The sequence below is a fragment of the Calidris pugnax genome, unplaced genomic scaffold (genome assembly GCF_001431845.1).
Source record: "Calidris pugnax isolate Ruff unplaced genomic scaffold, ASM143184v1 scaffold15, whole genome shotgun sequence".
NCBI classification, from domain to species: Eukaryota; Metazoa; Chordata; class Aves; order Charadriiformes; family Scolopacidae; genus Calidris; species Calidris pugnax.
In genome coordinates, this window is record NW_015090774.1 from 5,011,337 (window position 1) to 5,083,425 (window position 72,089).

The following is a 72,089-nucleotide window of genomic DNA, read 5'->3' on the forward strand; positions in this document are numbered from 1 at the left end:
CATTCATCTGCTCTTGAACATCAGCACTGGTTTGTCTTCCTGAACTCCATCAGAGTCACACACACGATCTTTGCTCTGACTGTAGGGAGATGAAAGGTAGGACAGCTGAAGTGTATTGCTGAGGAAATAACTCAGTCTTGATAAAAGGAGTGCTTTGCAGAACAGAAAAGCTAAACAGCGCTATTGATTATCATGATGTATGCTACAGAGAAAGAAGGTGGAAACACAGGGGCTGCCTACACACAGCTTTTCCTCTCAGCAGCAGCCGTAGTTTCAGCAGGGATTTTTCTTGCAATTTATGGTGTTACAGAAGGATTCCTCTGAGTTGAAAGGTTTTTGCTGGGGGCAGTGGTACAGCAACTTGACCTGCTACACTCAGGAGGGTTTATTGGGCCCCAAACACTCTTGAGTTTTCTTCCTCAAGTTAAAAATTACTCCCACCGTGGATGTTCATAGAAAGAAACAGACATACAAGGATACATATGGAAAAAACCCAGACTGTCCACTGCCAAAGGCTGAAGAACTCATCAGGAGGAAAACAGTTAGTTACCCAAAACCTTATCCTTTCTACTCCACAGTCCCCACACTTCTCCATTTTAAAGCACGTCACATGGCTTAAGCAATTGCCTGGTGGCACAGAAACTCTTAGTAACCCATGTTGTCTTGCTGGTTGGTTTCTCTCACTGTGAACCATACTTTCAGGCAGTAAGGGGAAAGACCATTAACTTCCCTGTTCTGAAGACCTGTGTTTTATGTATCTGCTGTCTCTGTGTGAAAGTAACAAGAGCCAGGCAGACTTCCGATTTACCTCAGTACTCCAAAGAAGATTTGACTAATGAGCTTGAAGGTCCTTCAGATAACTTCCCTGATTGGAGGGAGTCAGTCAATGCTGTTCTCCAGAACCCTGATAGGCATTGATGTGTTGAGAAAGACCATGCTGAAAAGCAATCAGTGCTTCCCAAAACCAGACTTCACCTCTATGGACAACCTGGAAGCCAAAAAAAGACTTCTATAGCCTTACTCTCAACAGTCTCACCTGTCTTTTTAGTCTTATTTTTCTTTTAAAGAGTTACAATCCAATATTAGCTATTAGAGCTAGGGACTTTAAAACAGAATGGCTCTTTTAACATGTAAAAGGGACAGACTTATAAGCTAGACTCAGTAGGCAACCTTATTCATGCTCAGGTGGGTGAATTCAGCTCATTCTTTTACATGTGCATTGGTTTGGGAAAATTAGTTTCTTTTTTGGCGCTACCGGTGAGCACTTTTGTCAGTACACAGAATTAAATCTGGCAGAAATTCTGTGTGTCATCAAGAGCCATAGAGAGAACATTTTACAGTGGTATCTTTCACATCACCAGTGGGAAAAAATAATTCGGTTCTAGCACGCAGTGCGTCATAGGGCATACACCTACATCTCACAGACAAGGGCTGATAAACACCCACAGGAGCTAACTTTAAACCAACTGTTTGAGCGCAATAGCCGAGGCTGCATAAAGCTTTGTGGGGGTTAACACCAAAGTATATTTTTTAATTTCCTACGCCAGCAGGTAGGCTTCCCAGCCGAGCTCACTGTTACCATGGTTACGTTGCCAACCATCCCCAAGTCAGCTAGTTTAAAGCTAATTTGGATAAGCCTGCATTAGCTGCAGACATTTTAGTGACTGCAGCGTAGACATAGTCATAGCAGTGAGGGTTTCCAGAAAGATTTCAAAATAGCCATGTAATTTTTTAAAAATGTCTGCTGACACTATTTACCACTGATGGAATGAGGACAGGTGCTGGGAGGTAGAGGGGGGGACGACTTTCCTAAGTCAGTCAAAATGCACGGGAGTGCTGCAGGCAGTCCGGATTGTGATTTGATACAATGGCATAGAAAAAAAGCACAATGCAAATTTTATATCTTTAAAAATGCATTTTGTTTTCTGTATTCTGTTTCATCGTTTATTCAGGTGTAGAGCTTCCTATGGCACGAACTAGTTCCTGTATCTTTCTGGCACCACAGATGAGCTTAATTTTTCTTAATTTTTCTTTTTCTTCATTTTTCTTTCTTTTTCTTCAGTAATTTTTTATAGTTATATAAAAATAGGGTAACTTTTATAGCATATTCTAACTATACAGAGCAATTAAATTGTTAGACACAATTAAACTGAGTTGTAAACACAAGCAAGACTATTATTCGGTATCTCTGTATCTGAATTTCCTTTTCTTTTCACGTTACCTTCCCTAATCCCAGAATCAGTATACTGAAGCATCGAGTACAGTGTCCTGTCATTCCTTCATCTGTTATGCACTGCATTTGTACTCATTTCAGCCCTAAGCTACCTCTGTAGCCTGAGAAATCACTTGAAATTGCATATGTTCAGGTTTCACTGCCTTGGAAATAAATAATTTATTGTTATCTATTCTATAAATACCCTCAGCACAAGTCATCCAATAACCATAACTGTAAGCTTCTTTAATTGAAGAAGAGACCAATGGTCTCAGCTGTATTATAACGTCTCTTGATAGATTACCTTAACAGCCATGACAGCTATGACAGATTACTTAAGTAAGTTATTGCCTCTCTACAGAGTGAAATATATTCAAATAAAGATTACTTGGAAGTGCATTTCCTTCAAAATGATTATGCGGCCAGATCAATCTCCGTGGGATTCAGTGAAACTATCCCGAAAGGCAGCGTTACTGCTTTCTCTTTAATGGTTAATAGGGCACTGAAGATGCTCTCTCTTTACCCACACATTTCCTGTTACCAAGTGCAAATTAATTTGAAGACTTTGAAGAATAAAAGCTGCTTGGCAATGTTTCCAAGTGGTCAATCTTCTGTATGCTGCACTTACAGGAATAAACTTCCTTCCTCACTCAAAAGGCAGACTGATCACATACACCATCTCAGCTAGAATTAACTTGAGACTTAAAAAAAAGAGAAGGTGCCAAAACCCACAACAGAGCTGCCCCTCAAACCAGGTGTCAAACATGAGTACAAACAGCATGAGAAAGTAAGGTGTGGATTACTCCGCAGAGCACATTTCACACATCCTAACAGGGAATTAACACGTAGCTGCACATTTACTTTTCAAGTCACATCCTTACTTATTGTATAGCTTAAATTTGTGGATGCAGTTAAGCAATGAATTAATTCATCTCCATGGAAATTCCTGGGGCCGTGTTTGAATGTGTTCTAAAATCCTGAAATAGAAAGCTATCTAAAGGGCTGTATCACTATGAAAGAAAGGAATGAACTGTTTGGATAATACCTCTTGATGCTTAAGAGCCAAGAAAATACTGAGGTTTATGTTGAGGGTAGAACAAAAATTTGTTACTCTCTTACCAGTAAGCAGGAGAACTTGAAGTAAATGTCAGCTGAAACACAGATGGTCTCTCCCTCAGAAACAGATTTTGCTGTCATGCAGTTTGTTCAGACATCATGACTAGTTAATCTAGTTACTAATGAGTTTTAACTAGTAAATTCATGAGCCTCTCCTTTGCTACTACCTGAATGTCTTAATTTCTATAATTTTAAATTCATACTGAAGGGAATGTTTTCATAGCTGTCCATTTTTTATGTCCATTTATCTTTAATTTATTTTTCTACTTTCATATATCACTATCAAGCAATATCCTATACTCCCTATATAGTTTTATATTTGCACCTCACTCTGGAAATAAGTTAACAGGCAGAATTTTACAACTAGAGGGTGCTGGAGGACTATAATGTGATACGGTATGCAAAACTCTCAATGACCTTTAGTGGAAAGAAGAAAAATAAAATAAATCAATTATTACTGCTCAGTAGGACAAGTTAATACATTCCAAGGTAATACAAATACTGCAATATTATCTAGTGTAATAAAAATGAAAATTAATATTTTATAGCTGATACTTTTTTTTTTTAAATTTTGTTTCAAATTTCCTGTTAAACTTTGCTTCTGTCCTCAGTTTTTGTGCTGTAATAATGGAAAAGCCTTTATCTTAACAATACACATTCCTTTTTGCTTCCTTTTGTGTGAGTTGGAAAGCAATTACAGTGTATTATTGATTAAATGTTTTATGATAAAACACAAAAGCCATCAAGTAAGCAGGAAAGCAAGAAAGAACAAAGATTAATTTAACAATAAAATCTATAATTGAGATTATACAGATAGAATGTGGACATTAATTACAGATAAATCATTTAATAAGAGTTCTAACAAGAAAATTATCTTCCAAAATTCATATAATTTCCAACACAGGGTAATTATTTTCTTGCCTTCCAGTACTGTATGAAAAAATACAAGTATGAGAATAAATAATGTCTATAAATATAGCACTCTGATTGTATGTAGAAAAATTACCCCTCCCTTCCTTCCTCTCTTTGAAATATCCTTATTGCTTCTCAGTCTCTGACAATTCTGTAAATACCTTCAACAGACAGAAATACTGAAACTTTGAACTGGATCTTAAAGATTTATTTTTTTTTTCCTCTGGTTCAACATGGTTCAGTAACATTTGGGATTTCCTTTCAATCTCCTCTGATCAGAGAGAAACCCAAGAGACAAACTGTGGCCATGGGCTAAAGTGACTCCCTGAAATCTCCATGACAAAGTGGCCAGGAAGCTGGTGGAAAGTGCATGACCATATTCTGAAGTGCAGATCTCCATGACCGTATTCTGAAGTGCAGATCCCTTCAACCCAAATGTGAATCATTAAAACCAGGCTCCTGGTGACAAAGTGGCTGTGGTTAGAAAACACCCTGGGCACATGCAGATCTGCCAGATGCCCAGTGAAGCCAGCACAGCACGCTTTGCTCTTTTTATACTCCCACTTCTGACCTTCTGGTTGTGCAAGCTCGCTGAATGTGGACAATATTAACACGATGGGCAATACCCAAGAGATCCAGCAGCCCACTTGCGGCCTGCATTCGCTCAGCACATCCTGAGTGAGCCAGAAATGTAGTACTGCAAGTGTGATTGTGACTGTTCCCTCCCTACGGAAGGTTTTAGTTCTTTAATTCAGTTCCTTCCTCACCTATGAGGAGCCAATAATCCATCCTGCCTTAACTGACTGTGGTGCCCCAGCTTTCCAGGAGGAGACATGTTTCCCTGTGGCACACTGGCAAGGGCTGAGGCACAGTCCCTGGCTGTTCCTGGGGAACACATGCCTCTCAGATGCCTCTGTACAAGCAGCCTGCTTTTGGCTGTGTTTCACCTCATGGCTTGCCCTCAAGAAGGAGTGTACCCTGGCACCCACGGGAGACCACAGGTCCTGCCCTATGCATCCTGGGGAAATCATGCTTTTGTAGTCTCCATGTCATGGGGTTTCCTCTGGAAAATGGAGACCAATCTCCTGTCATAGCAGATTCACACATAGGGCCTTATTCTCCAAAAAGCAGCAGCCAAATCAATGAGTAGGTGAGGGCAGCCATTAATTAACACATAGGCACAAAGCCTCATGATATATTTAAGAATCTCAGCCCCTCGGACCTTTAGACACTCCTTCACTTCTACTGGTGGCCAGGTGTTAGCGTTGGTCACGTGTACTACAACAGGCAAAGAAAAAAGGTATAACTAGTGGTAAACATGGGAATTCATCTTGACAACAACTGGTTTGTTTAAACTGAAAACTCTCAAGGGGATAAATGAAACAAATCAAGTAAAATGTATCCAATGCAACAACAGAAAAATTGTGACATATACTGCAGGCTTGCCAGATGCTACAGAAGATATTATAACCTGATACTGAACTGCATCTTGTGATGTTTCCCCAAAACTCCTGATACCTTTAGTCTAGGAAGTGGTCTGTTTGTTTATGATATATTGTATCTAGCTTGTGCCTAAGGAAATAACAGTCGAAATTTGGCCCAATGTTTTATGGTCAGCATATTCTCACACACTTATGTGTGCCTGCTTGATCAATACAATTGTTGGGTTTCTTTCTAAATGAGCTGTTTTTACAAAATTAGTAATTCTCTGATCTTTATTTTTCTACATAGACAAGATCAGCTTATTCAATGCTGCCTTCGCTTACAAAGTCTAAATAATATGAATTACAACTTAGCTTTTTCTTCAACAGTGCCATCTAAAATTATACAAGAACAAGATGTTTGGCTTTTTTTTTTTTTTCTCTGGAAGTCAGCAGAAAAGCTGTTAAATACTACATATACTAGAATACTGATTTTAATAATACTCAACGTGCACATCAGTTTCATTGTCAGAAACACTTTAAATCTCTGCATGTTACTAATAACTGAAGTTATTCAGCTTTATAATGTAGTATGCATTGTCCTTCATATATATTCCTAAAGCAGGATGTATGCTGTACATTTATATACAACGTTGGCTGGAGCACAGACATTGCGGTGTCATGCTTTCATTCAAATTTCAGATGCCATATGTTCAGTACAATCGCATGGCATCAAAATACAACATATTGCTTTGCAAATGCAAATAATTTCACACAGTGGCCTTCATGACTGGGAAGGGGTAATGAAATGGCATATATTTTATACATATGAAAAAAAATAAATAAAAGATTTATCATAAATATATGGACCAGTATATGACGTTGAAGAACAAGAAGCAAAAAGGGAACAGTGCTCTTGCATAAAGATCGATTCTCTTTGCGGCTGATGGAATGACAGGCTTGGGAGGAGGAGGCTTCTTGTTGTTCTTGGCTTGAGATTTCCCGAGCCCGTTGTTGACTTCAATGGGTTTCCCATAACAGTCATAATTCGATAATTCAAAATCCCTTGGCAAGCTTCCAACGATGCTGAAATCATTGGATCTCAGATCAGATTTCGAAGTGCAAACTTTTTTGCATCTGGTCTCACCAACCTATGAAATAAAGAGTGAGGGGAACTGTGATCTACTCAACCGTATTTCATTAACAAACTTAATGCAGCTGCTAGAGAACACTGCAAACAAACATATAGGAAATTACTTGTTGATAGGGATACATTACAGCAGTCTAATTTGCTGAATGGTTGCGCTATAAAGTACTTAAGGATGATCAGTCAATCACATAAACCAATCTAAACATTCATAATTGTGTAATTTTTCATGCACAAGGTGCCTCATGCTGTGCAACCTGCTGTAGTTAGAGTCCTTCATTTTAAGATGATAGAAGGGGAAAGAATATTTCTGTAGAGAGCGTTTTTGGAAATCAGTTCTGTGCTGAGGAACCTGCAGGTCAGATACTATTCAATACTTACATTTTTCTGAGGCCTGGAAGCTACGGTCAGAATAGATCCTAAAATTCAGTGTTTGATGCAACAATTAAAGTCTATTCTGGTTCTACATAGTAGCCAGCTCAAGATCCTATATCTCATCCCAGGGTGACCACTTTGAATGGATAAAAGGCACCTTCTTTGTACCTGCAGTCCTTGGTGCCTCACAAGGTAATAAAGATGTGACACCGTTCTCAGCACTTCCCGTCGGTACACTGGAGAACTGTGTAACTGGGACATCTAAATCCAGCAACTGAGTATGTGTCCTTCCTACAGCTCCATCAGTGCTCTTGGGGAACAAGTGCTACTGTGCTATGGGGTAACCCCAGGTGAACGTTTCTGTTACAGATCAGACTGCCGTGCTGGAACATACAATGAACATTTAAAAGAAAAAAAAAGTATTTGGTGCTGAAGTGGGTTTTTTAGGGGGAAAAAAGAAAGCGTTCCTACATTTGCTTCCTTGAATTTTATAAAGTTTATATTTTAGGTAAAACAAATCTCTACGAGGACCCACACACACACTTCTCAGGGAGCTTGAGGAGACTACTTGCAAGGTACTGTGTTTTGTGGCTTGAGTTAATCTCTTCCAAAGTTTCATTTCAATTGCCCTATACAGTAAAGGGAAAAAAAAAGATTAAAAAAGGAATCAGGTTGTGAAACTTAACTGCATTTTTAGTAATGCCATTTGTTCATATATATAAACTGAGAGTTAGTTGGAAAAAATGCTGCTTCACAAATGAGGTTATATACATGGGCAACTGACATGAACATAAGTTTCACTAGGGCTTCCTGGAGTCACAGGTACACTAAGACTTGGTTCTTCCAAAAGCTGCCTATCCCTCCTTCCCAGTAGCCTGTCTCTCCTCCACAAAGTCTTCTGATATTTTACTCTCAGCACTCTCCACCTCTGGATTTGCTGCAGTCTTAGGCTGATGATTCAGGATATTTGCATCACTACATTTTGTAGTTAAAACAAGAATAGTGAAATGCAGTACCAGAGTTACTTATAGATGAATAAAAAACATTCTGGAGAACATTATTAGCTTCTCTGTGACAACTGTCAAGGTATCCTGGATGAAAAGAGCTATGGTAGTTGGGGAGACCTCAACTTTGACTTGGGCTTTTACTCCCCACTACTGACAAGGCCGATTCTGGTGTGAGGTGGAAGAGAAGCACAACATTATTCCCTCAGCAAAGAGAGGATACACTTCCCCAGATTTGCCAGACTTATATTTCTCAGGAAAACAGTATATTTTGAAACCAATGCACTAAAACTGAGGTGCAGGTTACACAACAAAATCAAGATAACAGGTTATAAAAAAGAAAAACAAGATATGTGTTCCATGATGGTAAGGCAAAACTATACATACAAATTTCCTGCAACTGTTTCCCAGTCATCAAAGAGCTGACAGCCTGGGATGGTGTTCAATATTGGAGTAGCAGGGGCAAACTGTCTAGTAAGGTGGTGACTGAGACACGTATGAACATGATTATGTGACCCTGGGTGACATGGGGGCTGTCAATGATCCAAGAGGCTCCTTCCAGTTGGATCATACCCAATCATACGGGTAATAAAGAAAGAAAGCAGACCCTTGTGCAATGAAAGGGTAACTTGCAGGACCAGGGTGCATGTTAACTGAAGAGTCACAGGAATATTATTTTTCCCATGGTCAAAACTGTTAAGATTTAGTAAGACCATTACAAGGAATAGAATACTGTATGAAACTATAAACCTCCATTTGGATTTGCAAACTCGTAGTTCTTTCCTTGTGCTACTAGCGATATATAGCAAAACTCAGTGACACAAATTGTAGCCTAAGCACTCTCTTTTACAATACAGAATATTCCTGTTCCCACTGTGGTATCTAGAGAGTGCTTCTCTAAAGGCTGTTACAAGTCAGTTCTCGTTCACTCGTGGGACACAGAACTGGGGGAACAGCTTCTAGGTCACCTCTGCCTTATGAGCAGAGGGCTGTTCACAGCATGTTCACACACAGCTCTGCTTACTTTAGTGACAGCTGGAGTGCTGCTTTATCAGGGTGACACAATTTCCCTTGTAAGAGCAACCTGCCCCAAATTTTTCTTTAGTAAGTATAAGTTACTTTTAAAAAGAATTTCTTTCATTTCTCTGGTTTTACAAATCTAATGTGCTTCTACATTCAGTTGCTGGCTAGACATATTTTTAAATTTCTTCTCATACATCTCTTCAACTCTTGAATATTTCTGTTGTTTTAATCTAAATTCACTTCAGCTGACCTACAGATTTCCCTAAACATATATTAAAAGTAGTTTATCTGTTGTATCCTGTCTCAGTTTGTGCCAGAAGCGTAATGATATTCCTGACACTTACCAGAGGCTATAGGAACCATTTCTGTGGAAAATGATACCACAGGACTTGATTTTAGACTACTACAATGAAGGTTTGTAAAGAAAGTAAAACATTGTTAAATGTTATACCCTTTAAACTTCACCCTGACACAGAACTTGTCCCTGGAAAATATTTGATGTAATTTGCCTTATTCTGCCTGTGCATCATGACCCATGGACCAGACCCCATCCCACAGGATGCTCCTGCTAGATCTACGGTTTTGCCCTTGCAGGAGATGGGGTCAGCTGGTGAGGAAGGAAAGGCTGCTGGGATAGCACAGGGCCTCCTCACATCCCCAGCAGAGCCAGGCAGATGCTCCTTGTCCATGGAGGCAGGGGTGGTGAGTAGGGCATGAGAAAGTGACATGGCTCTGGGGGCTTGGCCCAAACCACAGACCTAGTTCCTGTTTCTCCCAGGACTGGACCACCTTGTCTAGGTTTGGTACATTGGATAGCACGCCTGCCTTTTGATGAACATCTCAGAAATACCTAAAAATGTCTCCTAGAAGCCAGAAGGCCCCTTGCAATGATCCTTTCTCACCTTTTACAAACTCAGGCTGACCAGCGCTCCCTGCCAAGTTCAGCACCTGCTGCTGCTCCAGAGCTGTGGTGTGTGTGCCACTGCAGTGGGGCCATACCCGGCACAGAAAGTTTTTGCTTGCAGAGTCAGGGCAATAATGTGATAAGAAAACGGGGAAAGAGAAGAAGAAAGAAGTGCTGCCTGTGCATACAGACTGACAGGGAGGGGGAACTAACTCCCCAGCGCTGCATCTGCCGCTTCTGGTGCTCTTCATCACTCCCCAGATTTATTGCCCAAACTAGTTACACCAGATTTTCCTTTAAAAACATCCAGGATGGAGAGTTTTTTCCATGACCTTGTTCCCCACAAACATATGTACCTTATTTCTAACCTGAATTTATTTGGCTTCAATTTTCAGTCACAAGGCATGACTATAGTTAGTCTGATTAACTGCTGGTACTTACAGATGGTAACAAATCTAACCTTGATTTTGCATAACTCAGATGACGTAACCAGGCCTACATCTGAAGCCAAGTCAAATGTTCTTCAGAGTTTCTTACCTCCACATCATTACCTCTGTCAACCTAATTGATAACCTTTTAAAAAATTATATTCAGTTTGATTAAATCAATAAACACACAGATCAGCTTTAATTTCACTGACCTATTTAAATTTATTAGCTAACATGGGGCTGAATTATGAATAATATTAATGATAATTAATACTTATGAATAATAATTATTAGTCAGCCCTATTAGCTATGCAATATTTTCCACTGATTGATATCAGGCTTATAATTATTCATGTTATGCCACTTAGCCTTTAAAAGTACTGGCACAAAGTTAGGTTCTTGCTGTCTTTTGGAACTTCCCCCAGTTTTAAAGGATTTATTAAAAAATCAGCATTAATGTTCCACAGTACTCATGGACCGGCTCTTTAAAAAATCCTAGATGCAACTTAAGCTGAAATCTCAATTGAAAAATGTCTAACTTTAATAGCTACTCTTTAACATCCTTATTAGCTACTGTCAATGAAAGCTATTTCATCATCTGATTGAATACATCTACCTTTTCCTCAAACACAGAGCAGATTATTTGTTTGACACTTTTGCCTTTTCTGCTAATTCTTGATACTTACAGCATCTCTATATGGTCTTGGACCAATACTCTTATCACTGGTTTTTGTATTCTTGCTATACATGCAAAGTACCTTCCTACAGCCCTCAATTATGCTAACCATATATCCCTTTTGTTACCCATTATCTACATTTATTTTCTGGATTTCAATTTACATTAATTGCTATCAACTTCGCTATTTTCCAGTGCGAAGAAAAGAGAAATGCTTGAAGTTGAGTTAGTTTTAAGTCTTTGGGGAGTTTGTTTTCAATTGTGTTGTTTGTTGGGGTTTTTAAAATTAATATAGCTTCCCTTCTGGTCTGTAGCTGTTTTGAACATTGTTAGGTAGATCACCAGCTTCCCTCATAATTTTTGTTTAAATTCTTCCACCCAGATGAGAAAAAAGAGTTTTCACATTTGTCAAATCTGTCCTTTCACAGCACCAAAAATACCAGGACTTGACTAAATTTGTTTTGTGCAAATAGAATAAAGATCCTTTTCAATTGACTGTTCATCCTGTGATCAAGTCCTCTTTATCCATCAGGATGAAGTGTAATAAAAAATACCATCATTTTGGATTCAAGATTTTTTCGAGAGCAGAACTGTATTGTTCATGATTTCTAGCAAAGCTTCAAACGTGCTACAGCACTGGCAGCCTCTCCAGCTCAGCATGCTTCCCCCGGGCTGAAGTGCCTCCTGACTGTAGTGCAGCACTCTCTGCTCTGCACAGCCCCTCTTCTCTGCCATAAAATCACCTCCTCTGCTGCACCCAACCTCTTTTTGGCATGCAGATCTGTCACTGGTGCTGCCAGTTGTCTAAAAGTCTTCCATACAAGATGAAGGAGGGCTTTTCTAACAAACTCTGTCATTAATCTCTCTTGTACTTGTTTTGTGCTCTTCTCTTGCTCTTGCCATAATGATAGATGTAGATCATCAATAAAGTAACAAATGTTTAGCATTAGTGTGTATTCAGACTGAGTATATTTTCTGCTGCAGCTCAGCAGGAATTTGCTATCACATTCCAAATATTCCTTGCAAAGTACAGCACAAAAAATATTTATTCATAAAATATCACAGAGTCACAGCATAGCTAAGATTGGCAGGGACCTCTGGAGATCATCTAGTCCAACCCACTGCTCAAAGCAGATTGCTCGGGGCCTTTTTACAGTCCTGTTCTGAATTATCTCCAAGGATGGATACGTGAGTCACTAGAGCAGAAAGTACCTACCCTGTACCTGAAATGCTGTCAGGAACTATTAAACTACACTGCAGCCTGTGGTTTTGTGAACAAGGTAAAATGTAAATTGGGTTTCTGGTGGTTCTGCAAGAAAAATCTGAGTCTGGAGTGCCACTTGAGGGGAAAAGACAATATGGGAAGATCAGGTCACCACAGGTCACCAGCAGTAGTCAGGTATATTATAAATCAGTAGAGATGAACATTGCTTGTATCAGGTTTCAGAGCCCAAATGTAGCTCTGACAAGATAAGGCAAGCAGTAGCGCTACTGCTTTTTAAAAATAACTGGGTTTAGAGCTATTACCACCACTTGCATAGCACTATTCATCATCCTCCAGAGCCATTCATTTAGCAAATGTTCTCTCTAGTCATCAGCACATTATCTGTGGGGGACAGCTTCTATAAACGGGCTTGATGAAAATGTGACTTTTCAAACTGAGGGGTGTTGTTATAGTTAATACTGCAATCTCTCCCTGTAATCACACCACCAATGAAAGCAAAAAGAAACTGATTCATCTTAAAAACATTTCCCTTTTTGCTTGTTTTTCTCATTGTGTGATGTTGCATTGCTAGGAAACACACGCAAACTCCTACTGAGGATTCCCAATAAAAAGCCAGTGCCAGCAGTTACCACCAGGTTGCATAATTTTCTCCTCTGCTTAGAACAGCATCTACTTGTAGTCACTATGAGCTAAGGGAGCCAAACTGTACTTTCTCATGGCTTCTTGCCTGTAAATGCATAGCCATTGCTGCTCCTACAACGTAAGCATAAGTGCTTATGTTAAATTTTCTCTTTTTTTCTACAGATTCAGGGTGATCTTGCCAGATGAACCACTTGACTTTAATCAGACAGTCATATCCATAAACCTCTGGGCTTAAAATGGCACTGACATTTCAAGGTTTTTTGTTGGAGGGGGCATGAGTCATAAAACATGTACTCAGGGGTTTGGTGCGTGTTGGCAACACACAGCTTTTACGTCAGGCAGTACCCAGGATTTGGTGGAGAGAAGTAGCTATGCATCAATGGAAGCCTTTCTCCATCTTTGGGTGACTGATAAATTGTGGACATTGTTTTCATCCTGCCATCTTTGCTGTTGCTGTTCACAGAATCATAGAATCACAGAACCACAGAATGATATGGGGTTGGAAGGGACCTCTGGAGATCATCTAGTCCAAAAATCCTTTCTGCTGAAAACCTCATGACGTTCAACCAGGTCAAATGCAAGATCCTGCACACGGGTTGGGCAATCCCAAGCACAAATACAGGATCAGGGGCATTTTAAACCGAAATAAAGTAATATATCTTTTTAAACTTAATTCATCTCAAATAACTTCCAGATATTTATCAGCATCATTCATAATAAACATGCTTCATTTAAGCTGGAGAAACACTTATGAATGCAATTATCCATGCTCTCTGTTTTTTTCCCACTTGGATTTTTCTGCTTCCAGGTCTTTCCTGTTGGCTTTACTTTTGAGTCCCATCTGGTCTATCCACTGTTTCAAGACTATGGTGAGATTTCCAGCTACACCCTCAGTCACTTTTGCCTTAGTATCACCTCCTGTGTGGAAAGAGAACACCCTCGCATTCCTATGGGATGCACACTCGCTTCAGGGATGCAGTTCTAAGTTGTCCTTTTCTCCTAAAGCTGTGTCTTTCCAGACATTTAGCACAGTATTTACTCTCTCCTCACGCACAATCTTACACAACCCTCATGAGAAACAGCTCCTAAAGTTCTGGGACAACACTCTGGCCTCTTTTTGTTTCATATTCTTTATGCCTTTAAACATACAGTTTTTTTCCATTACCTGTTTCTTTAATGTTTCCCTCCCTCACGTATTTGCCGTATGAAAAATGCATTATCTACTTGATCATTACTAGGTCTGTATGGGAGCAATCCAAATTTTGTGAGGCAGGTCTAGTTTTGGATTAGGAGTCAGAGCTACTGAAATATTTAGACCTGTTCTGATTCAGGAGTTTAGTACAGGCTTCTCCAGGGCTGAGAACTTTCAAAGTCCTCCTACGCAGTAGCTGGTTCTGAGAGGGAGTTTTCAGCTAGGCAGATTTATAGCATTCAAATACATGAAATCTAGCATCACTGTCCTGCCACATCCTGATGTCAAATGATTCATCAGTCCAGGACCTTTTTCTGTCTCATCCTGGTGATCTTCACAGAATTACCAGCCCAGGACACCCTTCGTCAGGTAGGCTATATTTCAAAGCAGGTGGCTGGATACAAGGAGGATCACTAGCCATGAGGAGAGGAGACCACTCAGCCACATAACTAGTTTTTACAGCAATTAATACTTATTTCCAATGCATCTTGGTAAACAAAAGTTTTGAAACTCCCTGTATAAAGATCATTAGAAGTTACACATGCCCAGGACTCCATATAAATCCAACACAGATGACTGATGCAGAGATTATAGATACTGGAAACTTAAAGGTCTCTGATAACAAATTGGAAAGACCCTGAAAAATGCAGGTAAAACATGAGATGCTGGAGCTGACATGCAAGATCATGGAGGGGAGCACTGTAAGATCTGGAGGGAAGAGTGAGGTCTGAATCCTAAAAACTTTCAGTCTACTGTCAGACACCATTCATGGGGAACGTTGTCTAATTTTTTGGACACTGACTCCCTTTCCTCTAAGTCTTAAAATGCACTGTACACCCAAACTTGTCTTCTTGAAAAAAAAAGTATTAAGAGATGAAAAGTTAGTACAGGTGATGAAAGTTATCATTGTATTGTCCTTATGGCTGTGATGATGGCAAGCACCTTAAAGGGTGTCCACACCAAGGAGAGTCAGTAATTTAGCAATTTGGTCTGGTTCACGCTACTGAAAAACTGCAGGCTTGTCATTGATCAAGCTAAACACTTAAACGTGTTAAGTACTTGAAATAGGGAAAAATAGATTTTATGCTTCTCCTCTGGAGTGCTGCAACATATTTTGTCACAACAAACAGCTGAATTTGGGACCTGAAAATTGCTGAACACAAAAATACCACGTTCAGTTCAGAGGAAACAAAACTCTAGCGGGGCTATCTTTCCTTCTACTCAATTCCCACGTTGCCTGGACTCGGGGAATTACTTGAGACACAAGTCAAAGCAGACATGGGGTTGCTCTAAGCTGAGCCTGGTTGTCTGCCAAAACAGACTCTTCTACCAGGTGAGAAATGCGGTAGTCAAGTGCACCCCTCTGCTATAGCTGCAGCTCCTATGGACTGGGGGTAATTAGTTCAACCTTTCTGGCATAAACTACTCCTTCCTTAAAAAAATGTTACAGTCACATTGTACACTGCCAATATTATCACCTGGATGTGGCCTAATAGCTTTATTTTATACATCAAAATTTCTGTGTCATTGAAAACTGTAAGACAAATTCGTATTCCACATATTGTAGCATAACGTGTTTTCTTCTGTAGAATAAATGTCAATTAAATATCCCTCAGGACTGAGGGCAGTAGGCCTGGGATGTCTGATAACCCTTGGAGCACAAACAGGGAGTTTTACAACACCAGGAGTTTAGCGATATGATGGAAAACTTGGCCTGAGCAAAGATGTACATCTCATCTCTATCCATATAACAAGATCTGACCGATTTACTCACAAACTTCATCCAGCAACACAAGAAATGCAGGAACTATTTGACAGACAAACAGACCTGTCTTTTGTTTACAAATGCCAAGACTTCTGGATGCCTGGCTTCAGAGACGCTTGACATGCAATGCGGTGCAGCTGTGGCCGTCCCGGGGAAAGCAATGAGACGGGTGTTATTTGAGTACTCTCTCAGCAAATACTGACTGAGAGTCCTGTCCTCTGAATAGTTACAGTCTGACAGCTGCTATTTATTATGAGAAAAATAGCAACTGTAAAGCTGCTTGCTACTTTATTTACCTGAAGGTCAGCAGCAACCATGGTGCTAGGATATTAAAAGACAAATTTTTCATTCGGTACATTTGACCCAAAATCACCAGGGACCCATTGGTCAAATGGCTAGCCATTAATTACCAGCATGCTTTTAATGTCTTGGCTACTTTTAAGATTAAGCACTATCCAAAACCATTATGACAGTATATTTCTGGAATTACGTTAACAGAGGATAACGATGATTTTGGGTACACAGCTTCACAGCTCCTACCTGTAAAGTGCTGATGTGGACGGGAGTCCCTGTGCCATTCACAGTGTTCTTCTTGGCAGCGTTTCCACCCTTCCCTTCCGCTTGCTCTGCCTTGGCAATCTTTGCTTTTTCGGCTTCAATTCTCTTTGGATTGTTTAGCATTACCTGAACCACCGCGTACTCCACCAGGGACGCAAACCCAAAGAGAAGGCAAACAATCAGCCAGACATCTAAGGCCTTCACGTAAGACACTTTGGGAAGTTCAGCGGCAAGAGTGGTACATTCAGATGCCAAGCTGAGCACTGAGAAGATACCTACGAGAAGGAAAACAATATATTGATTAAAGGAAACTTACCCTTATTGACACTGGCTGTGGTTTTCCTCTGAAACAGACAATACTGAATGATGTCTTGTAACAGCGAATGGGACTTCACAATGTGGTTGGTGCAGCAGGTGTACAAGGTGCGCATGCCTTCAGTTAATGAACAAGTTAAACTGAATACTTAGGTGGGATATTGCAGTTAATGATGAATCATTGATAATGAGTAGCTTCATTTTATAAACAGAGAAACAAAATAAGTGAGGCTAAACTGCTGTGGTTTTCCTGCCCCATCACACATCACACAGTCTGAAACGGGCTTTCCAAAGACTTCTTAAAATGTGCATTCAAGTCTGGGAAGATGGAAGAGATGGAATACGTGATACTTGCTTTAAATTAGACTACTGTTGTCCTAAAAATCTGAACTGTGCCACAGCAGGAGCAATTCCCTGAATGACCTGTCCACAAGTGTGATACGGTGAAAGGGAATTTTCGCTGAAGAGCAAAGCTCTACCAGCACAATAGAAAGTCTGTGTTCCTGACTCACTGTGAAGATGAAAACACTGAGGTGACTGAAGGTCTATGATCATTCCCTATTTGAGCTTCCAGAATCTAAAGAAAGCTTGCTAGATAAAGGGCATTTCAGGAAGCTCTTGTGAAAAAAAGCCCCCATATCTGCAAAGGCTGTTGAAAGGTCACACTCATCATCAAACTGGGTTTCAACAAGCATTTCTTCTAACAAGGCTTCCAAATGTCATCATCAACACAGGGCTCACATCACAAGACACAAAATACAAGCCTGATTTCAAACAAAGATTTCTCACAAGCTCCTATGAAACAGAATTTGTAGCATGAACAGCTAAATTTGCAAAAAGCTAACTTTAGAAATGGCTGTCATGTGGGGAAAACAGTTCAACCTCCCAGTTCATAATGTCCCATTTAGGTTTTGTGAACGCTAATGATAAAAATCTTTAGTTATGAGTGTACAGCTTCATGAAATGTAATTGACGTTTATAGGAATTGTTTGCCAGAAGGAGATACTCAGTTAGTCTTAACTATGTTTCTTAGCTTGGTCACGTGGTATCCAAAGCATGAAACATTTTGTAATTCATAGAGTGCTCATGTTCTTCAGATCCATTTTAAGTAACTATGAATGTGAAAATGTTAATAAAACTGAAAGTATCTGTATTGGCCTATGAAAATATTCAATTCTAGTTGAACATAAATAACACTCATTTCTGCTACTGTTCCAATTTGGATTTTAATAAGGTTGATATGATGCTTTATTTGGTATTAATCTCAAATGGGCTATTTACTAGCTGCTAAAAAACTGAAGAGCAAGTATAAAGAAATTATTACAGTCATATTATTTTAAAATACAAATTTTTCTGATGTTTTATTTAGAAATGTGTAATACCAACGCATCATTGCAAAGCTGTTGGTTTCTTTTTTATCCATTGGGACAATACAGATTGTGCTATTTCAGATCAGAATGACATGGCAAACACTGAACAGACAATCCTCAGTGTTCACTCTGGCTTATTTTCCACCTATTGTATCTGAAGCACTCAAGTACAAACATTCCCACCAGGACAGAAAGTGAGCATAGAATAGTGCCCTCTTAAAAGAAGTTATTTTCACTGACCAGTACCAGCTGTCTGGGGGTGAACACTAGTTATGGAACATAAGGAACTGCAATAAAAGTACAAATAAGGCTGTACTGCCTTAATGCATATAGAAGACATATGCCTCTTCCCAGGTTGCTCTTTGTTCTGTATCAAGTGTGTACTGTATCAAGTACCATTCATGTCTATACTAGACCTCTGAAAGGCAGCCTCTACTCTTACTCTGAATAACCAAATTAGCCAATGATACAGACTGGCTCAACATCTTGGATATTGTATTTTTTTCCTACCAGCTTTAAAACTGTTTACTATATTAATATGTAAGTATTATTATCATGCCTGGTGCTGGCAACATTTGTGCAACCACTTTGTAGAGCTTAAAATACTAGATCTTAGAATCTTGGGTTTAATTCTACAAAACTAACTTACAAATTCTACTAGCTGAAAAGATTTTAGTGGAGCTTTTATCAATTTGTTCAGTAGAGCAACTGAGGTCATGGTGACCTGCAGCTAATTTCCGTTCTTCTGGATTCCTAGGATTAAAAGTTCATTCTCAGAGTCTGAGAAAATTCTAGCTTTTCAAGGTAAAAATCAAGTGAGATAGAAGCACAGAAATACTCTTTTAAGTAATTTTTCACTTCCAGGTCAGAGCTGGTACGGCCTTGGAGACCCTAATACCAGAATTGTAGGTTGCACCTCTGGCAGCAGTGGTGCTAGATACCTACCTAACACAGTCCAAAGCTCAAGGCTCAAAGGTGAGAGAGGAAAATGAAGAAATAAAGTGCAAGATTACTTATTAAAAAAAAATGGAAACACCCCCCCCCTCTTTTCCTCTCATGGAGCACTAAAAAGAAGGGACAGAGCTCCTTCCTCCATACTTGCAAAGTAAAGGGAAATTTGGCCTTTCTAGGAAATAACTCTGCATTTTTACCCCTAGTGTGGCACCCTTCTTGATGGCAAAGTTTAGCTTATCAGTAAGGTTAGTAAGCTCCCAGCCTAAAGCATGATTGTATAGAGCTACTATTTTAAAAATAATGCCTAAGGTTACATGCGGATAACATCTGAAAGTGCCAGTCCAGCAAAGCACTTCAGCACATGCTGCCAGACAAATAAATCTCCCTTTTTTGAATCCATCAGATTTACTGGCCTCAGCACTATCTCCTGGCAGTGAATTCCACAGGTTAATTATGTGTTGTATAAAATAGTATTTTCTGATTTATATTACTGCTTTAAAAATGTCTGGCTTCATCTCACTAATACTATTGAAAAAGGCAACATTCTGTCTTGCTTTCCTTGTAATTTGATATCTCTAATACATTCTTTTCCCTCATTAAACTTTCTAAACTAAAGGACATAATCATGCCAATCCTTCTTCATACTGAAGTTTTATCATATATCTTTATGTCTTTCCTTTGAGACCCTACACTTGTTATAATTTTATACAATAAAATTACTAGAACCACGGCAGCTCTGAGGACAGGAGTGAGGGGGGCATGCCTGGCTGCAGACCTAGCTGTCCTTTGTGTGGGGGAAATCTTTCAGTGATCACTACTCCAAGATTTTAGTTACCCTGTTGTACCCTCGTCTGCACTCTGGACTAAAGCTCCATGCCGTCAGGCTGCTGTGGGTGGACAGAAGTCCGATGTTCCCCACATCCCTGCAGCTCCAGGGAAGATCTTACTCCCTTTGGGGATCACATGGCAGTGAAGGAAAGAAAGGATTTTTTTAAACAGATGCTGGCACACTTTCCACTTGTAAAGAACTGGAGCGTCCTCTATCGGGCTCATTAAAAGGTGAAATGCCAGCATCTAATTAGCCAGAAGCATTCAGTGATATCACCCATAGCTGTCGAGATGCCAGTACTTTTTGCACTTGCCTACCACCAGGTGATCTAGTTGGGTGAAATGATAAGGATATAAATAGGGCTTGCAATTTATTTAAATCCTACATGGACACGGGATTTTTCTTCAAACAAGCATACAACCTTTTCCCAGAACAACAATCAGTCTATAAAAACATATTCTGCCTACTGGCTTGCAAAGTGTCTTGTATTCCTAAATCACTTGGAAACTTCTGAGATGCCTTGCCAGGGGGAACAGTAGCCCACTATACTTAATGCTAGGGATAACTGCATTAAGATACCCATAAGTAAATCCAAAGTAGCTTCTCATCCAATGAGATCTGTATCTAGCCATTGAGAGTGTAGCAGCCATTGGTAGCACCTCCTTGGGATTAGGTACCATTCACTCCACCCACAACAGTTAATCTTGTTAAATTTCAAAGTCAACTATCTTCAAGGTAGATGGGTTAGTTTGTTGCCCTCCTGCGAACTGGAGAAACAATTTTTACCCCAGTAAAAGTGTTAACAACCTACATTACTAAATACTGACTCATGACTAAAGGACGGTCAGATTTACAGTATTTTACTTCTCTGGGGATTCAGGAAAAGTCACATAACCAGGCCAATGGTTAGTTACCTTTGAAAATGCATTATTTCAGAAATGCTAATATATAAAAGGAGTTAATAAACATTTATAATAAATGAAACAAATAAACAATAAATAAACATGCATGTTTAGTCACAAAGACTAAATGTTTTAGTCACAAAGACTAAATGTTACGTAAATGAGCACTATGCCTCTTTTAAATATAATACATAATTAATAAGCTGCTCTGGTTGGCTATTTGAAGTGCAGGATTATAAAAGTGGAAATACAGCTCAGGTTTTGATTGTATTGGAGCTCAATATGTGAAAAATATTTCCAGTTCTTTTTCTTATCTTTTTAATTTAATGCATGCTACATTTTCCCAAGCTTTTTTTCTTAAAATATCTTCTGTTTCACATTATGGAATGCATCCTTGCTACTTCTCAAGGTAACAGGTTATATTCGTTACTTGCTGTCAAACCAATGCAGATTTTAACTCCTCCAGAAGTAAGTATAATATTTTTAAAGTCAAAAGAAAAAAAATGATTTGTATTCTGAAATAGACCTCTAAAAAAAAAAGGTATAATAAATATAATCATATAGTGTCTGTTAATTAGAACAAGGTAGCCAACTGTGGCTCACAAGCCAAAAGTAGCACTCCAGTCATGGTTCTCTAGATTTTAGAGTAAAACAGGCTATTTTTAGTTGGAAGTGACCTACAGTGACTATTTAGTCCAACTGCCTGACCAATTCAGGGCTGACCATGTCCTACACTGTCCTACCCCTGAATACTAGGGAGAAGAGATAAGCACGTCCCCCCCCCAGCTTCCCTTCCTCGGGAAGCTGTAGAGAGCAATCAGCCCCTCAATGAGAGCCCCTCAGCTTTCTTTTCTCCAAGCTAGACAAGCCCAAGGTCCTTAGCTGCGCCTCACAGAGCATTCCTTACAGCACTTTCACCAGCTTTGTTGCCCTTCTCTTCAAGGATTCAAGGGTTCAAGGACCTGAGCACCCTTCTTAAATTGGAAAGGGGGGGGGGAATTGGCTCAGATTTTTTTTGGCCCATTGCATCACTGGAGACAGAAGAGGCATGGTTGATGACCTGATATGGGAGCCATGGGGCTCAGCCCAGGGGATAAGTGGATGCTTTTCCACTTAACAAAACTTGGCACCATTCCTGCTCCACCTGGCTCAACACAGGGATTTCAGGTACCCACTGCTGCAAGACTCTGCAGATAATTGACACAGATTGATAAGGTGATGTGGCAGCTCCTGACTCCGAGTGTCTCCAGTGCTTCTCAACACACATTCATCCATGTGTGGCTGCACAGGAGTCATGTCCTGTGGGCGTGTGGAGGTTCAAGGGTGGCTGAGAAGTTTCTGAGGAAGGCAGGTGGCTGGAGGGATTCTGCAACTGCACCCTTGGGGTCTTGAAAACAGGTGCACTGAATCTCCTGGGATATGGGAAAAAATTTGGAAAGTTTGGACTTGAGGAGCTGGGAGAGCCAGGAAAAGGGGGAGCACAGGGAGGCCAGAACATTGGGAAGGAGAGGTCATGGCATAGGGAAGGGAATCCAAATAGAAGTGTCAGGACACAAGAGCCTGGCTCTGCATTTTATTGAGCTCCTGGGGTCAGCAGGTTTGGCCACCCCAGAGCTGAAGTCCCATGTACAATCCAATTAGTCAAGATTATATTGTTTTGATTAACTCTGTGTCCTACTATTTCATAATAAATGAAGGGCCTGCCTACTGCGTTGTGCTGAGCAGCATGAACGCATGAGCCTGAAGTACTCTCATGAACTGCGTCTCTAATGAAATAAAACCAATCGGGTAACAAGGATGCTAATTGTCTTTCAGACCTCATTCTGTTTCTATTAATCTTCAGAAAAACTGCTCCAAGAGGTAGCTTTTTAAAGCCTTACTCATCATCCTGCTTTATTACTGAGTATTCAAAATTTCAAATTCCTATAAATTGCCTATTTCCATGAAGTCTGCAGCATCACCCATACATGGACAAGATCAGATTTTTCTGGGTTGAGAAGAGCGGAGACAGTGTGCTTATCACACAAACACTGGAAGCGTTATCAAGCGAAGTCTTAATGTAAAGGTGGATTTTACAGGACTAGGAATGACGAGGTCTCTGAAAATGACAAGTGGATAATGGAAGTGAAGTTGCTTTCAGTGTCCAGTGTCATGTTGTCAAAGCAACTGAGAATGGCTCAATGGCAATTACGTGGATTGTGACAGCATGTGTAAATGCAGGTTACCCAGTGGGACTCTTGCAGCACTTGCATCAGGATTGATCCAAAATGACAGCCAGGATAGAACAACAATTAGCAGTGTAGGAGCATAAACACCCATCATGTAAAATCCAACTTGTCTTCTTAAAGTGAAGATTACTTCTACACAAGTGTAATAACCTTTAAAGAAATAAATGCATTAATGTTTAATGTGCTTTGCAGGTCAACCTCTTCAGATCTGTGTCTTCCAGGCCTTTTTCTGCTTAAGAGCAAAAGTTCAATGACTCGATTTTCTCTATAAAGTCAAAGAGTTCAATTTGAAAAAAAATATGTCCAAAACACAGGTCTATATAACCAGCAAGTGTGGTTGGGCATGTGGAACTCTCTGTGCTCTATAAGGCGCAGCGCATCAGTAACAGGCAGTTAAAGCCACTCTCATCTTGATGCTGGCTGCAAGATGCAGTCCAGACAAAACCAATGGGGTCTACCAGTCATACTAGCTTAAGTTCATCTGAAAATCCTACTCAGCAGTAATTTGTGCAAAGATGGAACTAAAAAATATTAATGTAGAAAGTTTAGAATGGAAAGAGGTGATCTGAATGTGACTCTAAGCAGAGATTCCACCAGTACTGAAAGCTGGCACAGTTGACTTCTAAAATTGGTACAGACTTTTGAAAAAAAGGTTCTAAAAACATTGTTAATTTTGAAAAGAAGGAATACTGCCTCAAATCTTTTAAAATGAGAATCTAAAGTACACAAACATTTCAGAAGATATCCATTAATATTGATTCAATAAAAAACAAAGCTGCAGATACTAGAGGTTTTGCTGGAGATAACACATGGACCAGGAACTCTGATAATCAGAAAAAAAAAATCTGTTAATATATTCACTCTATTAGCAGACCTGGCATTTTTATGTTAATATTAGTACAATAGCATTGCAAAACAACTTCATAAACTATCACAAGATTTATGTTAAATAACAAAAATTTCAAAATTTAGATCAGTCTACATCTATAAATAAAGTTGGCGTAAAGCTAATTTAGAAGAGAGAATTTGTCAAAAATATAACTATTTATCTTTTATATTTTGTCAATTAAGTGTTGTAGAATGGTAAATCATCTTAAAGGTGCTGTTTGGGCATACAATAACCAAAACCAAAAATCAATAAAACATCAGGGAAAAATTTCCTTGTGTAGAAGACACTATATGGTATTTTATAGTTCATTCTAACCTCTTCAATGATCTGTTGTCTGAAATATTTTCCCTCTATAATTTATGAATAGTTTCCAGATACTTTTAGGTTTTATTTTCAAATAAGATGACCTTCAAAATCATTATTTGTTTGCTTTATGCCAGAAATGCATTCTGAATGGCTTTGTATCATCTTTCATCAGGCAGAGAATAGTATCTATTGCTCTCACTATCCAGCTCACAAGAACCTGTTTGTATCTATCCTACATTTTGATAAACAAAGAACAGGCAATTTGCAAAGTTAAATATTCAATTTATTGCCACAAAAAAGTCACCCCAAATTTTTTGACTGTCTTTCTACTTAGGTAGGTATGATAAAACATCAGTCGATGTAAATAGGCAGTAAAGATTAAGTTCTTTGCAATTGGCAAGAATCTCCTACATAAGCCATAATTTTGAAAATTTGCTTGTATATGCAACACTGCCTCTTGATTACCTGACAAAATCCTTGTCTGAATTAATTTTACCCGTGTGCGCAAAATCTGCTTTTATAAATACCTTCAATATAAGAATTTAATATTAATATAAATGAAACAACTACTGATTACTGATTACACCCTTTAAAATATTTCAGAGCACTAAAATATTCCATTCACATTAGTGAGGATTAATTCCAGTCAATTATGAGATTAACATGGATGTTCTTACTTTCTAAACAAAAAAGGATTTGCAAGAAAAGGATTATGAAAACTTTTTAAAATTTCATGTTGTCACACCACCCACTCTGACAGTTCCCTAATTCTTTCTTCAACGTTCAGATCTCACACACACACAAAAGTTCTCCAAGGAGTTAGTCAATAGGACCCTCTGGGAAACTGCCCACAGGGACAAGGGAGCACGACAGAGCTGGCAGATCTTTAAGGACGCTTTCCATAGAGTGCCAGAGCTCTCCATCCCCAGGTGTAAAAAATCAGGAAAGGAAGGCAACAGACCAGCATGGATGAGTCAAGACCTGCTGGTCAAACTGAAGGGCAAGAAGGAAATGCACAGGCAGTGGAAAGCAGGGAGAGGTATCCTGGGAAGAGTATAGGGACGCTGCCTGGTTGTATAGGGATGAGGTCAGGAAGGCAAAGCATGGCTGGAGCTGAACTCAGCAAGGGATGCAAAGAATAATAAGAAGGGCTCCTATGGGTATGTCAGCCAGAAAAGAAAGCGGACCCCACCTCAATGAACAAGACTGGCAAACTGGTAGCAATGGACAAGGAGAAGACTGAGGAATTCAGAGTTCAGAGGACCATGAAGATGGTCAGAGGGCTGGAACATCTCTCCTACGAAGACAGGCAGAGAGAGTTGGGGTTCTTCAGCCTGGAGAAGGGAAGGCTCCAGGAAGACCTTATGGTGGCCTTTCAGTACTTAAAAGGGGCTTATAAGAAAGATAGGGAGACGCTGCCTGGTTGTATAGGGATGAGGTCAGGAAGGCAAAGCATGGCTGGAGCTGAACTCAGCAAGGGATGCAAAGAATAATAAGAAGGGCTCCTATGGGTATGTCAGCCAGAAAAGAAAGCGGACCCCACCTCAATGAACAAGACTGGCAAACTGGTAGCAATGGACAAGGAGAAGACTGAGGAATTCAGAGTTCAGAGGACCATGAAGATGGTCAGAGGGCTGGAACATCTCTCCTACGAAGACAGGCAGAGAGAGTTGGGGTTCTTCAGCCTGGAGAAGGGAAGGCTCCAGGAAGACCTTATGGTGGCCTTTCAGTACTTAAAAGGGGCTTATAAGAAAGATAGGGACAAACATTTTAGCAGAGCCTGTTGCAATAGGACAAGGGGTAATGATTTTAAACTGAACAGAGCAGATTTAAACTACTAGTTTAAAACTAGATTTAAACTACTAAACTACTAGTAGATATAAAGAAGAAATTTTTTACACTGAGGGAGGTGAAACACTGGTCCAGGTTGCCCAGAGAGTTGGTAGATGCCCCATCCCTGGAAACATTCAAGGTCAGGTTGGATGGGGCTCTGAGCAACCCGATCTAGTTGAAGATGTCCATGCTCATTGCACGGCGGCTGGATTAAGTGACCTTTAAAGGTCCTTTCCAAACCAAACGTGAATTTTCCTGAGGAGAGCTAATTTCACTTTATTTACAAATGGTAAATCACATGAGATGCTGAATTACATAGTTAGGCTAAGAACTCACTCATTTTGCAGTTAAAAACTAAACCCTGTTTCAATTTTCGTAGTCTTTTTCAAGTTAAATTCCTTAACTCCAAGTTCTACTAAGGTTACTTGAGATCTCATCAGATTTGGGACTGAGCTCAGGAGCTGCTGCAAGTAACAGACCCTCGACTTCAGCTGAATAGTCAATAAGAAACTTGCAGAGGATCCTTAGAAGCCACATCCATCCTTGTTGAGTTTTAATGAGAGATTTATTCATGTGATGCAAGAGCACTCACTAAAATACACCCTGCTGACTTCTGTTGTTACAGAAAGGCTTGCAGTTGCCACGGTAGTTTAGATATAATTATGGGCAGGAATCAATCAAGGTAGAAAAGATAAATCATTAGAAGCCAGAATACAGAAAGCATTGGATAAATTTGTGCCCACACTCAGAAAATACTCATAGGATTGGTTAAATACAGGACTGAAGATTGTAAGCAGCTTTCTAGAATGACAGACTTTCCAGAACACTTAGAGAAAGGAAGAACCTACAGGGAGAAGCATTTGAAGTTACACTTTAATACTATCCACAAAAGTTAAACCAGAAAAACAAAATTATCCTACTTTGCTGCAACTGGCATAAATCTATGTGAACAATCTATCAGAAAAGTTAGGCATTTACAAGTATAAAACAGTATTAGGACTATAGAAACAAAATCGTGATAGTAAGATTGGAAGACATGAAACTAAAACCAAGAAAAACATTTAATCTCATGTTCAACCTAGATGTTTCTATATCTGAACTGGTTTGCAGTAATTATATGTAGTAGTTACTACTATATGAACTACTGGTTTGTTAAAAATAATATATTTTTTCCCATAGAATGTAAGATATGAAATGGAGTATTGACCATTAACCTTAAACAGTAATTGAAGAAAGCTTACAGTTTTTACCAAGAAATCACTTATATTACCTACCTGTGCCTTTATAATACTTGGTACAGTTACCATATTCAATATCCTCCTTTTTAATATCAAACTGAGGCAGAGCAATTTTCTCTAGCTGTACAGGATCTCCAGACTGCCAGATAAACCGTAAGTCATCAGTTGTGTAACCAACTACAAGAACAAAATAGTAATAATTATAATCACTTAAAGAACCATCTCAATCAGACTAAACTCTGCAAGAAAATCTAGTATATATGTATCTTATTTCTTTGATTCTTTTTCTTTCTATTTCCTGTTTGAATAATTAAATTAAAAAAAAAAAATAATCCACAACTGAATTTTTATGTAGGCCTAAATTAGGACTTGGTGAGTGGAACATTACATTATCAGCAATATTACACTGATTAAGAGGTGTTTACTACAGTGCTTACTGTTTAAACAAAGAAACCAAAGGTCTGTTTTCCACAGCTTTGAAACCTCCATATTCATTCGTACCCTACTTCAGCAAAGCATGAAACATATACTGAACTTGAAAAAGGTTGGAAAAACTTGAAAAAAAAAATAATCTAACAGCACTCACAAGTCCTAGTAACTTCAAAAGAATTTAACAACTCAATTATTGTGATGAATCTTGGCTTTTGTGTAAAACAACCTTTATGCTTAGTTGTTCATAATAAGGGCCCTGATTCACAAAAGTGTTAGTATTCAGGAAATGCTTGTCGAGGAATTTAAGTGGACGCTTAGTCCTCCTGAAATCGATTCACTGCCTCCATGATCTCCTGAGTATGGACAGGCTCCAGCACACACCTGTGTGTCTAAATCATGATATATACACCCGCACCAAGTGAGAGGCAGTGAAAGTTAGGCTCACAATATTAAAGTATAAAGCAGTATTGATTAAATATGCATAATCATAATCATGATTTTACATGCAATTTTTCTGCTGCCTTCTGTTTATTAAGGATTAACTTAATTCAAACAGAGGTAATGTGTTAAATGGGAACAGATTGGGGAAACATAAAAAAGACGGAGTTAGAATGCTGTGGTTTGCAACTCAAAACCTCTGAAAAATGTTTAAAGTAATATTCTCTTTCTGGAGGCATTAGACAGATTTTTTTTTATCTTTGAAAAATAGCTGTGATTAAAAAAGCTTAGTTAGTTCATAAACTAACTTCTCTAAGATTCACAACAACTTAATAAAAATCACAGCGTCTCAGAGCTCCATGGTGGAAGATAATACCAAAAAAAATCAGTCCTTTTAATGCTTCGATCATAAAATCGGTCTCACCTCCTTACAACATACAGCAAAGAACAAAACTGTGAAGATGCCCTATGATGATAATTACCGGATAGTGAAAATTTTGTCTATAGGGAATGTGTAGAAGTGGAGATCATAACTGTAGCTATGAGAACAACTCAGTAAACCTGGTGGCCTTTTTTTTGTTTTGGAAATCTAGAAACAAAATATTGATTTGAAAATAATTTAGGTAGAATAAAACTGCCAATGGCTAACAGGGAATGCAAGCCCAGTGTTGGAACTGGAGGGATGGCCAGGAGGTCATGGGTATCATTCTTACTTTTGTCAACTGAATTTAAAAGTATAAGAAAGTTTAGAGCACACTGTCTTTCCAAAGGAGCAAATTCCTTCTGAATTTGAGTATGTCAATTTAGCATGCAGAGAGACAATAAGTTTGTTTAAATAAAGTTATTGAGAATTTTTTTTATGAGTAGTTCTTCCTTGAATAAGTATACCTTGCAATGCTCGTAAAGCAACCCAGACTGAGATAGCTTGAGCAAACTTCCATTAATATTACTGTCTAATTCCAGTTTAACCCCAATCTGATTTGGATCTATCCTGAGAGTTTACTTCAGCTAATGTATATACATATTAATGATGGGCAAAACTACTATGGACAAAGGTAAATGCTGGCAATCAGAAACTAAATTGTAAAGCTCTGATATTATTATTATTATTATTATTATTATTATTATTATTATTATTATCCTTATCCTCACAGGGATGCCCTGCTCAGCTTTGATTGACCTTTCTCTTTCTTCGCTTTTGTCTTCCCCTCCCTAACCTCACCTTCCCCACCAGACCTGGTGGAGTAACAACCAAAGTTTTTGTGGAATAGCAGGAATGGGCTGGAGCAAGCCACCTTGCTTCTCTCTGCTTCACACTTGTTCTTTTCAGGAAAACAGAGTGACCATGAAAGCGGGATCACCAGGGATCGGAGTCTAGGGAAAAGGCTGTACTTGAGTAGGCACCCTTGTACTTGGGGAACAGGGAAGAAGACGGGTTTCAGAAACATTTTGGCTGTAACTTCCAGCATGGCATGAAACCCTTCGGAGATGAGACCTGGAGGCCCCTTTGTAAGATTAAATCATCTAGAGACCAGGGAAAGATTGGTAAGGGAGAAATACCTGACTACATCCACAACACGTCTTGAAACACTATCAAAAGGTTTCATACTAAATGCTTTCAATGTATTGGCATCAAATACATTTCCTTTAGTACCCTACCAAAAGAGTTTCAAACAATACCATGCATCTTCAATGCAAGGGGATAAACTGGACTCCAACAACCTACAAAGCCACACAAGCTGTCGAAGTTACAACTACCTGGGGAAATCATGAACTCTGTTTCAGTTTCAGTTATCATTATGTTTGATAGCAAAAGCTAAAAACAGCGTGCATGGTGCCGTAACTGTAAGAAACATTTTTGATAGGGAAATGTACATTGGTAGGAACCAGTGAATATGAATTTCAAGAATCATTAAAAATATTGACATGAACAGTACAGAATTGATCATTTTTTGTTTGACTCTCAGGCATGCCTAGAAGGCAACTGTTTTTATGCACAGACTGCTTTACATACAGCTTTCCAATTGCATTTTGCAGCGCTGCGTATCCATAGGGAACAAGGTCAAGTCCAAAGGGCATGACAGAGTAATAGACAACCTGAAAATAGAGAAATGGAATTTAAAAACAATGTAAGCTGCCATAGTAGACAGTGGTAAGAAAAAAAATCCCAGATATTTGATTTTCAGCTTCTCAAAAAACCAGAAAAATATAAGTTATAATAAGTAGCATTTTGAAACTGAGCTATCTCTAGAAGTCTGAGAATAAAATTTTATAGAGAGTTTTAAACATATAGTTCTCTAATAACAAATTAGAGAACTACTAATACATGAAAAAATGCATCCAAGTCATAAGAGCAACCAAACCAAAGGTCCATACAGAACAGTGTTCTGTCTCCAGCAGTGGCCAATGGCAGATTCCTCAAGAAGAATATGAGGCTACTGCAATCAGGAAATGATATTTCACCAGATATCCACCAGCCTCCCAAAAGTTGCACCTCAAGGACTTCCTAAACCAGAAGTGATGCTTCAGTATTTAAGGGATCTTGACAGATATTTTTACCTCCAAGAATCACAGAATTGTAGGGGTTGGAAGGGACCTCTGGAGATCACCTAGTCCAACCCCCCTTGCCAAAGCAGGGTCACCTAGAGCAGGCTGGACAGGAACACATCCAGGTGGGTTTTGAATATCTCCAGAGAAGGAGACTCTACAACATTTCTGGGCAGCGTGTTCCAGTACTCTGTTAGCCTCAAAGTAAAGAACTTTTTCTGCATCCTCAGATGGAATTTCCTGTATTCCAGCTGTGTCTGTTTCCCCTTGTCCTGTCACCAGGCACCACTGAGAATAGCCTGACTCCACTCTCTTGACACCCTCCTTTTAGATATTTGATGAGATCCCCTCTCAGTCTCCTCTTCTCCAGGGTAAACCGACCCAGGTATCTCCTCATAAGAGAGCTGCTCCAGTCCATTGATCATCTTTGTAGCCCTCTGCTGTACTTTCTCCAGTAGTTCTCTATCCTTCTTGAACTGAGGGGCCCAGAACTGGACACAGTACTCCAGATACGGCCTCACCAGGGCACAGTAGAGGGGGAGGATGACATTCCTCAATGTGTTAGCCATACCCTTTTTAGGAAGCTAAAGCAGCTTTAATTCAAGTTGCTTTCTGGAATCTGTGTAAACTCTAATCATGCTTAGTATCCTGAAGCAAGGAATGCCATAGATAAGCTGCACACACTCAAATCATCTCCTTTTATCTATCTTGAGCCTGTCTTATAGTCCTTTTACTGGAAAAGAAGATGAAAATCAATGTCCATCCATTCTCTCTGTGCCATTCATGATTTAGATACCTCTATGCCACTACCTCAATTATCTTGTTTTTTCCAGTGTGAAAAGTTCTGCCTTGCTTAGCTGTTCTTTACAGAGGATGCTGTTCCATACATTTGACCATCTTTCCTTCATTCTTGCAGCAAGACCAAAACTGCACCTTGTATTCAAGATGCAAGTATATGAATTTATACCGTGGCATGATGTTCTTTTTAATCTCTAATACTTCCTAGAACCCAATTCACTTTCTCAAACAGTACTGAGCTGCTAGTTGACATTTTCAGAGAATTAGCCATTACTACCCAAAGGTTGTTTTCCCAGCTGGTAATAACCACCTCAAAACCAATCAGCTTTTATGTAAAGTTAAAATAATTTTTTCCCACGTGCATAATTTTCAGTTATTTACATTTAATTTCATCTCATACTCCGCTGCCTAGTCATTAGATTAATTTGTAATTCTCACTGTTGTCTCTCATATTTACTATTCTGAATATTTTGGCATCATCAAAAGCAGCTGCCAAGTCAGTTTTCCAGATGATTTATGTTGAACAGCACAGGAATCAGAAGAGATTTTTCTGCAGGACTCTACTGCTTACTTCCCCTCATGTGAGCACTAGCTGTTTATTCCTACATTCAGTTTCCTAATTCTTAACTATTTATGCAGGCAAGAGCTTTCTCTCACATGCATTTTGTCATTCACATATTTTGATAACTGGACATTCTTTCATTTATATGTGATAATATCTCTGTAAACTAAAAATACAAGGTATAGCAATTATATGTTTTAAAAAATGAAAATCTTAGTAGCATGAAACCAAACCATAGTGCCTCAAAAAATTAATCTTACTGGCATACACGTTAGTTATGAACATAGTCTATTATTAAAATCAACAGAATACATTCAGAGGAAAACTTTAATTTCAAACTTTATTGAATTTGGTTTTGCTATTTGGAAGATTTTAGAGAATTTTTTTCCATCAGAAACACTTCTACGAGTGTTCACTCAATATTCATTATTCTCTAACCTAACCTATTGACTAATATAAGTTCATTTATGAATAGCTGCAACTAGGACAAGAGGTAACGGGCACAAACTTGAACATAGAAAGTTCCACCTAAACATGAGGAGGAACTTCTTTACTTTGAGGGTGGCAGAGCACTGGAATAGGCTGTCCAGAGAAGGGGTGGAATCTCCTTCTCTGGAGATACTCAAAACCCACCTGGACACATTCCTGTGCAACCTGCTCTAGCTGGACCTGCTCTGGTAGGGGGGTTGGATTAGATGGTACCTTCTAGGGATGGTCCCTCCAGAGGTACCTTCTAACCCCATATGACTCTGTGATTCTGTGATTCAACACTTGCTATTTCAAATAGGAAGTTTCTTTTATAGCTGAAATTGATTTTCTATTTTGAAATAATAATTTCTACAGAGTTCAAAACTTGCTACAGAAACAGTGGAAATCAGAACCAGGACCTTCAGAGTGAGCCAAATGCAATGCTTTGATTGCCCAATGTATTTTCTTTTCTGATCACTCTTGGCAAAAGTCTTGAGATTGAGTTTTCTCATCCTGATTTGGAATGGGCAAAAAGAATCCAGACTCTCCCATTTTCTTTTTTCCAGCCAATTTCTACTCCAGGAAGAAATAGTTCTTGAGACCATAATTTTAGAAATGGTTCTGTCTTAACGTTAAACTTGCAGTATATTAGGGTAATCATTTTTCCCTCTATCAGGGTAATATGTTCCAGTTCACATCAGAAGAAAATTCACCCACTGTTAGGAAATGAGCCTAATCTGTACAAAACATTGTGTCTATAAACTCTCAAGATATATAATTCTGTTTGAGATCCTTTTAATCGTCCCATTTGCTATTTTCAGTGGATGATTATTTTTATGGCACAGGGTATAGCTTTGATAAACTGAGTCAAGCCACAAAAAAGTATGTGTTAATTGCAATGAAATTTAACAATGTTTTTGTGTCTTCTGAAAAAATCCATATCTAGTAAGGCATAGAACTTAAGCAGGATTATGTCCCAGTATTTTTACAACACATTTACATTCACAAACTTTGCAATTTCCATATAAAATTAGTAAGTAATCATCACTTTCTTTAGTTGATGTAGAAATCCAAGTGGTGTGCAAATTATTTTGTTTTGCTAAAGGCTTTACTTCAGATATCTCATCCATTTCATTATGCTTCCAGGAAGCTAAGCACTTATGAAAAGGTTTTAAATTTCATTTCCAATAATACTAGTTTACTTAATGTGTTAGCTTAACATGACATACAAATGTAGATACACTTCAAATTTCTAGTACCTGCTGTTCTATCAACTGACATGCTTTAAAACATCTACATCTGATTTCTTTACAATTCAATTTATTGTAGTGTTGTTTTCAAAATGTCATGTAAAGTTAAATATTAGTCAGAAACTAGAATACGTTACTAAGTCCAACACAGCATATATATTTCATATCAAGTAATTTGAAAAAAAAAGTAGAAATATATCAATAAAATACCTCATGCTGACTAGGACATCTCCATCCCGAAATATAAAAAGAAGGATATTTTCTTGTGTGACATCATGGAAGTTAGCATTTTTTTCATTTGCAAAGAATAAGTCCGGCTTCCAAAGACATTTAAACATAGTTGGGTCCACTGTCAGCGTATCTGAACCTCTCCAATCATTGGGCAGTTTGAGTCTAGGGTCATTCCACTTCTGTCTTAGAAAGATGTTGACTCTATAATCCTGATGGGAAGAATGCATAAATATTAGAATAGCCAAAAGTCTGGCCAAAAACCCACGGAGAAATAAAACCATTCTATCAGACTCTGAAGAGAAAAACAATTTATGCCCTGATTTTCAGTCACAAAGATAGCAATCACTATTCAAATGACATTAATAAATGTTAAGTTTAGTAGACTTTACTGCAAATAGATTATGTCATGTTTTGAATATAGTAACTTCCTTTAAAAAAAGGACCAAATTGTCCCCCCCGAATCATTTTTGCATGCCCTCGATCGTAGCCCCCAGTTACCTAGGCACAGAGAAAAGCATGCAACAGGACAGAGGGAGGCCATAGCTTGACTACACTAAATTGCTGCAGGCAACAGGCACAATATCACTTCTATCAGGATATCCTGTTAGTGTAAATTCTGGTTTATTCTCCATTTGCTTAAGTGGCACACTGATGGCAAAATATCACACTATAAAAGCAGAAAACAGACCAGGTAGACAACAGATTTTACACTACACACCCAGAATACAGCCTCAGACCTTGTAACAGTGATTTGGGACTATTTTGGTAACTGAGGAAAACTGATTCCAGCTTGCAACACAAATACCGAGGTAGCATGTATAAAAGCAGAGACAGAATAGGTCTCAAAGAGACAAAATCAAGGCTTTACACAGATGAAACTTCCTTCTGGATTCAGCAGGACTCTTGCTCAAGGATGGACAGTAGTAGAGCCATGCTCATTGAGAACCTAATTTTGCCTTCGGGAAGTGGAGTAGCATGTGTCTCAGGGCAAAACGATACCCGCGCGCGTTCTGTCCTTAGTGAAAGCTGTGTGCATCCAAAGGAAAAATCTGACCCAGTATGTCAGTTATGATTTTTCAGTCTTACCTCTAAGTCTTTTTGCTTTTTACATTTACATTTAAGCCAGTGCCTCTTTTTTATGTATATGTAAACTAGGCAGATCACATACAGGAAAAGAATATAAAGACATTGTTGAAATAAAGTAAAAAAAAAACCAAACCAAACCAAACTTACGAATTCTATATGTAACATAAATTTTATCTCCAGTCCTCCTAGTTGTCTTCTATTGTATGTTTTGTTTTTTCATAATTGTCTATTAGGTACAAAGCATCCTGAGACAAAGGCTGTGTCTTTTAGAGCAGTGAAAAAAATGCTACTGCTTTACAATTACAGCAAAATGCTAGAAAACTGTGAGTGAAGGTTCTCAACATATTTTTGGTTTCTCAATGTATTCTGAATAACAAACTAATTTTATAAAATTGTGTATTTTACACATTAATGCCCTCTTACACATTTTTCTGGTGATACAATGTGAGTTCTTTTCTGTTGTATTTACTATAACATATACATTTTCAGTTCAAAGCAAGTGCCACATTGAGACAGTCATGCTAACTCCAACTGGAAGCAGTTTGCTTGGCTAAGACCTCATGCAGAATAATTTACCCTGTTGATTTACCCTGTTAATTTGAATATAGTGCCCACTTTCCCATGTCCATTCCACCCGTCAGATCAGCCCAGATGTTTCTTTATTACACTATACTGTGCAATATTTTTCCTTACTGAATTGTAAGGAAAAGCAAAATATCAAAACTAGAAAGAACTGAGGCAATGTTTATTAAAATGCATAGTTCTGAGAGATATGTTAGTTGTTGGCAGTCTGTTTTTGAAAAAATATATGTAGTCTGACTTATACAAAGACCTATGTTATCTTGTCACAGTAAAGAAGAAGTATAAAATAATAGTTAATATGAATTGACTTTGTACTGGAAGGCTCTCTTAGAGAAGCTTCAGAGTAGGAGGGAATTCAGGTTGTTATCTCAGAAAGCATCTTTTCAATTATATGTATATAATTGAAAATTTACTTTACTTGCTTCTTGCTGAAGTTCCCATTCCATATGCACTTTTTGTCTCAGTGAAAACAATTACCTTAACCATATGAGATAAATACTGCATACCATTCATGCTCACAAGCATTACACTATTCATTACACCAAAATTAATTTCCCCATAACCAAGTGCATTACCCTAATTTTAACAAGACAAAATGCCTTCTCAAAGCCATAGGCAAATGATAAGCAGTGTCCAACATTTGCCTTCAGCTTACCCATTCAGAAGAAGGAGATGTTTACATCACTGAAAAGCAGAATGCACTGGCAAAATAAGAATTGGAAGTAAGATAAGGTGGAAGTATTTTATTTCCTTCCTTGTTCTATTACAAATGAACTTAAACATACTAAACAACCAGATGTTGGGACATTTTAAGACTTCATTCTCTTCCCATTTAAGTCAATGTTAAGTTCAGAGCTACCAAAATGACTAGAAACTTGTGACAGGGTGTACTTGGAGAAGGTGGCCACCAACACACTTGAGGCAATACGGAAAATGTAGAAGGAAGCAAACGGATGTCCGAATAGAAAACTGTGGCTAGCCAGACAATGATGTGGAGAAGGGCTTCTTTTCAGAAGATTACAACTATTACAGCATCTGGCAGCAGTATACGCTATGATCTGGTATAAATCTATTTTGAAAGAAGTCTGCAACTCTCAAATCTGGGCAATGAATTTTAAGACTCAGTATGTGCACCATAATTAGGCTCAATAGGGGTTGAAGAAGTGTTCTGCATGAAGCACATGGTCTTCCTCGTTTACATTTTACAAACAATCTTTGAATATCACAGAATGATCAGCATTTTATAATAAAGAAGAGTCAAATAGCAATTAAAAATCCTGAAACTAGAGGGAACGAAGGCGGGTGGAAGAGATATTCATCAGCATTTGAGCTAAGAGGACCTGGTAGGTAAAAAGAATTGCAGAAGAGTTGTACAGGGCTTTGGTTTCCCATGAAACTCCGACAGAAGGCAAGTTGTTTTCAGGGAGGTTGAAAGGGGAGGCATTCTAGGAAATATTTCAAATGCAACCTACTAAACAGTGGGCATGTGGCCAGAAAACCTCCTAAGGCCAGAAACCAGGCATAACCAATACATCTCTTTCTGCAAACTGGAGCACACAAAAGATCATGAAAGGCTTTTTCTGCATTAACTGCACTCATACAAAGAAAGGAAGCTTAATAGCACTGTCTTTTAAAAAAGTAGAAAATGGCATTTTTATGATTCAAATAAGGAAACTGAATTTTCCTTCATATACATAAATATTAAAAAGACCTTTCTGCAAGGTTTTAAAGTAAAGGAGAAGGAGGAAGTAGTGTTTTGCCATTTGAGTCAGTGAAAAAAACATTACACTGCAAGTAAAACCTTGAATATAGATTCTGTAGACAGAGGGTCAGATCATCAGCACAGCAAAAATATTATAGCTTATGGGTATTTATACCAGAGAGTGTCTATTCCTAGGAATCCTTGACTAGTCACCCAGTCTACAACAGTTTCTAAATGTGACATAACCACGTATTATCCCACAAATCTGCAGCCTAAAAACACATCTGCAAAATCAGAAGCAGAGTTAGCATGGGGTAGTCTAATGAGCTAAAAGGAAACAAGTTACAGGATTCAAGATAAAGGGAGCTTACCGGAAGGTAGCCGTTCTGGTATAAACTCTTCTCCATTTTAGCTGTAAAAATTCTTATTCACTCTGTAGTTAACTAATTTTTTTTTTTTTTTGAGCTTTTCCAGGTAACTTTTGTGATACTTGTGTGAAAACATTGCAATTCTCTCAAATATTCAGTGACACAACATGAACATTACCCTCCCTAGAGACAGAGCAAACATTCATCCTTCAGTTTCTTCACAAGTGCTTGACTAAAGCAACACAGGCTTCTGGGCGTAGGAGCCACACTACGGGTCTTACCTTGCTTCAAACCGATCTACTTCAAGCCTGTTGATGATTTTCTATAAAAGAAATTCTCTTCTCTCTTAAAACTAGGTAAACTCTACCTCAGTAAGAGGTAAGCTCTACTCTTTTTTGCTGAGGACAAGCCAACTGTATAGCTAAGAATTCAATAGTCATGGGACCAGAAGGATAGCAAGGAAAAATTGATTAAAAATAATTTTGTGGGATTCCTGAAATATGTAAGGAACTGTTAGAACCAGTCACCATTATGTCAAGGTGAGGACACCGTGGGAGCCTGATGACTAGTTAGAAGTCCCAGACATTATGCCCAGAGCTGGCTACTTCACAGAAGGGCTTAAAGTTGGGATACAGCACATCTTGTTGAAGATATTTCCTTCTGTGTCTCTTTAACATCCTTCTGAGGGAAAGCAGATCAGCGTACCAAATGAGTTTCTCTCACTGGCACTCATTTGTTTGTAAAGCCTTCTACCACCACCCCACTTCCAATCACCTGGCACCCATGGTTATTTTTCTCCAGCTTTCCATCACCAAAAAGAAGGAATCACCCCTTTAGCATGGCTAAAACAGGATGCTTTACCCACACATATTTTGTGAAAACCTACAAATTCAGCTATTACTGCCAGAAGTGGCTACAGAGCCAAGAATCACCATGATACTTCACGGACTGAAATACTTAGAAATATATTATTTCACAGATTTTGGTATCAGTAATGGTATCACTCCAACCAATTTAGTAGCTTCTGGTAACATTAGAGATAGTCAAGAAATCAACACTCCTCATAATTGACACCAACGCCTGAGACAGTAGAGCTGCAGATAGCCACTCTCTTCTCCAACACTGAGGAATCTTTTTCAGCAGTTTTGTTACTGCCTGCAAACATATCTCCTTTCTGAATGCAAGAAGCCCCTCTGGTCCTTCACAGAGTTGGTGCCTCAGCTGCAGGAAACACTTTTCCTGTGATTCTGGAGGGTTTTTTCCTAGTCTAAGGGACTTGCTTCTACTGTCTAGTGCGTTACTCAGATCATCTGAAGACAAGTACCAGGCTATCCCCATGAAAGCAGTGGTTCCTGAATATCCACAGGACCCTATGCCCACTGTGGCAGGAAGAGTTTCCCAAGTGATATATGGAAAAACAGATTGACTGTTTCTTTTGTCAGTGCTTCCTGCGACACATTAAGGCAACAGAGAAGTAACCCAAACTTCACATACACATGCTTAGCTATCATGGTGATTGGCTGGACGTAGAAAACTAAATAAAAGCATAAATTAAAGTAAGGATGGTGTCTGAAGTCCTGAAATAAGGAGAAGAGCATGACTTATCTTACAGAACATCTTAGTAAACTTGTGAGTGTCCATAACAGGAATTCACAGACAGTCACACACGCATTGATGTACAGAGCATACTTAATTTTTTGGGGGCAGGGGGGAAGCACACCTCTTACATTCATGTTTTGTTACCATTTGGATCTGGGTAAATTGTAAAAAAGCCTCTGTAAAAGTCACTTTTTAAAGCATGCAATAAATTTCTGGAACTTGAAAGGGCCATCTGGCCTAATATACCTGCCATCTTAGACACTTATCTTACTCCTACTTTCCTGCTCTTCCTCCCTGCCGCTCTTTAAACTTCAATCCCCTTTATGATTTCAGGAAATAAATCTCGGGGTATCTTCAGCATACTTACATTCTTTGTTTCAATATCTCTTCCCACTAAGGCTATTAGTTGACTTCCTACAATTTGCAATCAAATCTAAATCTTTATTCACTCCCAGTCAAAGAAACATAAATTTCTGGCCAAGCTGTTCAAAAGCTGCTTCAGCCATCACATATGTTTAACTTTGAGTGGCTCTGCAGTCCTACTGAAATGTCATTAGGGTATAGTGTAGGCTGGTTTTGAATTTTAAGTGGGTACTTACTTCCACTGACAACAAAAGGTGTTTTATTACTTATTAGCTGTATTATGGTTTATTGCTTCTGTGCTATTATGAGTAGGAATGCTGCCTTAGTCACAGCATTAAAAAAAGCAGCCTGGTTTGGGGAACTGCCTCAATGTTTTGGATGGAGCAGGTCACCAATGTTATTTCTAAATGGGAGGCTCAGGTAGTGCCTCAGAACTCCCACGCTAGTGCATGTCCTGGCTGTTGCTTCCCACGTCCTGGCAAGACATGGTGTGCTCCCTTCTTTTTTACATAAAAGAAAACCCCGATCGGGTCAGAACATCTTCAACAATTAAATGTCCCTCTTTTGCAATATTTTTGGCAGAATTTATTGGAAATACCATAGCAAAAATATCTTCAAGTCCCCAAATACTTGGAACAGCTTGGCTGAAATTACTTTTTATTTTTTAATTTATATAATTTCCTATAGAAACAAAAAAGTAAAGTTTTTAATGACTATTTGGTGCTGTTATTGGCATTGAAATTTTCTGAATGATGTGGAAACACATTTTTAGAAACTTAACTCCTCAGTTCATCTATCTCACACAGAAAATAAACAGGAGTAACAGTATGGTCAATGATGATCTACTCTTTCACTCCTTCACCTTCTTCACTTCCTCTGCAATTAACTCCTATCTTCAGAACTACATAAAACAGAGAACCTGTATGCTTCAGCCTTATGCATGTATGTTCTTTTTCTCTCATATAGTCCTAGTATTTTCTTCAGTAATACACGAACCAACCTATGTATTAACTCTCAGGAAGATTACTTAATTCCTCTGAGGTTAATAACTTATGGAAATAAGTGTATTATTTTCATCCTAGAAACCATGGATTTCCTTTTATCTACATCAAATTCTAAAATCTATGACAATGTATGGACAAATACAGAGTGAAATTGGTAATAGGTTTATGACATAAAGCACAGTCAGTCTATCACTAACCCCATTAACTCAATTCTCAGTGTCTACAATCATAACAATTATTTCTACTTTATAGTTCATAATCCTCACCCTGAAATTTAATTTAGTAAGAAAATCTCCACGTGTGCTATATTAATTTCGCTCCAGTCTTACCATAGTTGTTTCTTGAATGGACCCAAAGCTGTTAATGAAGATGTTGACTGCAACATCGACTGGAATTCCTTTAAAAACAAGAAAAAAGATTTCTAGTGAACTGCACGATCCAGTAAAGGTATGTTATCTTTCATTGAAGGTTCCTTTATACTGGTATCACAATGTGAAATGTTTTTTTATAGGGTCATACAACTTCATCTTTTCAAGTTAGTATATACACAGTTTTCAAAAGCTGTGGTTTAATCTATTTCCATTGAAAGCCAACAGAAATCACAAACCCTCTTTTCAATTTAGTGATAAGAAAACAGAAAAAAAATAATCCTTAGTCTAGAGTGCTGAGCTTAAAGCATTTCACAGATCATAAATTTGAATAATTTTCAAATTCCATGATTTTCTGTTACCACAAAATGCACAATCCAGTATTAGTTTTGCACTCATTGTAATGGATAGAGGCAATTCACATTTCTAGCAGCAGACACATTTAGTTGTCAAGGTCACAATGCTGACCTACCGCCCCAAATTACATGTTTATGATTTATGATGACACATTTACTTATATTGCAAGAGGATATTTCTTTTTGCAAGTCAAATACATAACTGTACAGTATTAATATGGGCAGATAAAAACTTTTGCATGCAGCCTTCACAGCCACCTAGTCTTGGTGCAAGGGAAGGCTGCTCCATTTTACAGTGGTTACCAATTTGCCAAGAGAAATTTCTAGAAGTCAGCAGCTGTGAAGATATTAAGATGGACTGGATTTTTTCCTCTTTTCCACAGCCAGGATTCCTGTAGTTGAAGAGGGATGGTGTGACAGCTGCTACATCTGCCCTCTGTCACCCTGCGGGAACTGATTGGCAGTCATTTAATCGGGTGTTAACAGAGAGTTATCACAAGGCAGGGAGAGGTGGCCTGATGGTTGGGAGAACTAATTATGGTCCACTGGTTTTATTTAGCACCTCTATGTTGAGAATGTCAGTATGTACACAAGATGCTTGTATCTGGTCTCCTTTACTCTGTTACAAGTACTTAATTGAGTGGAATTCTTATTTTCAGCAATAAGAGATATAACAACATACAAAGAATATTTTGACAAAGTAAACCAATGGAAATTAATATATGTCTTGCCTAATAGTTTGATTGTCTGGACACAATATTTCAGTCTACATTTAATACATAAATTCAAAGTCATTCTCTTGGTTCACCAGAAAATCCTCAAGATAAAATCTCACCTTTTTCAGTTAAACCAGTTTGTTATTTGGTTATTTGGTTATTTGGTTTTTTTGTTTTGGTTTTTTTTTGTTTGTTTGTTTGGTTTTTTTTAAGTCAGGCCAGTTAGATGTGGTGCTTTTGGTTATGCAATAAGCCTAATACTTTTTGTTTAGCACCTGACGCATGTGACAGAGCACCCACCACACCACTAATAGCCAAGAGTGTACTATCTCTTCCAGATTTGAATAGGAAGTGCCGTCCAAGAAAATCACTCATGTGTGAGGAACATTTTAACATGGGCAAACCACTTGTCAGAAAATGTTCTTTTTCTTCCACCTCCCTGCAAGTTAACATTGCATGTCCTCCCTTTTTCTTCCATCTTGATTCTTACCACACTGACAGCAGGGTTATCAAAACATAAAGGAATCTGCAATATGTTTTGTGATTTATCGTGCTGAAGAACAAGTAGAAGAGAGGCTGAAGATTTATTCTTTGTGAAAAGGCTCAGTGATGAAAACATATAAATAAGATTCTACAAAGAATAAGAAAAAAGAAGGGCACTTGCTGAGAACTGAGTTTAATACATTTATAAAACTTAGTTAAACCTGAAAGACGTCTGAAAATGGTCTCTTCAAAAGCATCGTCATACTATTGATATGCATGTTAAAATATCTTTTAACGTACATATAATTACATAGAAGTTTTAAAAAGAAAGAACTGACTTATGTAAACTGTGGTGTCTGTAGTACAATAAAATTGCCCATATCTTTTTCCAGCAGGGAATTAATCTAGTTCCTAGAAAGTGTAACATACAGCTGCATGAGTTATTAGAGGTTTCCCAGAGAAGATGCATTCCAATTTTTTCTGCATATGTAAGGAAATCACATTTGCATATGTGGAAAATTCCTACAACATTTGACTATCAGGGAGAAGTCTTAGAGTCAGAGAATGCATTTAAATTCATTACCTATTTGAAATCCCAAAGAGAGTAAGCTGTATTACTAATATATTTTTAAAGGGTTTTTAATAACTGTATGGTTTCCAAATAGTGATACTGCTGATCTCAGGTTTTATAAAGTCATCTAAATGGATCTCTACAGTGAATTTTGGTGGTTTAGAATACTGTAAAGCAGAGATACTGTTAAAGTCTAACTGAAATGTAGCGATAAAAAGTAATTTTAAAAGCTTTTTCTATAAAATCTAATTGTGCTTTAAAAAAAAACTTTCTTAAATAATAATAATAACAAGTAATAATATTAAAGCATCGTATGCTATTATGATCATGAAATCCTAAGGTATTGGCTTTTAGCTCAAAAGGAAAAATATCTTCTGCAGTTTCACACTATCTAGGGAAATTTCCATTTAAAAAAAACAACCCAAAGAGAAATTCAAGTTGAGAATATTATCTCTATATATTTTCTACATATGAAAAGAGCAAAAGTTAAATTCCAAAGATTAAAAAAAGGCTGAAATATCTAGCAAACCTTTGAAATTAGGTCTTATCCTGGGATCATAACTGAGCAATAGCCTATTCAAGATATTGCTGGTAGAATTAGCAGGTACTCTTGCAAGGTCTTCAGCTGATTGCTGGCTGTAAAAAGAAAGTGCACTTGTTACTATTGAGACAGAAACAACTGTGCGCTTAAGCTTAAGTCATTTTAAATGCATGCCATAAATGCCATTTCATGAGAAAAATATGTTTCATATTTTCAGGTTCCACACTGTGTAGCCTTCCTTTCCTGATGATGTTTCCATATTTTTCAAGAAACTATAACAAACATGAATGCTTTCCTATATGCTCTTAACTGTAAACTTGGCAGTAAATAAACTGCAATTCACTAATTGTTCCCTTCCCGCCTAATACAAATATCCAGAGGGACATGATTTCTTCCTTAGTAGAAAACAGCCACCTGAACTATTTTTAGTGACTGTCAGATTAGGAACAAAAGTAAACTGACAGGCACTTCGTAGGTGCCAAACCATGCGGAGGCTTTTGGCAGTCTCCTGCTCTCGCATGCCAGTGCCAGCTATTCCAGGGAGAGCTGGAGCCATTGCATAATCTCATTGTCAAGTGCTAATAAAAGCTTTGTTATGGAAAACGAGCCCTGGGACTCTCCTCTGGTTTTGCAGAGGAAATTTAAACATCTTCATTTACCTTGCTGTTATTGTGCTGGGTATAAAATTAAAACCATCACTGAAATTAAAAAGTACCTGTGGCAGGTAAATGCAGCTACGAGAGTAACATGAAATTGAGCATAATAAAAAGCAATAAGGCTGCATCGCTCCCCACCCCATGTACTTTAAGCACTTAGCAGGCTGATAATGTCATGTAAATGAATATATATGTTGTCTGTAGAAGCTGTCCAGTGATGTTTTCCAGTTTTGAACCCTGTCTTGTAATCACTTTTCCATCCATTTTATGATGACTACTCTGCTGGCTTACTGTCATTATAATTTATTAACCAAGATGCCATGTAAAAGACAAACACCCTACAGAGGTATGTCATATACATCAATACTGCTAACTCCAGCAAACAAATGTATGAACACATTTTAAGAAATGATGCTATTTATTTCCTGCATGGTTTCAATACTCAGTATCAGCTGCCGTTGCCTCCTTTACCCTGCTTAATTTCTTCTTTTCATTATCCCATATAAAAGTCAGTTTGACAAACCTATGAGTTATTCTTTATAACATCTCTGTTCACTGCTACTTTTCTTCTCATCCTTCAGTTTCCTTCATGTCCTCTGGGACTTCTGCACTATTCAAACATTTATTGAAGAAAACACTAACTCTCCAAAAGGCTTTTGGCCAGTTTAGAAAAAAAAAGTTGTACGAATGTATCAGACCTCCTGAATTTAAGATGTTCAATTATAGTAGCTCCTGTTCAGTATCTTCCTTATTGATTACTGGGAAATTAATTAATTAATAAATAACTGTCTCCATTGCATGATAAAACTGGAGATGAGACCAGATCCTAGCCCTTGCAAAGCTTTTATGAAGAGCCCCATCTTTAAAATCAACTGTTTTAATTCAAGCCTTAAGGGAAACAAGGAGCAACTGAACAAGATCTGCTGACATGGTAGCACTTACTAGGCCTTCACAATGAGATTTAATCTCTTCAGTTAACATTTAACAGCTAAAATGTTTATAAATTAAGCTACAAAGGAGTTCCCTATTATTAAAAACATGTCAACCATTTATAATAACATAACTGCATTTTATTCTATCATAGTCTCGTTGATACCTTTTGAGCATTTTATCCTTCAGAACCAAAATAATCAGATTTCTGTTTTCCCTATTGTATTCATGATATTTCTGAAACCTGAAGCTGCATATCTGCTTACCTGTTTGCTTGCATTTGCAAGCTATACATGAGGAAGAAAAGTATGTCTAAAATCAGCTATGACAGCAAATAACCACTCAACCCTCCTTGAAATCTTGTACTATTCACCAGCCATTATCAGGATTAGTATGAATTCTGAAGGCTACCCAAAGATGTAGCTACCAAAAAAGTGTCTATTGATGAGTATAGCTTAAACTATAGCATACAGGATGAGAAAAAAATGTGAAGGGGCTACAGTATATAATTCCCTGCCCATCTCTTGAAAGAGCACTAAAACTTCTGTGACATTTAACAAGTGCATAGGTGAACTACTTGTTCTATCAGAACTTATCCAGAGACAAATGGTCCACTAATAAAACAAGGAATTTTTTACTTTTAGTAACATATGTTAACTTCCACTAGTATGTTCTTATTCTGTGTACAATAAACCTCTGCTAATTTAATATTAGAGTGATTAAATAGCAATAGGTCTTCTAGCCCCTACAAGCAACTGGTAAATTCACCTTCAAACAATTCTCCCAGGGTTGTGTTCACAGCTTTTATATTTGACTTAGATTTGGATCATTGTGCAAAAGCACAAATTCATTTCTGTGATTTTGGGATTTGTGTGCAGTTTTCAGTGATGACTTTTACCAACAACAGGTTGCTACAGAAAAATAAACCAGCTTTGTTTGCTTTTTCTGCAGTTGCCACTAACTAGACAAGAGGAAAACATAAAGTTAAATGTTAAGATTATTTTCGATTTTGTAGCAGGAACAAGACAGGAAAGAATGTCACAAGACAGGAAAACACTCTGTACACTGATACATGTAGAGAGTTATATTTGATACAAAAAGGTTCACAGCATTGTTTCCTTGCAAGTCGCACATCTTAACATCTAAAACATCCAGATCAGATGCCCACTGTGTCAAGGCAACTATAGGGTTTCTTTCTAAGTCATATATGCCCAGTATTAATGAAACACCAAAACAAAACCAACCTACTAATGAACAATCTTAAATCCTATTTAAAAAAACCCCCAAATCAGCTGTGGATTATACAAAGAAGTTCATTAAATAGTGATGATGGTAATCTGAACATCACAGGATAGCATGAACACATACATTAAATACATATGCTTGTGAAACACAATGAGGAAAAAAGGAAAAAAGTCTAAGAAATTAAATGAGTGAGCATCAAACAGCAACAGAAAGCCAAATACAGCTGCCAGGTTCATTTCTCTCTTCAAGTAAGAGGAATAAGGCTGTTTTTTGGTGAGAGCTGAGCTCCATTGCAGAAGTATGTTAATACAAGTATCTGCTCAGGCTGTTTGTTCAGAAGTCATCCATGAATGAGGCAAAAGAGATTCATTGCACTGGGAAAATGGTGATGGGATAAAGGGGCGACAGCATTGCTTTCTGGTAAAGAACATCATGTGTAAATTGTTGGGTAGTGCTTTGGACTTACACAAGTGTCATGTGTACACACCCTCATTTATATAAAATGCAAGCGAAATACAACAGTATTGTTGGGAGAAAAAGGACAGAGAGTCAGTAATTGCTATTTTTTAAAGGTTACTGAATGAAGTGGTTTGAATGGCTACTGGAAAAACAGCTCTGCTGAGTACCAGTTATATTTTCACTGTGGTCTTTTACAGCATGCTCTCATCAAACTGCCACCATTGAATAGCACTCATGGGACAAAACGTTTTCACAAGGACTGGATTTCCTTCAGAGAGCCTTGCTGATCAAAATGCCTACATTTCCCCTACTCGGTAAATCTTACGTGTAACTTTTGGTGAGTTAAGAGGCCATGTCACTTTCAGAGTGACAGATAAGCAGAATGACTTAATGAAACAGGGAATGTGATGGGTTAGGTGCTTGGAGAAGCAGGCTGGGACTATTCATGTCTCTAAGATATTTGCCTAAAGCCACTACCACACCTCCGTAATTGTCCATTCTGGAATTAATTAATGATAGGGGAATGTGTAGACTGCATAGGAGAAAAGGAATTTGAGACAATATCTCTCTTCCTAAAAGAAGCACTACTTCCATTTGCTAATGGTTGTCTGATTCCTGTATGACAACACTCACACCAATTGAGGAGTTACCACTTTTTCTTATTCAACCTAGAATTTTCACATTTGTGAAAAGATGACAACTAGCCTAAGATTTCCCTTAGATTTTCACCAGTCGCAGCATGCATTGCAAGTTTGATACATTTATTTCAACTTACATTGAATGTATCAAAGCTGCTGGTAAGCATTAAGAAATGGAAACACAGTAGCATTCTTCACAGTAATTGCTGAATTCTAAGCAAGGTTTGGTAAATACCAAAAGTAAAGCAACACAAGTCTCACAGAAAGAAAACAAAGTACAGTTGGTCCTTCAGCATGATATTTCTGTAGGGTATGACTGGCCTCTCTGGTCCTTGGGAGGTTACTTCTCACATCATTGATGAACAAAAGCATGACTTTATATACCTTAGTTCACATGATATGTGGTAAGGTGTTCATCTCCTCTTCCACGGCAGCTGTACACATTTTATCACTGCCTTTGAATAATGTGGTAAGCATTTTAAATTGATGGCAAAATATAATTATTTTCATAATGCATTAATCAAAATCCAGAAGTGTAGACAAGCTGATATGCATGGCAAAAGAAAGCATATATTACAGTTGGTTTAAAATGTATATAGCTTCCTTATATTTGTGTTCAGCAAATGTGTCAGAAGAAATTATAATACTTTCTGGGTTATCATGACATTTAGTCTCTCAGTGTTCATTGAAGTTACAAGGAGTCCTTATCACAGGCAGTGCTACATGAGGATGACTGGGAAAATGAATATAAACAATATTCTCTGCAAGTGCAAAGGGGAAATTTTCTGTTGTTTTAATTCACTTACTGCCCTGATGCCTATTCTTCAGATCCCATTATGCTGAAGTATCTCTCATTTTAAAAGAGAATATGAATATACTTTTTACTCATGGCATGACAATTGGGACGAAAAAAAGGCATGTCACAGGGAAGTTGTGTCACCTTCTTATAGTACACTGAAGTCCAGACAATCATGCAGCATGCTTATTCTCTCATTGGTGTTTGCTTAGAGCTCATAGCTTGGATAAGCTAACATCAAGCTTTACCTTTGTATAGTTCTAGATTATTGTCTGACAGAAAAAAATATACTTTCTAATTCACGCTGTTCAGTTATCTCCAACAAAAATTCCTATATAATGCTGAAACAACAGATTATAGTACAGTTTATCTAATCTATGTGATGGAAACTGACGTTTTTTTTCGTATACCATGGCAGTATATATCTGAGAATGATAAAACCAAGCTTTGGGAAACACAATTATCTGCTATCTCACTACATATTGTAAGTACTATTTCCCTGATATAAACAATCAGTGTTCTGATTTGCAGGCATTTGGTTTTCTGAGTGCAGTAATTCAAAGCACACAAACAGGTTAATACAAATCAAAGAGATACTATACAATTCTTCTGAGTTATCTCTATGATCTCTAGTATTCTCAATAGGAACATTTTCAAACTGTACCGGGTGATATCTTTATTACCAGGGAGAATAATAATGATGCCTCCGATGCAAAGTGATACCACTCAAATTACATTAAAACTACGGAACTCTGAAGAACTGTTTATGTGCCCTCACAAATGCAGTTGACAGCTAAAAATCTAAAATTAGATGTGTAACTTTGGTTCCTAAATTTGGAGGTAATCCAGCACGGTGAACAGAGGAAAAGGTTCCTTCATAGTGCAATTTGGAACAGAAACCCAGACTGGGCACCTCGAATTGCTAACCCTGAATTGTGGGGGTGAAATAACCCATCTTTCACCTCCTATTGTAGGTAGATCAAAGAACACGGTCTCCTAATGTGACATACCTACAACCTTCCTGAAGTTAAGTGATGTGAATAGCTCAGTGTCACTACTTCAGTTCTTGTCTATCAGAATTCTAAGTCAAGCTTTGGTTTCACATTCAACATTGCCAAGTTTGGACACCTTAAGGAGTGTTTATATGGTATGATGAAGTGCCTTGTTATTCCCTAAGCTTGAGAAAAGCAAGCTGATTGGTCTGCTCTCTGAGATGATAGCCCCCAAACCAGTAGAACCAGGTTAGTATGGTGCTTCTTCCAGCCTGACTAGTACCACTCACAGCAAGCTCACAGAAATACTTCCATTTCTTAAAATTAACTTGTTTCCTCCTAGCTTTGGCATCTCTGCATCCTACCGAAGTCACCACCTAAGCAACCTTTGTGCATAACGGCATCCTGTTGTGTCCTGATATTGCATGCAAATACAAAACATTATCAGCATCCAGATGTTTAGGCAGAACTACAGACGTTTTTAAAATAATGTGTCCACATCAGTTCCTTGTCCCAGTCTTTTTTCCAAATGCTGCAAGTCCTGAGACAATAAAAGTATCTTCGAAAATCTAACCACTTTTTATGCTGGTATAAGTGGAAATATAAGTGGAAAGTATAAGTGCAGTTACATTCTATAACATTTGTCTTTCAAAGATCCATTTGGTGGATCTGAGAACAGAATTTAGTCCTATGGTTTTCCTTGCACTTAGGTATATGGGTTGTAATTTAACCAGCAGATCCAAGTATTTTCTCGGACTGGAAGTTGTACATTAAATACAAAGTCTGTCACTTTACCTGCATCATTGTAGTGTCTCATCACTACGATGTTCAGAATGGAGTAAACGCTGCTCACTAAGAGGGAGAATTAGTGAACAACAACCAGCCTACCACACTTAATTACCATTTTACAAGAGAACTTAGGTTTTGCTTTTATAGCTTTATCTTTTACTCCCCAGCGCATTTATCCACTCTGAAAACAAATTCACAAACCTCCTGTGTCCCTATCTGTCCAGGATCACAGCTTTCCATGAGAGTTGCATGCTACAGAATCATTAAACTGACCAACTGTTATTACTATGGGGCAACAGAATTTTTATAGGAACCAGACCTGGGCTCTGCAATGTACTTATCTTCAGAATGACTGAGAGATGTAACTACCTCCTCAACCAAACTCAGGCTTTTCTTTCAACTTTATTCCATCTTCTCCCATAAATTGTATCAACCTTTCCATCGTACCTACAAATGAAAATGTTCTCCAACTACCAACAGGGTCTTCTACAAGATGGGAATGAAGACAGAGATGCTTCCACTTTCCCACCATTTACACTTCGGGGATGATCACACACTACAGATAGAGAGGCCATGAATACCCAAACACTTGATATAATTTTAAAAAGTCTTTGTCCATGGGAAAGTGGAGAGGATATGAGATAAAAGATCCACTTTGAACTTCTACTTTAGTCTTTATGGGAAGAGTGTGTCAGAAGCTGACAGTTAACCAAGAGAAATTTTAGAACAGGATTTCATACCATTCTGTTTTAAACGCATCAAAGGCTTTTTTCCCTAGTTCCACTGTCTTTTGTTGTTATTTTTTAAAAGAAGCTGTTTATTGAACCTTGGCATCTGTGACCTTTCTAAGCTTCTGCCCTGGCAGATGGCACAAACCATGTTTTCTGGAGGGCTTAGAGGGCCATTTCACAGTTTCTGAAGTAGCTGATATGCTTTATTGAATACAGGCCAAAATATGATTTGTACTCCTGCTTTGTGGGTAAAAAAGTCTCTGTAGATATCATACAGTATTTATTTAATCATCTACATGGATATAAATCTCCATGTGGAAAAATGCATCTAAGTGAGGAGGGACACTATTTTAAAAGCATAGTCTTGGTATCCAGACAAAAGAATGAGATTTAGTGATTTGAGGTTAAACTCCTGGCACTGCTGTAGCATTAGAGATGCTGTGAGATCTTCAGAAATGTACATTGTGCAAGTGAACAGCTGAGTCATATTAAAATGATAATTAACAGGGGTAGTTGTGATTACAAGCACAGTTGTTACTGATTTTGTTAGCTGCCATTTGACATTCTTACATCTTTATGCCTTCTATAATACTGTCATAACCAAACTTCCCTTTCCTTATAACTTCATTTATCTAGAGATCTTGCAAGTAGTTGTGAGTAGAGACCTTCTGGGCTACTAAGGATTGTGGGGATAACAGCAGCGGTTCACACATCATAAAATAACTGAAGTATTTATTATGCTGTAACAAAAGGAAAAACATTTTTTCAGCAGTGCTCTTAAAAAAAGTCACAGCTAAGCATCCAACATGTTTATCAGAAACAGATATTATGAGGAATTATGAAGAATTCATATGATGAACAACAAGAAGTAAGTAACAGGGGTAATATAGCTGATAGGTAATCTATGATCAAGAAGGAGATCAAGTGACTAAATCCATCTGTAGCTCTACTGAAATCATCTATATTCAGTATTGTGAATTTCAAAATAAGCTTTGTACACAGAAGACTGTAATCCACAAAATTCTTATTTTTTTTCTTGAAGAAGTGGACCTCTTTTGTTTTGTTTTGTTTTGTTTTAATATTTTCCATGGAGACAAACAGCAAGTGTTTTGTTCTACTAAAGCTTTGTATTTTATTGCATTCGTAGAAGCCAGCTTCTTAGATTTATGCTGCAGTACTCCCTCTTATAGGATTTTAGGCCTAATATATCAATTTCTTTGTTAATCAACGAACATTCAGGAATCAGACAAAAGTATAATTAGTCTATGTTTCATTTGGAAAGCCTGAGGTAAGAAGGAAAATGATCTAAATGTAAGATGTGAAATCTTACATCTGTTCTGAGCAAGCATTAAATAAGAACAAAGTGATCAAGCATCAGATTCATGAAAACCTCCGATAAAAAAGCTGGGAAAAACAGTTTCAGAAACAAATTAAAATAAGATGGCCAATCAAGCCACTATCACACAATGTACTGAGAAGTACAGCTTTATGAATAATCACACGTAAGAGATTTTGCTCTAAGATACAAAATAGAATTTTCCTAATTCAAGGAGGCAAATATCTGTTTATGAGAGAATAATGAACTTTTTATGGGGTTTCTAATCAGCTTGTTTTCAGTTTATTCTAATAGTAGTTCATTTAATGCCAGAGGGGCACATTTGGTGAAAGGCTTGTATTCTGGAGAGCCATAAAAAGAATAGTTCAAGTATGCTCAGCTTTCATACAAACAAATTCATGCTAAAGTCCCAAACTAGTCTTATAACCATACATTTCTTAACATCAAACTAAGGAACTCAAGCAGTAACACCAGATTCAGCATAAATCTCTCCTGGAAAATTATTTGCATACATTTGTATTTAATTATAAAGTTTGTAGAGAAGGCTGTTCCTTATATAATTACAGTGTGATATTTTTCTCTTGAGGAGGTAAAACTTAACTTTTCACATGTTGTAAAGAAACAAAAGGCAAACAAAATTTGTTACAATTAAGCTTTACACTTTATTGCACCTGTAACCAATGCCAATTAAAGGTAGATTAAGATTTTAACTCATAAATGTATGTTTTCATTGGGAATTTGTACCACTCAGTTTTATAAGTGATGCAAAATCCTAAGTATTTTCTTTAAAAAAGATATAACATATTCTTGTAAAAGATTTCTCTTGTGCTTACTAGTAAATTTTTCATTCAACCACTTCCTTTGAGACTATTTTTGGTCAACCCTTATGGTGTCACTTAATTCCCACTCCATTATTTGTGGCTTGTTTTTTTTTCTGAGGAAAGATTCCTGACTTTTTTTTTCACATAAAAAAATAATATTAAGAGTAGGCAGCCTGTTTTATAACACAGAGTGTCACCAAGTAAATAAGTTTTGTGAAAGATTGTAAAAAACATGGTGGTGATTGAAAGTTTGCCATCAGTAGCCTGAGTTAAGAGAGCATTAGATAATTCCTCTGTAAGACAGAACTGACTTTTCATTGCTGATTCACATGAGAGGTCTTCCAGGTGGCAGCCACAAAACCCGGAGTCCTGCAACCCCACTATTACGAGCCATTGTCTCTGAAGCTTCAGCCAAGTAAGAACCAGACAACTTGTTCATTATTCAGAAAATCCAATAGGGTTTAATGCTACGGTAATTAATTCTAGCTAGCAACCCTGCACACGTGATACATTAGGCAAATACTGGATTCCACTAGTATTTTTACAGAAAAGTTCAACTGGCTGGAATGTAAAAGTATCACTTCAAAAATTATAGTATTTTTTCAATGCTTTTCAAGTATATTGGTGACAATTGGCATCGCATTTAACAGTTGTAAAATCAGCCAGTATCAAGAAGAAGGGGGTACCAGGAAATACTGTGCTTAAGAGAAAAATAAAAGAAACAAACAAAAGCCTCACTTATCAAGAAAAAAATACACCAATGTTTTGAATTCTAATTAAGATCAAGTCAAGAACAGAGATGAAATGCTGGCTGCTTTGCTGAGACCGTGGAAGATCTGGATTCAGTTCCCAGCTGTGTAACTCACTTTCTGAGGACTTCAGAAAGTCCTTATGCCTGTTCTGGGAACTATGACATTTCACTTTTTGCCACAAATCCTCACAGCAGCTCAGACCAAAAGCTCCATACAGAGCTCAGCTTAACTATTCACAGTTAGGCAGGGGAGATAGAATCGGTAGGGATCATTTCAGATCAGTGATGATCGATTTTGAGACTTGTATCTTAATGCATTCAAATCCAAAGATACATCTGGTTGTTTAGGTTTGACTTGAATGGAAACACCCACCATATGTAGAAACTTCCTAAAAATTTTCGGTTACAAATAACCACCTCTGTCAGTATTTAAAAAGGGCAGGAACGTTAAAAAGCATTATTCAAAATTGCTTCTTTCTGATTATTCTACTTATTTTTTTTTTTTCTTTGGAAAAAAAGTCTATTAATGTTAGATAGCCAGTCTCACCTTCCAGTTTTCTTCTCTTATGGTCAAAGAAAAAATGTGTTTTAAATTTGTCCAAGCAATTTTATCATTTCAGGCATAGTGCTTTTGTACGCTTATTGGCAACTTATTATATTCCATCAATCTTTTGCTCAGATAGTTACACCATGACACTAAAGCAAGGCTGGCCAAGAAAACGACAAAGAAGGCCCTCACAAATAAAATTTTTGCATTGTCCTGTCGATCACAACCTAAAACATGGTAGGCTTTAGAAAGAAGAATTATTTTTAGCATCATGTTATCTATTCAGTGGGGCAATCACAGATCTTAATATCTGTATTTTTACAGAGAGATTGTTCCATAAGGGCATGCTTTATAGCAACAATCAATCCACCTCCCTAAAAGTCATAGTACTGTAAATCGCTGATGGAAGATGCTGAGGACCTTAGTTGTTTCCAACATGCTGTAAGAATTCATGTAGGACAAGCCTTCTTCCAGAACTAAGCTAAGCAGAAACTGAATTTCAATAGGGCAGTTTTGCATCCTCCCTGCTCTTCTCATTACACCTGCAACACATCGCATTAGACAGCATCACACTCTGAGACTACATTACTGTGTCCCCACAAATAGCAAGGTTGTAATCCCCCACAAAGAAAGAAATTATTTGCTAGGGCTTAGATTTTTCCTTTCATTAAAACAGAAGATCTGCTGCAGAAGGAACACAAGCATTGACAGAACTTAGCTATGATGCTGGTCAAACCCTCTTCGTCCCATTCTGACCCCAAACCCCATTCTTTCATCAGAAAGCATCACCTTCTGTTTCAATTGCCCTGTAATTTCCACTGCTAAAATACGGCATTATTACCATCACACAAAAGCATAAAGGAAAAAGGAACATACGATGGGCATAGATATTGCTTCTTTTTCCCCTTCCCTTTCTTTGAAGACTTCTCTTTGGAGCAGACTTCTTCAACACATAAGGAGAACAAGATGAAAAAGAAAACTGCTAGTAAGAACTTCATCTTGAGGATTACGCTTCAGAGAAGCCTTCAGTCTGCGGCAAAAGAAAAGAAAGAGGTTTATATTAGTAGAGTTAGATATGGCAAATGGCAACACACACCTCCAAAAAGTAAACAAACATTTTTGTGTTTTCATTTTAAAAAATGTTGGATCTTAGCTGTCCTGGGAGAGAGTCTGCTGAGGGTGGTTCCTCTGATATGGAACCAACTCAGGCAATTTTCCAGAAGTCAAGTAGCTTCCCACAGTTAAGAGTATGACAGTGAGGAACAGCAAGTTTGCTCCAGTGTGTTTAAGAAATAAACACAATGACCTTCAAAGGCTGCCTAACTCAAATTCCTCAAGGAATTCCTCGCCAAAAATATTATGTATCAACTGCATTAAATAGGGTTAAATGTGACCAACCAGTCATCTAGCAAGGCAGAGAACCGCAAGCCCTTTGTGACCTTGCACAGATAAAATACCAATCATTTCAAGGCTAGTTAAGAGAAAGGCTTGCAAATATAACTTTGTGCAAAATAGTAACTTATGCTTAAATTCTGTAGATAAAGTCTTCTCTCTGTGGAGCCAGCACTGAAAGGGCCTTGCAAAGATGACTAAACACAATCCATAGCACTGTGCTTTATTACATTGCATCCAGTTTAATATTTTAACATCTCATGGGCAAAAGCGCGTACCCTGCAGGCCAGGAGCCCAGCCTGTGTTCGGCCAGAAACAGCCCCTTCTGCCCCTGCACGACACCCTGGGCATTTTCCATTTCCCTCCCACCCCACAGGTACTTCCCAGGTGCTTTCCTGAGAGCAGCAGGAACCCCGGCACCAGCTGTTTTTTCCATTTTTATCTTTTTTTTTTTTTTTTTTAACTTTGATAGCATACTTGTTCCATCATGGCTGCATGTACATGACAATCTTTTAATCAAAGTCCATGGTGGGGGTTGGGGGTGGTGGTGTCAAAGGACACTGCATCTTCCTTTCAGCATTTCAGATGGTTTCACAACTCTGGCTGAACTTGTAACTGATTCAAGTTAAGATTAATTCCTAATATTTTACAGAATTCCCCAAGTTAAATAAAATTCACTTTTTTTTTTTTTTTTTTTTTTTTTAATTCTTTTAAAGAAGCAGTGGCTGCCTCTCTCCTCCTCCTACCCCTACCCCTCCTCCCTCACCTCCGGGAGGCACCGGGATGCTTCAGTCCATCTCGGGACCTGACTCCCCCCGGAACCCACCCGGGCCGGTAACGCTGGCAGCGCTGCCCCCGCCGCCCCCTACCTCCCCCCGGCCCGGCCCGCGGCCTCCCGCCGGCCCCAGCACCGGGGACAGAACGGCCTCCGCGCTACCGAGCGCACCGGGGAAGGGAAGAGGGGAAGGAGGGGATGAGGGGAGCTCCCCGCCGCCACCGGCCCCTCCGCAACGGGCCGCCCCCCCTCAGGGCAGCCCCCGCCGCCGCGGCCCCGGCCCCGCCGCCACCGGCGCTGGCCGAGGTGCTGACGGGGACCGGGATGTCGCCCCACCGGGAGGGGATGTCGCCGCACCGGGAGGGGATGTCGCCCCACCTGGAGGGGATGTCGCCCCACCGAGGGAGGACGGGCTCTCAGCGGCCGGACCCTTCCTCCTCGGCGACCCCCGCACACGCAGCCCCGCCACCGCCATGTCCCTCACCGCGCTCACCGCCGGTCCCTCCGCCGCGGCCTCCCCTCTCCCCTTCTCCCCTCGCCATCAGGCCCGGCGGGCCGTACCGCCACCCGGGGTCGGGGAGAAAGCGGCGGTTTCCCCCCCCCTCCCGCCCCCGGCGGCGGAGCCAGCCTCCTACCTCCGACGGTGCCCTCCGCCCTCAGTGAGCATGTGCGGTAGCCGCGGCGCGGCGCGGAGAACGCCCAGTGAGCATGTCCCGGCCGCCCGCCCGCACATGGGCACTGCGAGAGCGGCGTCGCCGGCGGCGGGAGGGCGGCGGGGGGAGGAGGGTTGCGGGGAAGCGGGAACGGCGGCGGGGTCCGACCGTTCGCCCCCAGCTCCCAGACCTCCTGCCCCCCACCCCGGTCAATGCCCCGTCCCCTGTTGGCAGAAGAGAAACTGCATTTTTAAAAGGCTCCTGTGTCCCAATTAGTGGAAATATTTACTTTCTGGCCAGCTCTGCTGTGCGGGATTCAAGGTCTCCGTGTTTTCGAGGTGCGGGGACGAGGAGGAGCACGACCCGGCCACTTGACTCAAGCTGGCCAACAGGATTATTTTATAAAATGAACGTCACACTCAATATAAATCAGGAAGTTTGCTGAGAAGTTCTCTCTCTTCCTCAATAGTTGCCATCCTAAGAACTTCTTGCCCCTGAGCCCTTCCCTTCCTCCAGAAGCTGTAGCGCTCACAGTGTCCAACATTTGCGGTCCACTGCTGGGAGTGCACAGCTTCACTGAATTTCACTGAATTTCACTGAATTTTTAGAGTTGGAAGGGACCATAGAGATCATCTAGTCCAAGTTCCCTGCTGAAGTAGGATTACCTAGAGCATGTTAGAGCATGTTACTCAGGACTGCATCCAGGCAGGTCTTGAAGATAGAATTGGGTGAGGATAACCCTTGCATATTTCATATTGGTCTTGGGATAAATATGGGTTCTTTAGTATTACTGATGTTAATTATTTAGTCTTATTCTACAAAATCTGTTGATATTTCAACCCACGGATTCCCTTGTTTTTTTTCTAATTCCCCTTTCACAGTGGGGAGGGGTCATCAGGTGATAGCATGATTGCCTAAATGACAATAAATTTTGTGGGTTCTTCAAACCATAACAGCAGGAAGCAGGGAAAAGTCACAGAAAGGGGCTGAGTAGGATGGGAGGAAGACGAGGTGCACAGATTTCAGAGGTATATGCACATATTTAGTCAATGGTTACCATCATTTCATTTAAAATAGCAGACTTTCCCTATGAAAAAGTGAAAAGTTTGTTTTTGTAGGTAGACACATGCCCTTGTTACAAAGCATGTTGTTTTTACAATTGCTATAGACTTAGCCGCGTTATAAATAGAGGGATGGATATTTCATACATAAAACTATTTCTGGATCTCCTTGTACCTTACACTTTGAGAAATACAGGTACATGCTGAATTTCTTGCTTACTTCAGCTATTTGGCCTAAATTTTGGAAATGGACAGACATCATTATACAGCTGAGCAGTGTTAGGTTACCCTCCCATTGTAGTCCAAAGGCCACGCTCCCATTTGTCTCACATTCTTTTTAGTGACCAAGTCACTGAAAATCATGACCCTTCCCAAGTTTTCTTGATCTTCCAGCCTTATTTCTTATCACGTTGCCAGAGCTCAGTCTGCAGGATGATAAAAGAGCAGCAGTGCCTGAAGAAAGCTTTTTACTCTTCAGAGTGCCGTACATCGACGGACGCTTTCCGCAACGCCCTGTGATCATCATCGTGCTTCCCTGTGAAGCTCTGTTGGGGTTTGGACTATAATACAATGACAGGTAAAAAGTGAAACCACCTGTTTGGCAAATGAGAATTGGGTGTTCGTGGCCATACCTGTCACAGCGGGTAGAGTCTGTAATACCTGAATGCTGGGCACCCTCAGCTCCACCTTCTGAGCAACGTTCCCCGCCCTCAGTGAATTATAGACACAAACTGAAAATAATTCCACGCCCCTCAGAATTTGGTGCCGTATGGTCCACATACTGCTGTATGTGTACGTGTGTGGCAGAGCCGGGCGGCGAGGGGGCGGCAGCACGGGCGGGCAGGCCTGAGGCGAGCGCGAGGCGGGGTCGGGCTGGCGCTGCCCAGAGGGGCTCCCAGCGCAGGGACCTCACACACCCAGCCGGGACCAGGAAGTCCGCGGCAGCCAATCAGGCGCGGAGGGGGCGTGGCCAGGAGCCGCGCGGAGGTTTAAAGGCGGTGAGAGCAGGCCCTCGGTTGGTGACTGGGGAGGTGGTGGCTTCACGAGATGCCTGCGCGTGACCGGTGAGTGCCAGGGGGGAGCGGGCTGGGCTGACTGGAAAGAAAACATAAAGCGACCCAAACTGACCTGCCGCAGAGACGTGCAGCTGTCCAGGGGAGGGTCTGTAGGGACTGTCTGTCACTCCTGCAGTCCATGGTCTGCTCAGCCTGGTGGTGGAGCTTAAGGAGGGAGTGGGAAGACTGAGGTCCATTTGGGAATGTGGAAGGGAAATGGATTGGTGGAGCCAGGCCCTGCTGTCCTGAGGGAAAAAGGAGCAGGTGGAGGCTCCATGAGAGGCAGAGGGTCCCCTGCCCTCTTGTCCCCAGGCAGAAGGAGGGAAGTAGGAGAGGATGGGGGCGGTGGAAGCAGGTACCTGCTCGGGGCAGCAGGAGAGTCCTCTCCAGGCCTCCCCCACCTCCCAGGTGCCCGTACAGAACAGGTACAAGCCTTTGGAGACAGAGAATGGGGGAATCGAAAGTACTGATAAAGGCTTGTCCAGGGAGCTGCTGAAGCAGCCAGCTCTGTGTATTAAGACTGCCTCTGTGATGAAAAGGAGGAGGGCAATAGATATAGGTGGTTCCCTTCTGAGGGGAACTGAGGGTCCCATATGCAGGCCTAACCCTTCCCAAAGGGAGGTCTGCTGCCTCCCTGGGACCTGTGTTAGGGATATAACCAGGAAGCTTCCTGGCCTGATGCAGCCCTCAGGTTATTACCCCCTTTTGATTTTGCAGGTAGATAATGATGAACCAGTGAGGAGAAGTGTCAGGGTGATGAAGAAGGATTGCAGGGCTTTGGGACAGCTAGTCAAGGGTTTGGGAAGGGTTGGAAGACAGGACAGGCAACTCATGAGGAGTACAGAGATCTTGTTAGGTTATACAGAGAAAAAGTTAGAAAGGCAAAAGCCCAGCTGGAACTCAACATGGCCATTAATATAAGGGACAACAAAAAAAGTTTTTATAAATACATCAACAAAAGGAGCGTCAGGGAGAACCTCCATCCCTCTGTGATGAAAAGGAGGAGGGCAATAGATATAGGTGGTTCCCTTCTGAGGGGAACTGAGGGTCCCATATGCAGGCCTAACCCTTCCCAAAGGGAGGTCTGCTGCCTCCCTGGGACCTGTGTTAGGGATATAACCAGGAAGCTTCCTGGCCTGATGCAGCCCTCAGGTTATTACCCCCTTTTGATTTTGCAGGTAGATAATGATGAACCAGTGAGGAGAAGTGTCAGGGTGATGAAGAAGGATTGCAGGGCTTTGGGACAGCTAGTCAAGGGTTTGGGAAGGGTTGGAAGACAGGACAGGCAACTCATGAGGAGTACAGAGATCTTGTTAGGTTATACAGAGAAAAAGTTAGAAAGGCAAAAGCCCAGCTGGAACTCAACATGGCCATTAATATAAGGGACAACAAAAAAAGTTTTTATAAATACATCAACAAAAGGAGCGTCAGGGAGAACCTCCATCCCTTACTAGAGGTGGGGGGAAACTTTGTAACTATGGATGAGGAGAAGGCTGAGATACTTAATGTCTTCTTTACCTCTGTCTTCAACACTCAAATTAACTACCCACAGGGTGTTCAGCCTCCTTATCTGCAAGGTAAGAATGGAGAGCAGAACAACACCCCTGTAATCCGCGTCAGGGAGAACCTCCATCCCTTACTAGAGGTGGGGGGAAACTTTGTAACTATGGATGAGGAGAAGGCTGAGATACTTAATGTCTTCTTTACCTCTGTCTTCAACACTCAAATTAACTACCCACAGGGTGTTCAGCCTCCTTATCTGCAAGGTAAGAATGGAGAGCAGAACAACACCCCTGTAATCCGTGAGGAAGTAGTTGATGATCTGCTTATGCACCTAGACATGCATAAGTCTATGGAGCCGGATGGGATTCATCCAAGAGTACTTGGGGAACTGGCAAGAGAGCACACCAAACCTCTCTCCAGCATCTATCAACAGGGGAGGTACCAGATAATTGGAGGGTGGCCAATGTGATGCCCATCTATGAGAAGGGTCGGAAGGAGGATCTGGGCAACTGCAGGGGTGAACTTAGCTATCTCTTCTCTGCTTGCAGCTGCTGCTGTGTGTGCGCTGTTGGGGAATACCTAACCATGTTCATTTTTCTGACTCAGGAATAATTCCCAGGAATTCTTGATCTTAGACATTATTGTGATCATTAGAAAATAACTGTATAAACTATAGGCAAAATATGACACAATCTTTCCTAATGATCAGCTCAGGGACACTAGTCCTTTCTTTAGTTTGCAGTAGGGGAACATGGAGATCTGAAGATCCAGCAGTCCAGTACTGCTGTCTAATCAAACAAAAAATACTTCATAGCTGTATAAGATCAAATTTCTTTGGGCTTATTGGTCTTCTTTCTTAAGGTAGTGAGTTTTGTGAAGTAACATTCTGTATGTGCTCATGTTTCAGACAGCTTGTTGCTAACTTCTAATTTTTTTCAACTGATTGATACCACATTTGAATAAGATAAAAAAAAAAACAAAGAGCTCAGAGATATTAAGTCCTGTGTGTGTTGTAAAGACAGCTGGCTGGGAAGACAGATTGACCTAATGTTCCCACAGAAGGAAAAAAGTGAGACAGAAAGCGGACTGGCATGAGTGATTACTAGACATCAGAAAATCCACCTGGGAGAAAGCTATTACAAGTTCTTTAAACACAAACATATTTTATTCATAAAGTATCTGCTTTACTAGAGGAGGAATTATGACTGAAAAACAGAACTTCAAATGTCAAATAGCTGACAAAATTTTTTTAAAGCCTTTACTAAGCTTTTTTTCAGGAAAGCAAATATGTATTTTTAAATTTCTAGTAACAGAAGAAGCCATGCCTTAGCTTTCAGATTAGTTTAGTTTAAAAGCCAGACAGCCACAAGACCCCCATCAATTGGAAATCAGATTTCATTCATTTCAATTCTCAACAAAGTAGGTTTTTTATAAATTGAATTGAATTAATTCACAGAATTAGAAAACACCATTTTAGAAAGGATTTCATGTCCTGCAACCTTTGTAATTACAAATAGGTTTGATTTCAATCCCCTGTCACACCTTGATTGCTTTGGTGATCATCCAGAAGGTGTAGAGGTCTACAGGGCTCCTAAGGCCAATTTCTAAAGGATGCTGAAAGCTTTTCATTCACCTTTCCTTTCCTACTGTTTTATAGAGATATATATCCTCAGGTCACTTTCTGAGGTAGGAAATAGGGACAAAATAGGGTTTTGGTAGAAAAGGTTTCTTCCCTTCTAGTAGCGATGACCAGAACTGTGGAAGGTACTTGATTTCCTTCCTTCTGAAAAGACTAATGATTTTCATTCCATTTTGAAGTGCAAAAACTTAAACTAACAAACCCAGCAGCAAACAAAATAGCAAGCAGATGAACCATCAGATGAAGAAAATTATAGTCTGTCCTCCTTAATGTTCCAGTTCCCTCATCTCTCTCTCTCTCTCTCTCCTTTACAGATAGAGTGAGACAGATGATCCTTACAGGGTTGATCTGAGTGCTGGCAAATTTAGACTATTATGCTTTGGTGGAGGGTCTAAAATGAAGGCTTTTAAGAGAGCTTCGTATACAATGATGTGCCTCATTTATTAAAATTAAACAAGAAAGCAATTAGAAATGTGTCCCCCTTTAAACATGGTATTGCTAGTAAGTATAATAACCCTGGGTTATATTAGGCTTTATGTATCTGATAGATAAATATCTTGTCAAAATAGCAATAGCCTATATTGATCATAACAGACAATCATATTAATAATGCCTGTACTTCATGGGAAGCAGCCACAAGTCTTATTGCTGTCATGGATATACACAAAATTAGAATCACACAAGATGCCCACAACATATGTTCCTTTCAGGCTCCTTGTCAGGGTTCAAACCCAGCTAGCAAATAAGTACCACGCAGATGCTTGCTCAGTCCACCAGGTGGGACATGGTAGAAAACTGGAAGAGTAAAAGTGAGAAAAATTGTGGGTTGAGATAAAGAAAAGTTAATAGATAAAGCAAAAGCCATGTATACAAGCAAAGGAAAACTGGGAATTCATTCACTACTTCCCAGCAGGCAGGTGTTCAGCAGTCTCCAGGAAAGCAGAGCTCCATCATGTGTAATGGTTGCTTGGGAAGATGAATGCCACCACTCTGAACACTTCCCCCTTCCTTCTTCCCTCGGCTTTATATGCTGAGCATGATATCATATGCTCCATCCCTGGAAGTGTTCAAGACCAGGCTGGATGGGGCTTTGAGCAACCTGATCTAGTGAGAGGTGTCTCTGCCCATGGCAGGGGGGGTGGAACTTGATGACCTTTAAGGTCCCTTCTACCTGAACCATTCTATGAATATCCCTTTGGTCAGTTGGGGTCAGCTGTCCCAGCTGTGTCCCCTCCCAACTTCTTGTGCACCTCCAGCCTACTTGCTGATAGGGTGATGCGAAGAGCAGAAAAGGCCTTGACTCTAGGTAAAGGCTACTCAGCAATAACAAAAACATCCCTGTTTTACCAACACTGTTTTCAACACAAATCCAAAACATATCCCCATAGTAGCTACTGTGAAGAAAATTAACTCTATCCCAGCCCAAACCAGCACACTTCTGTATTTTATTACTTTCATTTCCTATGTAGCTGTATCTTTGCTGACAGATCTCCACATGGAAAGTGCTGTTGAGCTGTGTACATGACTTCAAGGTATTTCCCCCCCCCCCCCCCCTTCTCTATATCTAAACAAAAAGAGGTCTGAGAAAGTATAAAGAAAAATACAGGATTTATCTCTCCCTCCTGTCCGATTTCCCCCCCCCCCCCCCCCTTTCTTATTACTAAAATGAATGTACTGTAGCAAAGACTCCAAGGCTGAGAAAAAGAATAACAGAATAGACTACATATTCTGTAATCCCTGAAAGGATTGATCAATATGGAAAGCAGAACTGAATTAGAATACAGATATCCACATATCATATGGGAGACCAAGGAGGGCTTGAATGAACAGTAGTTGATTTTGCTGTTCTCTAATATAGTTGCCAAAGAGATTAAAGTTTAATCCCAGGTCATTGAAGCCAGCAAGATTTGCATTGCTGATATCAGTGGGTGAAAAGCTCTTATAGAGGTTTCAACCTAAAAAACAGTCTCCAAAGTGATTAAATTCATAATTCTTGTTGTTATGCAAATAAGTCTAGGACCTAGTATTAATAATACTGCTATGTGAAATTTTGCGTGTTCCTAAAAGACAGCTTAATCAGCTTGAGAAATGTATTAACTGTCCAAAAAAGTGTTCTCTCTTCTGAAACACCTCTTCTTGTGTATTTTAGAGAGTGTATTTTAGTAGTGACACTGAAGTAACTTTAAACTCTTTTTGCACCTTATAGTTAGCGTAGTACCTTAAAAAAAAAGTTTTGCACACAATCATATACTTATAATGTTAAAAGACCAACTACACTTCCCTTTAAAATTACTAAGGCTCATTTTCTACCTGTAAGATAATATTTCGGAAAGTTCAGAAAGATTGTCATACCCATCTTGGGGAAAAAATAATAAAATCAAAGGATGTCTATTTCTGTGCATCCACATTTAACTGTATGATTGCATTTAACTCCTATGTTTCAATAAAGCTGTATGACTGTGTAATTAATTGGCTGAGCACATTTAGTGCCAGCCTAATTTCTTTTGTGGATTATGCTGTCATTTAAGAATCGAGATACAAGTCAGTGGTGAAAAGGATTAGTCTGTCAGCTTTAAAGTTCTTAGAGGCAGTGTTTGTTCATGCATAAATAGTAGACTTAAATGACTTGGGAAGAGTTAATGCATGATTAGTAATTGTTATCAACATGCTACAGGCATGAACTGCATGCCTCATGAATAACTACCACAGCTATAGTTGTCTATCCTGATCAATAAAGAGTATAGGTGTACATTGAAAAGAACCAGGAAGACAGTTAGCATTGAAATGTCATTCAACACCACATTCTATATTTTCTGCAACATAAACACTTTCTAAAGGCACTTCTTGCATGCAAAGTGCTACACAGGATTAAGTATCTGTCTTTATTTGCTCTACTTACATAATGGAAAGAAAGGAAGAGACAGATGCCTTGTTGTGCAAGTCAAGGCAATTCCAGCTAATAAGAGTTTTAAGTATGATTCAGGATTCCTCCTGGCTGACTGTGTTGGAAAGATACCTAGATGGTCCTGAGGACAGAAGTGAGGACATCCTGCAATGTCACATTCAAATTTCCTTTTTGCCCACTGTGGTGCATGCATTCTGTCTAAATCCCACTGCTGATGTGCTTTACTGTAGTAGCTGCTCTTTACTTAAATTCTTCTTGATTTGCACTCAGTCTGAACAGCTGTTGTCTACCTGCTAGACATATGGTGCCAAAGGCCTGCAGGGCAAATTTCTTACAACCCACAAGATGCTCAGATGCAGTCCTTGGAACACTTCTAGCACACTGTCATGGGGTTATAATGAATTGTACCTATCCCAGGCTTCAACCCCAAATTGGATGTGATCCCCCAAATTCATTGTGTGCCTGCTGCCTAAAGAGAACAGATCCTTTTTGCCTTTCAGACAGCTTTTTCAGCAGAATCTCAGTATAAGCTTTAGTTTGGTTCTTAGTCTAAAAAAATTTATATTCTCTGCATTTGTGCTATAGTAAGTCATAACTTCAGGATCTCTTTTCTCATCCAGATGTAGCAATTCAGAAAAGAGACATCATCATAAGTGCAGTTTCCAGGAGAATGTCTGCATTTTCGCACTTAACACTGGTGTGAAGGATTCATGCAGGTTAAAGGATCTGCCTTAGAAGATCCTAAAAGGCACTATTACATTTATCCTGAAATTAAAGTTCTGTTATTTTTCTTTCAGAAAACCTGAAGAACTGGTGGTGGCTGACTGCTGATTCTTTGGGTAAGGAGTGAAAGGAAGACTGTAAAGTGTACAAGAACCATTGTCTATACAGCAGTGAAGTCCTGGAGAATGAAAGCACTCGGCAAGAACAGGTGCCTGAGACACAGGTATGTGACATGCTATTTAAGGAGATAACTTTTTCAAAAATGGGGAATGTTGGAGAAAATTAGGGGTTGGAGCAATCACCATTATATGCACCCTCTTGATTGAACGTACTTCTGAGAGGTTTGAATACAATTAAGCATGCAAGAAAGGCCTTGTCCTCCTAATTTGAAAAACACACTTCAGAGTAGTCATAATTATGTACTTGATACATTGCTATTACAAAATATAGTTCCTCAGAAATTTTAATAGCAATTAATAATTTCCAAAATAGAAATTTCCAAAAATGTTACCCAGAAATCGCTTTAAAAATTCCATTCATGGTACAATGACAGCTTTTTATGGAAACTTATGGAACTATGGAAAATATTTTACACATTGTGCCCAAAATGTACAGGGTAAATACCTTACATCAACACTAAAAATAAATATAACACTGAAAGTTCAAGAAGCTGTGCTGAAAGCTTTTGTGCTGGTAATTCCTTTTTTATGTCTAACTGTAAACAGAGATGCCAGAGGTTTTAGCATTTGTGGACATTTGCTGTTAAAGAATGTACTGACCATTTGCTGCATCCTTAGTGTAATTTTCTCTCTAAAACACTACCCTTCCTGTCTTGAACTAGAAGAGACTCATACATGCTAATGGATCTGATGTCAGTGCTGCTAAAGAGAACTATGTTTATGCTGGAAACAACCTGGTTGTTGAAAAAATTACATTCTCCTTTTCAGATTATATCTGATTATTGTTGTATTTTTGCCTTTACATAGGTTAACTATGATATCAATTTAGGCCAATCAGCTGAGCCACTGTCTTTAATAGTTCTATTAATGTCTTTAATTGTGACTTGAAATGCCTTGTTTGGTTAAAGAACTGTATTTTATGTTAGTTCTTATCTTGAATAAAATCCTAGATCTTGCAGTCACTCTGAATGCACACCTCATTGGAAATTTTCCATTTTGAACATCCAAAGGACTAGGATTGGTGCTTGCCTCCCCAGGCAGATATATTGCGTCGAAGTACCACCCTGTTATTCTGTATTCAATATAACTACAGTACTGTTTATATGAAGACCATGCAGTCATCAAATATTTGATGAAGATTGTCAAACGACTGCATAAAAGCAGCCATGCTACTTCAGAGCACAGGACCTCATAGCACAACACTCCGTTTGCAGCAGTGGCCACTGGCAGATGCCTAGGGAAGAGTATGAAAGGACCAGCAGATGTTACACTTTACCTGAATAGCTTTCCAAACTCCAACCATTTTCAACTCATGGGATTTCTTAACACTCTTGTGAAAGTACATAGACCTTACTATATTAGAACAAAGAACATATCAAGGGCACTGCTGCCCTGCCCCTCCAAGATTAGAAAAAGAGGAATATGGGGCAGCCTGTGTGCACAGAGGAACTGTCAGACTGCAGAGAAATAGTTTGAGACTGGCTGTCACAGCTGTCAAGTCTGTCATGATGGCTCAGCTCCAAGGACTAAATTCCTGCTGCTGTAGGGCAGAAGAACTGGGTAAATAAGAACAGAAATCCCAGGATCTTTATATCATTGTTTTCTTTTGGCTAGATGTATATGTGCATAGGCATTTCCCCAGTGTGCATAGGAAAGCAGTTTTTCCTGGTTTTCCCCTTTTTCCACATTTCATAAATTCCAAAAATCACTCAGGCTTGTAAGAGGTTTTCCAATCTTTATCCAAATCCTTCCCGCTTAATGCTTGGTCTGCCTAATAACAGTCTGTGAAGAAAGGTCTTAGGTTAGCATGCCAGTGTCTGGATCCAAACATATAGTCTTCCAGTGAAGACAGACCAGACAGCAATTATTTCCAGTTTCCAGTCCAACATCTAGAAGAACAAGACTGTGAAGATGCCCTGAGTACCTCTCAGAGACCAGCCTCTAGAAACTGTTTTCTGTCTCATTAGAGTCCCTCGCTGCTGGAAGAGCAGCTGACCAGCACAAGGCCACAGAGACTGAAACTACACTTAAAAATGACCTGGCCAATCTCTTTGTGGCTGGAGCGCTAACCAGAAGTTGCGACCAAGTCATGGTAGTGTATACCGACCCAAGGAACTGGGTGAAGATGCCAGCACCACTGTACAACGACACTAGGGACAGCCATTATATTCTTTATATAAGTCTGCTGGCAGCAATGATGGCAGAATTTTATTTGTCAGTCTCTAATGGGCATTATAGCATTTATAAGTCACATCAACTTTCCCTAATATCCTGGAAGGTCCCTTTTCTGTTGACTTGTCTGATCTAGCTCCTTACATTCTGTGACAATCTGTGGGCTCTGAAATACTGACATCATTTACTAGCCGCTTAATGGGCTAGAAGCTGAGGGTGGTGTTTCCTGCTGTAGAAGCGGTAGCATAAATAAAACGCATTGGAGACACATCGGTCTCAAAATCACACAGGGAATACATAGTGTCAGTGCTGCAATTGCACTCGTCAATTTATGTGTCAGCCATGAAACTCAAGAAGACAGAACATGGGCAACATTGCACCACCATTCAGCCACCCCTCAAATGTGTTGCCGTAGTTCTCTGCAGCAGCGTGCCATAGTATGGTGAGATGCAAATACAGCTGCTGACTGTCGTTTCCAGCCTTTGCAGCTGCTTCTACATCTCCACATCTCAGGCATACCTTATTCCTCCTCAATCTCAGCGAGACTTTTGGTCTGTTTGACCCCAGGTTGCCTACACCTTGTCAACTACGCAAACTGTCTTCACTGTAGTCTCAGCTTTAGTCACTGGTCTCGCTATATTCCCCACTCAATTCCTATTATGGAGTTTCCCAGTCCAGACTCTCAGCACCCGCTCTAATCTTAACAACTACTGTCAGCCAGTCCAATGCCACTCTCCAATTCTTGTACAAGGGCCTGGACACTAATGTAGAGCATGTGTGAGATATCAGGGCTCTCTCACCCATTGCCAGCTCAAGGGACTTGGTTCCAAACTGCCTGGGTGGGCTCATCGGTGAAGGCTCAGTTGGAATTAAGGACCTCTAGATAAAACAGTTTTAGACAACTGGCATAAAGGAGATGAGAAACACCACTTGAGTTAGATGTTTAGGCTGGCAGTCTCAAGCTAGAGAGTTTCCCAGTTGAATGGTGATTGAAGTGCACTGGTCATCAGGAATGCTGCCTAAGGAACAGGGAACAAATTGTGGTGTTATGTTGAGCAAAGAGCTGATGATAAGGAGGTTGAATTAGCACTAATAAGCTTCAAAGTAGACCACATATCCTTGTTTGCTTATGCTGCGATAGATAACAAACTCCAGCCTAACTAAAATAAAATTATTTCTCACCTACTTTATTCACTTATAGAGCAGGCTGGCTGCACTGTCAAAGAATGGTTGACTTGGAGCGTTTTGACAAGCACATATTGTATGCTTCTAAGCACCTCATCTTTTAGGTATATACAATTTGATGAAACAAATATGTTTTCCCCTTTCTCTTTCTAGAATTTCACAGCCCTCCTTTCCTCTCTTTTAGTGATAGTTTAGTAAAATTGAACTGGCATCGGGTTCACAGTTCCAGCATTGTATTTAGGCCTCTTCTCTCCTCTCCTTTCTCCACATTTGTAGGAAACTACCACAAATATTAATAATCAGGACATTCTCTGAATTTTCACATCAGTGACTTTCTGATGGAGTGACTTACTTTTTTTATGGTCTTTTTAAATCCACTTCAGTTACTGGGCCTTTTGCATAAAATGGATTTGAGACTACTGTGACATGTTTAACTCTGCTGTTTATTTTATAAAAGATATTAAAATTAACTGAATGTTTCCCTTTAATAAGTACCTTGGCTTAGAACTGTACAGATACAGATCACAGCAAAACATAGAAATCTTGAGATGCTCATTGTGATTTACTAAGAATGAAAAATCCACATATGATATTTCTCTATGTGGCATTACCTTTATTTCTGAAATGCTTCAGTGAACTTTCCTAACAAACCAAACAAAAAAACCATACCTGCTGACTAGTTCAAAAGTATGGACAGTCCTTGCTCAGTCACAGTTAACAAAAACCATTACCTTTTAGTTCATGTGAACAAGGATTTTGAGCTCTAGTTACAGAATATCATTGGCAATGTAGATTAAAGGATTTTTTAATTGTTGTTTTTCTTGTCTTTCAAAACAACTTTGTTGCCAGTCAGCTGTTTACAACACAAGTTCAGAGCAGCAGTTTTGTTACTAAAGTGGTAGAAAATAAATGAACGCAAACACAGAGGTGCAAAGAAGTGTAGTCAAAACATTTTATTAGCTTACCCAGAAAATAGCTCACATAGAAGATCTTTATTTTTTAAACGTATTTTTTTTCCATAAAACTAGCTACTGATGTTTACAGATGATTCACTCCAAATATGAGTTACATTTGAACTTTGATTGACAAAACACCCAGACCTGGCCCAAACCTTGGTCTGCTCTAACCACATGGCAATTGCATGGGAGGAAATCCAGACATCCAAAGCAGCTCCAGCTCTTTCCACCCAGGCATCTCCCATCTGCATCTGCTGGATCACAGTGCTGCTGGCCACTGATCTTTAGCAGGAGACGATTCCTAGCTCTGAAAGCCCTGCTTCCTTCCTCTGTCCCAAGGGAAAGCCACACAACACTAAGATGTTTGACTTCGCCATGGGACAGAGTTGCAATGCTTATATATCCCAGTAGTGAATTAGCTCAGAAGTGAGGTCAGGTTTTGTTGTCATCTGAATGAACTTGAACCTGGATAGGGTCTAGTTTAGACAGTAAAAAAAGAAGAGAGGAAAAAAGACCAACAAAAATAAAGAAACTACAGGGGGAGAAAAAGCACATTAACAAAAAAAAAAAAGAAAAAGAAAGGAGAAAAAAAGGGAAATATAGGGAAAAGATAAAAAAAGAAAAGAAAAAGAAAAAAGTCTTCCCAGAAAGGATCCTGGAATACAAATGGATCCCCTATGCTTGCCCTTTTTCCCCCTGACTTGACAGCTGAGGCAATTCATGTCAATGGGGAGAGAGGATCAGGCCCCTGCCAAGTCTGTTTGTGTTTCTTTATTTCTTTTTTCCCTGAGATGAGGTAGCAGTGAAGTTACTATTATCATTTTCTCTACTAAAATCTCCCCAGCTCTTCCATGAGACTCACCTTGTTTTCACTACCTCAGTAAGCATAAATTCTTTAGAAGCTATTATACTCAGTGTGTCACAAGAACATTGTGTTGCTGGAGAAAAAAAGTTAAAATCTTACCTTTCCCCTAATATATTTGCCCATAGACATTTGCTCTCTTTAAGGAACTGAGGCATTTCCTTAAATCTGGCCAAGTATGGATCTCCATTCATGGGCAGGGACTACACTGAGATTTGGTCTTTCCTGTTAAGCTGATGCAAACTGGAAACATTCTTTAGATATGTTGTTCCTCTCTGGTGGCTGAAGATCCAACCCTATTTTGAGGGGAAGCAAGATTGCAATGACATTGCTAAGTGGTGCAGAGCAAACAGAAGGAACAAGATTTTGATGTGCTGGAATTTTGCATGGTCTTTAGTGGTGTGCATTG

The 72,089-nt window shown here is 39.3% G+C and overlaps 1 protein-coding gene across 4 annotated transcripts; it reads right to left on the reverse strand.

The window, feature by feature from the left end:
* Positions 1–4,103: 4,103 nt before the first annotated feature.
* GLRB (glycine receptor beta) lies at positions 4,104–57,553 on the reverse strand. 4 transcript variants are annotated; one of them, XM_014945268.1, is made up of 10 exons: positions 57,423–57,553; positions 55,497–55,650; positions 43,918–44,024; positions 41,224–41,291; positions 34,170–34,399; positions 30,349–30,431; positions 27,501–27,641; positions 23,196–23,348; positions 16,583–16,875; positions 4,104–6,812 (listed from the first exon to the last, which is right to left on the reverse strand). In XM_014945268.1, the coding sequence occupies exons 2-10, from the start codon at positions 55,616–55,618 to the stop codon at positions 6,516–6,518; spliced, it is 1,494 nt and encodes a 497-aa protein (XP_014800754.1). In that variant the 5' UTR covers positions 55,619–55,650; positions 57,423–57,553; the 3' UTR covers positions 4,104–6,515. The 4 variants fall into 4 exon arrangements, with proteins under 4 accessions (XP_014800754.1, XP_014800772.1, XP_014800763.1 ...); XM_014945286.1 differs by lacking the exon at positions 57,423–57,553 and adding an exon at positions 57,281–57,393 and having other exon boundaries at positions 6,056–6,812; XM_014945277.1 differs by lacking the exon at positions 57,423–57,553 and adding an exon at positions 57,272–57,388 and having other exon boundaries at positions 6,056–6,812.
* Positions 57,554–72,089: the final 14,536 nt, after the last annotated feature.

Excerpts from the sequence above, each read along its gene's own strand:
- GLRB (XM_014945268.1), bottom strand. The coding sequence starts at position 55,618 with ATGAAGTTCTTACTAGCAGTTTTCTTTTTCATCTTGTTCTCCTTATGT. Across the intron at positions 44,025-55,496 it reads AAGCAATATCTATGCCCATC|CCAGCAATCAGCTGAAGACC; the intron begins GTATGTTCCTTT and ends TTCTTTTTACAG. Across the intron at positions 16,876-23,195 it reads TGCTGCAAGAGTCCCACTGG|GTATCTTCTCAGTGCTCAGC; the intron begins GTAACCTGCATT and ends TCCTTCTCGTAG.